This window comes from Gossypium hirsutum, chromosome A12 (assembly GCF_007990345.1).
Source record: "Gossypium hirsutum isolate 1008001.06 chromosome A12, Gossypium_hirsutum_v2.1, whole genome shotgun sequence".
In the NCBI taxonomy this organism is placed as follows: domain Eukaryota; kingdom Viridiplantae; phylum Streptophyta; class Magnoliopsida; order Malvales; family Malvaceae; genus Gossypium; species Gossypium hirsutum.
In genome coordinates this window covers 80,161,664-80,233,752 of record NC_053435.1, presented here as the reverse complement: position 1 = coordinate 80,233,752, position 72,089 = coordinate 80,161,664, and the positions used below count along the sequence as shown (strand labels likewise).

The 72,089-nt window shown below is 33.0% G+C and overlaps 5 protein-coding genes and 2 long non-coding RNA genes across 17 annotated transcripts; 6 read left to right on the top strand and 1 right to left on the bottom strand.

Annotated features, from left to right (window-relative positions):
- Positions 1-13,987: 13,987 nt before the first annotated feature.
- LOC107919544 (kiwellin-1) lies at positions 13,988-14,562 on the top strand. The gene is made up of 2 exons (XM_016848991.1): positions 13,988-14,325; positions 14,385-14,562. Exons 1-2 carry the CDS (start codon positions 13,988-13,990, stop codon positions 14,560-14,562), a joined length of 516 nt encoding a protein of 171 aa, XP_016704480.1.
- A 17,546-nt stretch (positions 14,563-32,108) lies between these two features.
- Positions 32,109-33,026, bottom strand: LOC121210891 (uncharacterized). The gene is made up of 2 exons (XR_005906169.1): positions 32,634-33,026; positions 32,109-32,358 (listed from the first exon to the last, which is right to left on the bottom strand). It is a non-coding gene; the product is annotated as an uncharacterized lncRNA (long non-coding RNA).
- A 5,803-nt stretch (positions 33,027-38,829) lies between these two features.
- On the top strand, positions 38,830-44,156 carry LOC107919555 (uncharacterized). The gene is made up of 6 exons (XM_041084177.1): positions 38,830-38,862; positions 38,962-39,037; positions 39,690-39,747; positions 40,442-40,520; positions 41,354-43,761; positions 43,859-44,156. The coding sequence occupies exons 1-6, from the start codon at positions 38,830-38,832 to the stop codon at positions 44,154-44,156; spliced, it is 2,952 nt and encodes a 983-aa protein (XP_040940111.1).
- Positions 38,854-48,459, top strand: LOC107923867 (uncharacterized). Of its 9 annotated transcripts, none has more exons than XM_041082778.1 (10): positions 38,854-39,037; positions 40,442-40,520; positions 40,951-41,050; positions 41,354-43,761; positions 43,859-44,152; positions 44,278-44,382; positions 45,621-45,645; positions 45,775-45,876; positions 46,427-46,587; positions 48,215-48,459. In XM_041082778.1, exons 4-8 carry the CDS (start codon positions 41,354-41,356, stop codon positions 45,862-45,864), a joined length of 2,922 nt encoding a protein of 973 aa, XP_040938712.1. In that variant the 5' UTR covers positions 38,854-39,037; positions 40,442-40,520; positions 40,951-41,050; the 3' UTR covers positions 45,865-45,876; positions 46,427-46,587; positions 48,215-48,459. The 9 variants fall into 9 exon arrangements, with proteins under 9 accessions (XP_040938712.1, XP_040938717.1, XP_040938720.1 ...); XM_041082782.1 differs by having other exon boundaries at positions 38,883-39,037; positions 45,621-45,687; XM_041082779.1 differs by having other exon boundaries at positions 38,883-39,047.
- Positions 48,460-48,697: 238 nt separating this feature from the next.
- LOC121203266 (uncharacterized) lies at positions 48,698-50,480 on the top strand. Of its 3 annotated transcripts, none has more exons than XM_041082787.1 (4): positions 48,698-49,037; positions 49,137-49,244; positions 49,342-49,828; positions 50,121-50,480. In XM_041082787.1, the coding sequence occupies exons 3-4, from the start codon at positions 49,357-49,359 to the stop codon at positions 50,177-50,179; spliced, it is 531 nt and encodes a 176-aa protein (XP_040938721.1). In that variant the 5' UTR covers positions 48,698-49,037; positions 49,137-49,244; positions 49,342-49,356; the 3' UTR covers positions 50,180-50,480. The 3 variants fall into 3 exon arrangements, with proteins under 3 accessions (XP_040938721.1, XP_040938723.1, XP_040938722.1); XM_041082789.1 differs by having other exon boundaries at positions 49,332-49,828; XM_041082788.1 differs by having other exon boundaries at positions 49,137-49,259.
- Positions 50,481-54,696: 4,216 nt separating this feature from the next.
- LOC107919567 (kiwellin-1) lies at positions 54,697-55,197 on the top strand. The gene has a single exon (XM_016849010.2). It carries the CDS (start codon positions 54,697-54,699, stop codon positions 55,195-55,197), a length of 501 nt encoding a protein of 166 aa, XP_016704499.2.
- Positions 55,198-58,805: 3,608 nt separating this feature from the next.
- Positions 58,806-62,391, top strand: LOC107923898 (uncharacterized). Its single transcript, XR_001691678.2, has 8 exons — positions 58,806-58,859; positions 59,004-59,046; positions 61,151-61,183; positions 61,678-61,749; positions 61,861-61,932; positions 62,044-62,115; positions 62,198-62,266; positions 62,358-62,391. It is a non-coding gene; the product is annotated as an uncharacterized lncRNA (long non-coding RNA).
- The last annotated feature ends 9,698 nt before the right edge of the window (positions 62,392-72,089 follow it).

Sequence of the window (72,089 nt, the reverse complement as noted above, 5' to 3'; positions counted from 1 at the left end):
ATGGCTCAAACACGGGATCGAGGAAGCTACTTGGGAAACCGAGAGCTCGATGAAAGAACGATACCCAAACCTATTTACCGGTAAGATTTTCAGGGACGAAAATTTCTTAAGTGGGGGAGAGTTGTGACAGCCTAAAATTGACCCTAGTCGGGAAGTGGTTTCGGGACCACAAAACCGAGTCATAAAAATAATTGATTTCCATATTCTATGCTTATTATGTGTGTACATGAGTATGTGGAAGTTTCATTCTCCAATTTTGCCAATTGCATGAGAAATTATTAAATAGGGATTGATATGAGACATGGTGAAAATATGATAGGCTAATTTAAAATGGTCTATTAATGGATGTTGTGAAAATGATGGGTTTGCATGTCAAATTACCCAAAATTTGAGCTAGTGGTTGGCCATGCTATGGGTGGAAACATGTTGGGAACATGTTGGCCTAGTGAGGTATGTAGGAAAAAAATAAAATAAGGGGCATGGGCATAAAATAATGAAAAGGAGTATGATGAATACAAAAAAAAAATGTGTGTAGTTGTTTCCCCCCCCATTGCCGTGAGCTAAAGAAAAGAAAGGAGAAAATTTTTGTTCATCCTTTCTCATCTTCATTTAGCCGAAACTAGAAAGAAAAAAACAAAGAAAAAAAATGCTCATCCTTTGGTTCATCCTTGGCCAAAAATTTTAAGGAGGAAGGAAGAAGAAAGGTTGAAGAGGTTCGGCCATGCATGTAGCTAGGCTAAGGTATGTTTGATGATGTTCCATGAGATGCATGCATGTTTTAGTTGTTAGCTTGAGTTCTACCTAGCCCATGGTCTAAATCTTGCTATGTGATGGAAATGACACTCGGCCATGGATGCATCATTCTTGGTTGATGTTTGATGTTGTGGTGATGAGGCATGAGGATGAGTTAAGATTCGGCCTAGGTGGAGTTTGTGTTAATGCCATTGCATGCTAAATATGAAGCTTGTTAATGATGCATGTGATGGTGGCTTGATGATTCTTGAACCTCCTTTTTAGCATTTTTGAGTGAGCACATATGTGCATTGGTTGCTAAATGGAGAAGAATCGGCTAGCAAGTTGTGTGCTAAGGCCGAATATAACTTTTGCATGTTAATGAGCAATGCATGTGTTAAATTGATGGAAAGGGAGAGGATGCTTTACTAGTGTGTATATGTGTGTATTAGCCAAGTTTTGAACTTGAAACAAAAGGGTGTTTAGTCAATACAAGTGACCATACTTGTAGAATGTATTAAGTGTTGAAATCGGCCCCAAAATAGACATGCATATTCGGCCAAGGGGGAAAAATTAGCTAAAATGTTGAGTTTGATTCATGATTCCGTACATATGTGACTTTAATGTCTAATGTATAAATATGGGCTAAGTGCCTTGTGTTCCTCTTTTCGATGCTCAAATGATTAAGTCAATTTATTTGTTTAATTAAGCTCAAGAGCAAAGGGGAACTAAATCCGATAAGGGAAGGAAAAAGTGGTCGAATAGCTATCGGAATCGTTCGACAACACCCGAGGTAAGTTCTTGAGTAAGAGAGCTTAAATTATGATGTGATTAGATCATGTTTTAAGCAAATTAAAATCATGCTCTTTGTGTGGCTATTGAGCCAAATTTGCAAGAATGATAAATGTCTTGTGTTTGAGTTTTGCTAACGAAAATGAAATACGAATGGGCCATGATTTATTGTTAAATGTGCATGGTTATTTGAATGATGTCCGGGCTAAGTCCCGAAGGCTTGTGCTAAGTGACAATATTCGGACTAAGATCCGAAGGCATTTGTGCGAGATACTAATTCCGGGCTAAGCCCGAAGGCATTTGTGCGAGATACTAATTCCGGGCTAAGCCCGAAGGCATTTGTACGAGATACTAATTCCGGGCTAAGCCCGAAGGCATTTGTGCGAGTTACTAAATCCGGGTTAAGTCCCGAAGGCATTTGTGCGAATTACTATAACCGGGCTATGTCCCGAAGGCATTTGAACGAGGAGCTATATCCGGTTAAATTCCGAAGGTACGTGATTTGGGAATGAATGAACTTGCTGTAAAATTCCAGTTAATACTCTCGAAACATCCCAACATTGAGGTATGTTTCGTATGTGCTTGAATTTAGTTGAGCCCTTACAAATAAGTATTCGCTCAGTTGATAAACGAGCTACCGGCCTTTGGCTGAGTTGATCTTTTGTGTATGTACATAAGGGTTGATAATGTGAAGCAAGTACGATATCGTAAATTTGTGCATATGAAATTATCCGTTTAGCTATATGAATGCTATACTTTTGTTGTGCTGGAATTCCTTGCTCAAAACTTACTAAGCATAAATTGCTTACTCCGTTTCATTGCTCCTCTGTTTTATAGATTTGGTTCTCCAGCTATCGGACTCGGGATCTTGAAGTCAAAGTCGCCCACACTATCAAAGCCCCCCCTTTTGGTACAATTTTGGTTGAACTTCGAAATGGCATGTATAGGACTACCCGTTTGTTGTGGGTCGTGGACCCTTTGGACTTGTATAAATTTTGGATAGCCATGCGAAAATGGCTTATATGTGTTTGAGTATAATGTTATAATCATTTGGTGTGGATATGCTTGACAAGGATTGGCCACGGGGATGGTTAATCACTTTCATAAATTGTGCTATTTATGCAAAAAGGGCTAGTTGAATCATGGAAACCATGAAATAGGTAAAGTCTACCTTAAAGGCAGATGCTGACAGCAGCAGTGATGTAGATTTGGAAAATCACTAAAAATAGTAGGAATGGAATTAAATAGTGAATAAATTATGTAACAAACCTTGATGAATCTACTTTCATAGGAAAGTAACGAAACAATCATACGGACAGTATGTTAAGAGATATTCAGGTTCTCGTGAGACAGGGCCAGAACGGTTTCTGGATTCCCTGTTCCGACTTTGGAAATTCATTATAAATTAACCAGAGATAATTAGGAGTCATACCATATATGTATAGATTCGTCTCTGAGTCTAGTTTCTATAGAAACAAACGGCATCAGTATTGGAGCCCTGTACAAGAAGATATCCAAGTCGTAATGCGCAAAGGTCAGGGTAGTCGATCCCTGTAACATGGGAGACTTTGACTAATAAACTATACTAATTGGCCCGACCAAAAATTCTAGAAAAAAATATGTAGATGGGCATATGAGTCTAGTTTCAGGGAAAAATCACGAAACTGATTTTCGAGTTGTGAAACTCAAGATATGATTTTTAAAGCGAATAGTACATAGATTGGCAGTGTCTGGGAAATATTTTTTATAAGGGGTTTAAAGTCTGTTAACACCTCGTGTTCGACTCCGGTGTCGGTCTCGGGTTCGGGGTGTTACATTGTGCTTTCATTCCTTCTCTATTTCGGGACCTTTATTGCTCAAATCAATTAAACGCGCTAGTATGGTAAGTTTCCTCGTCTTTTCCATCGTGGATTGATAACAATTGTTAGTAATGTGGTTCTTCTTCTGTTAATGGCGTAGGAAGAGACGGTGGGCAGTAAATCGCATATCTCGAGTTTTAGCATCGTTTAACAGAGGGTATCGTAAGTGGTAAGACGAGTTTTTGTTCGTTCTTGGTTGTCGAATTCACTTGTAAATACGTAAATTGATGTGGGGTATCTTGATTTTAGGCTAATTGAAACCAAGTGTGTACCCAAGATGCAGAAAATAAGATTCGACGAAAAGCCAAAAAAGCATTCTGTCAATACCACACGGGCGACCAGGCCGTGTGATGAATCATAGGTGTGTGATCGACGAGCCAGGCTGTGTGCACATGACAAGGCCGTGTGATGGCCAGATAGGTCGTGTGCAATACACAAGCTAGACTGACTTGGGCCGTGTGAGCCAGACGGGTGTGTGGGCCCACACGGGCAAGCCACATGGGCATGTGAGCCCATTTTTCTAAAATATTCTGTAAGGTTGCACAGGCCGCCCAAGTCGACTGTGGACCTACTGTAAGGTCGGTAAGCTTTACTTAGACTCCTAATTATGTGATCTGATTGTATGGTATCTAGCTGAGCATGTCATCTGTATTAAACTAAATGTATGCTCTGTTATTCGCATATTTGCGTGTCATTTATGGTATGTTGCATTGCATCGGGGTGGGTTGATGAGATTTGGAGGAAGTATCTGAAAGGCTCTTAAGCCTGTTGTGTAGCAGCTCAACTGCAAACTTCTGATTATGTGCTGCATTTCGGTAAAGCATGGTGTGTAGGGATGGGTGGGTTGATTTAATCCCCACATGGTGTGTAGGGCTGGACGGAGATGGTGTGTAAAGGCTGGTGGGTAGGATTCTGATTTACTGTAATTGTATTCTATATCTGATATGGGCCAAGGCCCTAATATAATTGTGAAACTGTATTTTATTGGGCAAAGGCCCAAACCGAATCTGTATGGGCTCAGGCCCAGCTTATGTTTTACTGTAATCTGATGTGTTTTGTATGCATGTTTTCTGTGGGGATTACACACTGAGTTTGCAAAAACTCACCCTTTTCTGTTTAATCTGTATAGGTAATCCCCAAACTTGACGGATCTGCGCAGTGAAGGACTTGACGGTGACCACACGTAAATTTTAGGCTATTCTCGTAAATTTTCAAATTTTATTACTTATTTGGGGTTTGATGTAAATTTTGGGACTTTGGACTATTCTGGATTTTTACTTTGGATTCTTAACTACTTTACAGTTTTAGAACGGCTAAACAGTAAAAACTTGATTTCGCTAAAACAAAGGTTTCTTTCAACATGAATAGTTTCCCAAAAATAGACATTTCCAAAAGCTTCCGCTAAAAAGATATGATTTCAGATATAACGAAGAATATGAGTTTTAAATTGAATTAAGATAAAGCTAATTAACTGGAACGATTTTAACTCGACAAACTCATTTACGACTTCGATTCCATGTGATATCGCCAGGTTCGTCCATAACGTTTAGGCCGGGTTTGGGGTGTTACAGATCCCACCTCTCGAAATCCCTTTTAACATAAGGGGTGTTTTCCGCAGTGAGAGGTGCAAGTTGTTCTTCCCTTAGTGCAATGTCTATGTTCATACAACCAAACACTATAATTGTCTTTTCCATTCATTGAATTTAGTCCCATTAAGCATGGGTATAGAATTTATTAGCAGATATTGTGGCTGTAGAAGATGAATTAACTGAATATAGAACAAAAAATAAATATAAATAAGCTCACATCAATATTCATAAGTAAACAATAAATTTAGGATAATGACTAATCCCATCTCAAGATACAAAACACAACAATAATATCAAGTCTTTGGATAGTAATATTAACAGTCAGTGGTACTCTTGTTGTAGCAATCAAACATTGACAATAAATTATGTCAAACAATGAATTAATCTTTGGACTAACATATTGCTCACATAAAGTACCTTATAATTGTCACACATTTATCACCATAGATGTCGTTGAAATTCTGCCAAATATTAACTTACTTTTGGGTCAATTAATAAACGCATGGATCACAAAAACATATAATCATCTTGATAATTTAAATAAACTAATCTACGCAAAATAGGTCACTTTGGCAGCATTTTGTTTCAATTAATTAAAATCCAAAGCAAAAATTTGAATTTATTTGTTTCAAAATATTTCTCTTAATTTCATCTTTCAATCAAATTAAAAGATAATAGTATATATATATATTTATCCCAAAACAATATCCCAAAACAACATACAATGGTGTTAGCAAATATAATAATAGTTGAATAAATCATAAATCATAAACAACCTCACATAAGACTTCAAATTTAAAACAAAATAATTTGAATAAAGGTAAACATCATCTCAAGATATCGGACACTCCATTAATATTTTATCTTAGGACAAAATATTAACTTGTAAGTGATATATTGGTGTAATAATAAAAAATTGACAATAAGAATATGTTGAACCATAAATCTTCATTTGGACCAGTTTATTGCTCACATGTAAAACCGAATAATTGTCATATTTTTATTACCATAATTGCACATGTAATATTATTAACCTTCATTTGGGCCGATCAATATTAACATAACTTAAGTTACATGCACACAACCTTTTATATTTTAAAACAAAAAAAAAATTATACAAAAAAAATCACTTTGATGACTTATTGCTTCAATTAAGTTATTTTAAAAAATATATAAATATACCAATATTCAAATTTAAAATTTACCCAATAGTCAAATGTAAAAACTATTTTTTTATTGCTTTATAGACTCCGAAATAACCCAAAATAAGATTGTCTTAATAATACAATAAAAAACCGAAAACTTTAATCTTTGACTTTTTTTTTGTTCCAAAATCATATATATCAAAACCAAACATAAATAATATAATGGATCAAAGTCAAATAATTAAAAAGAACATGTATTTATAATTTTGGCATGGACAAAAACACTAAAGCAATTTACGCATATACATGAATCCATAGTCAAATAGAAAAACTTAAATTGACCATGTAAATCCAAAGTTGTATTTATGATTAAACAGATATTCACATAAATACTTGAAAAATATTTTCAAGCCAATAAATCTCAAAAACAAAATCATAATAGCTGGCATATTCCATAATTCAAACAATAAACCATATAATCATAATTTAACTATTTGGAACAATAAGATGCCAAAACCTAAGATTATAGAAACAAACTTAAAACCAAATTATCTAACATGCATATCGTTGACATGAATTCCCATCAAAGCACCCATAAAATTGAATATATAACCATTGCAAAAAAAATGAAAAAAATGAAAAAAATCAACGATATCCATCAAAACTTAATTTCACCAATTAAACTATAAAAGATATCTTATTGAATAATGATTATAAACACAAATTCACACAACTATAATCATACATTAAACATCAAAATCATTGATATGCATATAATATATATATACACAATTATAATAATAGAAAAATAATATTGGCTTACCTTACATATTTCATGTAAACTCAAATTTATAATAATGACTAAAGACATTATTATAAAACTTTTTTTATACGCACAAATACTTAAAAAAAAACCATAACCATCAAAGAATTTCAAATTGTATAAAACCCTTCATATGCGTAACTACTTATGAAAATTCATAGCCAGCATATAACAATATAACAAAACCCAAATCTATTATTCCTAATACTCGAAACATAGATTTCAAAGATATTACCATAGATAATCAAATTTAAAAAATTGATTCTAATAGTTGAACACATATTATTGCAATTGAGGAATAATAGTCAAACCAATTTTCATGAAATCAAGAATGCACAGATTCTTAATTTTGGAAATTCTAGACTAATAAGTTCATTTAATTCCTCATTATCGATTAACAATGAAAGAATATTGAAGCATAATTGAATCTAGAGAATCAACAAATAATAACTAAAGCTGTATGAATACTCAAAATATACATGTTTGCGATTTCTTTAAAAATATATAATAATTGAAAAAAAAACAGCTTGCATTCAATGCACTTCAAAACCAAATATGATTCTCGTTTGTTTTATTACAAAGAATATATAACACAAGCAAAGCCTTTATATATATACACGCATATCGCATTAAAAAAAACACTAAAGTAATACTGCTGAAAATTTAATAATATATTCATATTTTAAATTTAATTGTCAGGCTTCAATTCCATTAAAACTTACTTTGATTTCTTCGAGATTCAAAACTTTTTTTAACAGATTTTTCCTTTAAAACCAACACTTATATAGTTTAGGTTTTCTGACCGAAAGTGAAAAACCATGATAATTTCATATTAATCCAAAAATTCAACATTGAATGAAAATTAAATTAAAAATAACCCTAAAAAATTGAATCATAATTAATCAGAACCTAAAAAAATTTATCTAGAATTTCAAAGATTCAACATTATATATAATTGAAATATCATATCTATAAAATTTGAATATCGAATCAATCCAAAATAATAGAAAATCAATTCATTCTCAATGATTCAACATGATGAGGCTCTAATACCACTTATTAGATTTGTAAAATAAATCTGAAATAAAACTTAATAAACCAGAATCTATTATGTCAAATCATCAAGAATAAATTAAGAACAAAAGTAGATGCGGAAGCATACCTGAATCCATGAATTCCTTGAAGTTTTACTGGATCTTGGGGATTTGATCTTCTAAATTAGCACACAAGAAATTCATAGCATATCTGCTCTCTCTTTCCTAATGATGAGATATCTACACATATTTGTCCCATACTTTATTTAATAATTAAAGCCCAATAAAACTTTAACTAAATTAAATTATTTTTAATTTGGGCTAATCTATCATGATAGTAAATAATAACATGTAATTATGATTATTATATATGTAATGTCCATATTTTCCACCAATCATCACCCACATTTTTATATATGTCTGCAGTTGAATAAAGATGTAACGCCTCAATTTTCGGGAATTTTGTGAATGTTGGCATATGTTTAATTATGTTAGTGGGCCTCTAGAAGGCCCAAGCTTAAGATAGAACCCGGCAATTTTAGTTAATTTTTGTTCCATAAGAAAAAGGGGGTGAAATTATGAAATAGGACCTATGTGAAAATGTTTGAAAATGCTATAGGCTAAATTGAAGTGGCCAAATAAATAGGAGTGCAAAATAGGAGGATTTGCATGACAAACCTCCCATTTTACATGAAGTGGCCAGCCATCATGTTGTTGTAGACAAAATGTGCACTTGATATCCATAATTTATGGTACAAATTGATACAAATTGATAGTGGGTTAGGTAAATGTTCCATGATAATGGGTTAGATAAATGTTTCATGATAATGGGTTAGGTAAATGTTCCATGATAATGGGTTAGGTAAATGTTCCATGATGGGAATTTCATGTCTTTTGTATTAAAGAATTAAATGGATGAAATATGAAATTTTATTAAAAGAAAAAGGGGTGAAAAGAACAAAATTTTGTCCATCTTTGTTCATCATAGTTGAAAGTTAGAGAAGAGAAAGAAGAGGAGAAAGCTCTTGAATGTTCGGTCACTTGGGGAAGAAAATTGAAGGTAAGTTCATGGTAGTTTGCTTCTATCTTGATGTTCATGAGTTCTTCTTGATTCTACCTTAACTCTTGAAGCATATTTTGGTTTTTGGTTGTGTTGTGAGCATTTGGTCATGAATTAAAATGAAGGAAATGGTTGTTGTTCCATGTTCTTTTGATGAAAAATGGAAGATAGGTGAAGTTGAGCCAAACAAATGAGCATGCATGTGCCTTAGATGCTAAGGGGAAAAATCGGCTAACATGTTGTGCTTTAAAATGATGAAATGGAGACTATACTTAAGTAAACTCATAGATATGTGATGATTGATTGGTGATATACATGTTTAAATAACATGCATGCAAGTTATGTGTGAAAGAGTGATTTGGTAATAAATCTGCTTGGGACAGCAGCAGTAATGTGACTTTGGAAAATCACCATAAATTGTGAGAGATGAGTTAGAAGGTGAATAAATTATGTAATTAAAGCTTAATGAGTCTAGTTTCAAATGAAATAAACTAGAACATATTTTTAATTCTGTACAATGAGAAATTTGATTCGTAATGAAGAGTGGTCAGATTAGTCAAACAGTGAAACATGAGAAACTTTAAGAAAAATATGGTATTGATTGGCCAAACCAAAAATTCTGAAAATTTTATGGTTAGAATATATATGAGTCTATTTTCAGGGAAAATTAACGGCACTTGATTTGGAGTTTCGTAGCTCCAGTTATAAATGATTTAGTGACTGTTGCTCAGGAAGACAGCTTGCAGTGAAATTATGATTATGTGGTAAACATTGACAAAAATTTGTTAATGAGTTGCTTATTGATTTCTTATAAGCTTACTATGATCTGTAGGTGTGGTTGACCGAATATTGTAAGGGGTTAATACGTAGTTTGTATTTGAATAGTTAGATTAACGTGTTAGTAATCCAATTGTAGGCGGTTCGTGTGTGGATCTCGTCAGCATATCGTCGCAAACAGGTGTGTAACTAACACCCTCTTTCTTAGTCTGGATAGCAAAAGACGAAAAGCCGAAATGTCGAAAACCGGTATTTTATAGATTTGCGAGTGTGCGAATGCTCGTGAGGTAAATCGATTAATATTTTTGGTAAGCTGAAAAATTTGGACTGCAAAGTGCATGATTTCTGTGTCCTCGATATTTTTGGGCTTAATGGGCCAAAATTGGAATGATGGGCCAACGGGCCCAATTCGGTAAGAACTCTCGGTACGTGATTCTGTTAGTACGTGAAAAGTAGGAATATGCATGAAAAACCCTAAAATAGATAAATTACTGAAATACCTTTAAAAAGTGGAAAATTTACAGTTTTACCCCTAGTAGGTAAATTACCGAAATACCCCTAGGGTTAAATTGACCTAAATGCATGTTTGACTGTTGTTATTTACTGCATGCCATGTTGTTATTATCTGATGCATGGGATTGGGATATTGATGGAGGAAGTACTAAAAGTGGCTTGTCCACGTACTGGAGGCTTTGCCTCAATTTACTGTTAACTGAGCAGCAAGGCTGCAACTGTGGAGTGTTGGGCTGGGTGGGTTGAGCTATTCCCCACATGGAGTGTAGGGCTGATACGGGTGGAGTGTAGTGGTTGGTGGGTTGAGTAGTCTCCCCAAATGAGCTTGCATATGTTATTGATGTTGCATGTATTTTGAAATGGGCCTATGAGCCATACTGTTATCTGAATAAGGGGCTAAGGCCCAGTTTATTGTAATCTGAAAAGGGCTCTGGTCCAGTACCACTGTTACCTGAATGGGCTTAGGCCCAATAGGCTTGAGCTGACTTGGGCTTTGAATGGGTTTTCCTTACACACTGAGTTTCCTCAAACTCACCCCTTTTATTTTCATCCACACAGGAAATCCCCAACCATAGTGGGCTTGGAGCTGTGAGGGAATTCGGAGTGGCCACCCGTTCTGAAAGTTTGATTTTCTTCTGGTGAACTGGACATCCTATTATTTATGTTGAGGTTTGGGTTTTTAAATGTAATAAGGCCGCTTAATTATTTTTGATGGTTTTAATATGTATTACTAAGATATGTATTACTTATTTTAACTGTTGAAATTGGATAGCTTTAGGGCGCGTTTTCAAAAAAAAAACAACAATTGATTTCAAAATAACACGACAACAAGCAAAGCTTCCGCAATGAAAGTATTTTCCAAAATTAATCACTTTTCCTAAAAATGACTTAATCAAATCAGTTTCCTAGAAATATACATGACATTAAGGTGTGGCAATGGCGGTGTGCATGTCTAGGATTGGATCCGAAGGGAGCTTGGTACTTAAGTAGTCCGGTAGACTCACCTCCTCTTTTCCGATTTCCTACCTGGTGCACAGCTTCCATTCACTTTAACCTATAATGAAATTATCTTTTAAAACACTAAGTAGGTTTTTCTAGATCAACAATATAAAATGTTTTGAACGCTTCGATGTGGCATGTCGGATCCGGCCATAAAGTCTGGGCCGGGTTTGGGGTGCTACAAAAGATTTCTTATATGCTTTGGGTTAATGTTAAAATTAATAATGTAAAAGTGATACATGGTGTGTTTTCTAAAATGTAAAAGCAATAAAATTATGTCTTAAGTGTGTTGGTGCTACCAATTGCAGCTCACTATGCAATTGGACTGAATGCCACTTACTAATTTTGTTGTGATTTCTTGGACTATTTTGTATGCATCTTTTAAAGGATCTTTAGCAACAATTTTCAAGATCATAATTGATGAAAATATTAAGTCAAGCAAGGATATCCTAAAGCAGTCGTAGTATGTTTCTTTTGCCTTCTTTAGGGGTGTCCAAATCTATATAATATGCCCAAATCTTTATAATGTGTAAAAATTGATGGTTAAATTTGTTATTATATCCTTTTTTTAACTGTTACTCTACTTTCCCTAGGGGAGCATTCGATCGAATCAAGTAAAAAAATTTCGAGTAAATCGAGTTGATGAGTCTCATTTTATCATCCTAACTCGATTTGAATTTTTTTCAAATTGAGTTAAGTGAAATAAAATTCGAGTCGATTCAAATCTAGTGAATTTTTTTGAGTTAAATTAAGCAAAATTAAACATGTCAAATTAAAATCTTGTTACTGTATAAATAATTACATGTTACATCACATTAATCTGAAACCATATATATTTGAAAACTCTTTCAGAGCAAAATAAAAGAAAAAAATACTTTAATATGATAAAATTGAATTATTAATTTACTTATTTAGGTTCCAAAATTATTATTTTAGAAAATTTTAAAATTTTTCACCTTTTCATATATTCTTTAGAATTTTATTTTTTATTTTAAAAAATATAAAATTTAGAATTTTTATAAATATTTTGAATTTTGTTTATTTTATTTGTAATTTTTGTTGAGAGAGACCAATTTGTTGATTTTTAAATTTAATAGGGATTAAAATGGTATTTACACAAATTTGTTATTTGAGTTATTCAAGTTATTTGAGCTATTCGAATTATAAAATTTAACTTGACTCAAACTTGAAACTCGAATTACTTATTCGAGTTAACTTGAGAAAACCCAATAATTTTATTCGATTAATTCAAAATTCGAAATATTTTTATTTTTTTGAGTCGAACTGAATTTTGCTTATCCCTATCCCTTTCACCAAAGATTTAACAACACTTAATGGAAATGAAAAAAAAAGGAAAAAAAAAGAGGCAATAGTTTGGTGCCCAAATTAAAAAAAAAATTGATAGTTGAGTGACAAAAAAAAAGCAATACTTAAGTGACATGTGGTGTAGTTTACCCATTAAATTATAATATATATTTATATATTTCAACTAAATCCTTAAAAAAAATTCAAAATGATGTTTATTTATTTAATTAACAATCAAATTTAATATTTTAGATTAACCATGAAAAGAATTTTTTTTTTAGTTATGCAAATGTTTATGTCGTATTATTTTATTTAAAATAATGTTTGGAAAATGAGTTTTGGAAAGTTTGTGAGATAACAGAAAATGTTTTATGTAAAGTTATTTAAACATCATAAAATTTTGTAATTTTCAGAAAATCATACTATTTTGAAACAAATCCTCATATCTCTGTGTTTATTATTTTTTCTAACCATATATAGCATAGTTTAAGTATAACTTTGAATAATTGAGTATAATTTAAGTATCACTTGTAATAAAAAAAATATTTCCTTATATATTTGCCACCAATATATTCAAGCAGACATAAAAACTAAATTAGTAAATAAATTTAGTCCGAAAACACTAATGGTATCAATGACTAAACTACAATATTAAGTAAAAAATAAAATAAAATAGGGATAAATCTAAAAAATATGGATGAACTTTAGTTAAATGTGCAATGTTATACATGAACTATGATTTTATGCATGACATTTTGATTTATTCAAATTTCACAAATTATTAAAAAAATTATCAGTATAAAATCAATTAGGCTTACACATTGTATACACAAATAATTATATTTATCTAATATGAATATAAAGAGATGTATTTATCTATTTAAATGTGTATAGTTGAATCAGAATCAAAACTTTATGGATACATTCGAACAACAATTAAAATTTCATATATATAATTGCACCAAATCGAAATTTATGTGTCAAATTATACATTAAATTAAAATTCATGTATAGCGTAACATTTAACTTTAAAAAGATTAATAAATCTCCAACTTTATCCAAGTATAAGAACTGGTTGACATTTTGATGTAAGATGCTTCCGGCTCTACAACCATTAACTAGAAGCTTACATGCTTTATTTCCCAACATATATTGCTTCGTCCAATGATGTTTTATTGATGTTTTAACATTGTTATGATTCCAGCCACGTAAATGTGGCAAATTTTAACCTTTTGTGCCACATTGTTCACCTTCTTGCGATACTTTTTATAAAATTGTGAGGGCTGATTTCTATATAAACCCCCACATCTTCATGTTCTTTGGCACCAATCAACAAAGAGTTAACAAAAGAAATTCAATATGAATCTTATCAAGGGATTCTCCACTGTTTTTCTTTTCATTTGCTTTGTTTTAATTATTACGGATTGTTTCGTTGTTGAAGCAGATACGTGCAAACCCAGTGGCAAGCTTAAAGGGAAAAAGCCTCCGCCGGGGAAATGCAACCAAGAAAATGACTCTGATTGTTGTATAGAAGGAAAGTTTTACACAACGTATAAATGTTCTCCGCCTGTGTCGAGCCATACAAAAGCAAAGTTGACAATTAACAGCTTTGAGCCTGGCGGGGATGGTGGTGGACGGTCGGAATGTGACAACCATTACCACTCAGATGATGACCCTGTGGTGGCACTTTCAACCGGGTGATTTAACCACAAAAGAGGTGTTTGAAGTATATCAACATCCATGGCAATGGAAAAAGCGTTAAGGCTAAAGTTGTGGACGAATGTGATTTTACGATGGGATGTGATTCAGTGTATGATTACCAGCCTCCTTGTCCTAACAACATTGTTGATGCCTCGAAAGCAGTTTGGAAAGCTCTTGGAGTTCCTAAAGATGATTGGGGAGAAATGGATATTGACTGGTCGGACACTGATTGACATCTTAAGTCACATTTTTAATATCTGTTTGCAGTTGAACAAAGATTTCTTATATGCTTTGAGTTAATGTTAAAATTACTAATAATATAAAAGTAATATGTCTGTGTGTTCTCTAAAATGTAAAAGCAATAAACTTATGTTTTATGCCAACAACTTCTTGACCTAATGATAAGAGCATTATGTTGTAGGAATGGGAGTTTGTGTTCGGTCCTAAGCAATTCTATTCCTCTCTCCCAATTATATATAAAAAGAAGTCTTAAGGGTTAATTGCACCAAATGTTTCCAAATTATTCTTGAGATTCTAAGTTATCTTTAAAATTTAAAATGTTCTGATTGAGTCCATTCTGATTTATTTCTTCATTTGTAATTCTGTGTTCATTTTGATTCTTAAGAATGGCTCACGCAATCACTCACAAGCATGGCATTGAACACGATCGAATAATCATTTTTACATATCTTTAACCGAGCAATGAATGTACCGAGCAATAGTGGCATACTTTGACCCGATTACTTTGACTATTTTTATGCATCTTTTAAAGGATTTTGAGCAGAAAATTTCGAGATCATGATTCATGAAGATATTCAATCATGGAAGGGTATTCCGAAGAAGTCTTAACACTTGCCTTGTTTAAAATTTTTTGCAATCAATAGAAGTTTAGTGGATAAAGTTTCTTTTTATTTTGTTTAATTGCTCAAAATTTTAATGATTTAATTCTATATTTAAAAATATATAAAAGTTAATATATTGAAGATTTGTTCACAATTATAATTTGAATCAATTTAAATACTAAGGACACTTTTGATAAATTAATTTAAAAGGAGACAATAAAAGATTATCACTTAACCAATAAAAATAATATTTATTTTATAGTTTTTTTAACAATATCATTATAGGTTATGGTTTTATCTGTTCTTTTTTATACAATATCTAAAACTACTTATAACCCCTCTCCAACTCTTAAATAGGAGAATAATGCGCTTCACCATATTTAAATCTACGTCCTCCTGTATTCACAATACTGCCGATACCAATCGAGTTAAGACTCAATCAACTTTATTTTATAGTTAAATTATAAGTTGGATTCATAAAAAAAAACACGTGGCCAAAAATTTTCCACCTGTTAGAATCAATGTTGTTCACTTAACATAGAATGTAAATTTCTTCGCAATGTTTAATAGTTATTGCATCTTTGGCTCTTTTCACTTGGTTGTTTGCTGTAAGAAGAATTTCATACTGAAAGTGTTAATAAACCAATGCTGTAAAAATTAAACATTAATCAAATTGACTAGATTATCAATTTTTAATTCAATAATAATAAAATAAATAAAAATTAGTAAATCAATTCAATCGATTGAACCGTTTAATTCTTCACTTCTATTTTTTTAATTTTTACCAGTTTAAATAATTTATTTTATATTTAAGTACATATCACCAATCGAACCGATAAAATATAAAATCAATAATTTTTTATTTGTCCCATTTTGAGATTCCTACTTATGCATATTATTGGATAATACAAAAATATTCAATATATCTTATAAATTCCAATAACAATTACAAAATTTTGGTATATGATGTTGTAGTTATATATGTCTTTCGATTATAGCGGTTTACCAGAAGATTTTAAGCAAATTAAAAAATATCATTTTTGTCATTTGAGTCTTAGTTCGACTGACATCAACATTGTTATTGTACAAGCCCAATTTATCCCGGGGTCCATAAGCTAAACTCAAACCCAAACCAGACCCAAACTAAACAAATCAGCCTAATATTAAACCTATTATAGACCCAATAAAAGCCAACCAAACCCGAAGCCCAACAATGTAGCCCAAATAAGAAAAAACAAAAAAATAACTAAACCCTAGGTGTGCTGCACCTAGGGTCTTCTGATCAAGCCGCCACTAGCCACCGCACTCTGCCATTCTGACACTGCCACTGCAGCACCGTCGCACTGCCCGTTTACCTGCAACAAAAAGCAGAATAATCATTTTTAAAGCAAGTTGTAAATGGCTATAAAGCCATATGAACCCAATGTAATTTTTTTTCTATTCAGACATTAGGGAATACAACAAAAAAAAAAACAGATTCGAACATACAAAATAATCAGAAAAATAACAAAGCAGATCGAAAAACAAAGTTAGAAACATGTAAAGGTCCTTTTTATTTTTATTTTTTCCCTCTTTGAACTGTTTATACATACAAATATTTCTTTATTTCCCTTTCTTTTTTATTGTTTATATATAAACGTATATTAAAAAGTGCATAAAAAGAAAAACTTGCCCTTTTTTTATTCCACTGAAAAAGGTGACTTTTGGCCTTCCGGCCGTCGTGGACGACGGAGCCGTCGTCGGCGACCGGTGGTCGACACGGCGGGCGATGGCCAGATTCGTGGCCTAAAATTAAGGGGGTTGAGAGGATTTAAGGGTGTTTTGTTTTTTTTTTCAAGGGAATAGCAGAATGTGTTAAAAAAAAATCTTTGCTTTTATAAAACAAGCAAACGACATCATTTAAGGTCTGTTTCAGTGGCCTCAAAACGGAGCCGTTTAGGGCCATCCGCGCGCAATCCGACCAGCTCCAGGGGGAATCCGCGTGTTTTTGATTAATAGATTATTTACCCCTCTAGCCCTTCCGCATTCTTTTTTTTCTTAATCTAGTCCTTTCGTTTACTTCTCTTTATTTTATAAATTTAACTACAGAATTTGTTAGCTTTTCAAATCGGTCCCTGGCTCACTGATCCCTTAGGAAGGGACGCGTGTCCAGGGATTGGGTTTTTTGCCCATTTGTTCCTCTGCCTTTTTGCACCTGTTTATTTTAGTCCTTATTTGCCTATTTTGTCATGGTTTTCACTTTTAATTTCATTTTTAATCTGATTTAATCCCTAATCAGCTTGATTTCAAAATTTTTATTTATTTTTTGCAAATTTGTTATTTATTTTAAATCTCTTCACATACTATTTATTTTAAACTATTTAGTTATTACTTATTTTAAGTTCTCTTTTATATATTATATTATTCATTTTAAATTGTTTTTATATAGTATTTATTTTGAACTGTTATATTATATACTATTTTAAATTGTTTCATATATTATTATTTTAAGTTGCTATATATTATTCATCTTTAAACTATTTTTTTATATTTTTTATTTCAAATTGCTTTATATATTATTTATTTTGTTTTTCTTTGATTATTAATATCGGTATCAAAATGATGTATGATGTGTGACTATTACCATTAGGTGTACTATAATTCGTTTATTCGTATGTTCATATTATTCATATTATACATTTATTGTTCTTTTGTTAAGCATATCAAGCACCGTAATTTATTTTTACATTGTACTACCAAATTGTGTTACATCTTACCCAACACATTAAAATTTGTTTTTTTTAAATAATCGATACTCCGTGTTTTGAAATTCAGAAAGTCGTTCCCTAACTTATGGGATTTTGATTTTCTCGATAAATCTGGATAAACGGACCTTTTAAAATAAATGTGATCTTTTAAAATAATCTCGGGAATCACGAAAAGATCGTATTATAACTTACGGAATATGGTTTCTCTCTAAAATTGAGATAATTGAATGTCTTTTAAAATAAATTTTTCGGCATTTATTCTTGTTTCGGGAATTTAAGACATTGCGTCCTAACTTACGGGATGTAATTCTTTTTTCTCGATTAACATGAAGTATGCCCTTTCTCGAAAAATTTTCAATACTTTAACAAGGGATCATATTTTAAATCTCTTCAAGATTTTCAATTCTCAACACTAAAGACACCAAGTAATCAACTAGGTACCAATTTTGGGCATATCGAGGGTGCTAATCCTTCCTCGTGCGTAACCGACTCCCGAACCTATTTTCTAGACTTCATAGACCAAAATCATCATTTTAGTAAATTTAAACTTTTATTAAAATGATTGAATTATAAGGTGATCTGATCACACCTAAATAAAAGGATTGGTGGCAACTCCCATGTTCATTTTCGTTTTCAAAGTCAAAGTCGATCCCTTTTTCAAAAAATAGTTTCGACAGCTTGGCGACTCCACTAGGGGACCCAAAATAAGTGAGTCAAGCCATGAGTTGATTACTTTTTGTCTATTTGTTAAAAATTGAAAACTTAGTTTAAATTTACGATCATTTCGTTGCATTTCATCTGTCTTTGTTGCGATCTTCATTATTTTGGTTTATAATTTCTTTACTAGATATATTTATGCATTGCATCGCATAATCGGTAGATTTTACCCTTTTAAGTGGGAGTGAGAAGCTATTCCTTCGTGAGGTCTTCACCTCCGTATAGGATAGCGGATCGCTTTCAGGATACATCCGTACCTATGTCTTCGTGAGATTTTCATCTTCGTATAGCCATAGGGAAATGTATTCCCCTGAGCTGAACTCGGTCCATATGAGCCTATAATGGGTGAGGATCGAGGAATCTTCTAGTTTAGGTACCCTTACTTTAGAATCGAACCACACATAGTGAGCCCTAAGAGCCTACCCTAGGTAGAACCGCACCAAACCCTAGTGATTACCCGAGTAGGTGTTTTACTTATTATTCTTCGCTTGCTTTAAATTGTGTATGAAATACTGACTTGTTTTGTTTAACTGTTATTGTAATTGCATGGAATTTTCATCATAAAAAAGGTGTTGATTCACATTCGGTTGCTAAATAGATAACTTGTCATGGAAAAAGGGTTTCTTGGTAAAGTGGAGGATAATGCGGCCGTTCGAATATGGGCTGAGACAACGCAGCAAGAGAAATGTGATAATCTTACAGAGGGGTACATTTCAGAGTTGTGGGATTTTACTCGTATCAACGTAACCCAATATAATCTTCAAGAGCTGAAAGAAATATGGGATCAATGGGATGACGAGATCAAGCAACTGTTCTACTATAATTATGGTGATTTACCCTATCTACTCGATATCAAAGTGGACAAGCATTTATTCCGAGCTCTCGCCCAATATTAGAACCCTGCTTATAGTTGTATTACTTTTAGAAAGGCAGATTTGGTACCTACTGTGGAAGAGTACACAGCCTTGCTCCGTTACCCAAAGATTTAAATTGATAAGGGCTATTCCAAAGTTGCCAATGTCCCAATGTTCTTAAAAAAGTTGATGAACATCACGAGAATGAGCGAACAGTGGGTTGCAACCCGAATCAAGAAGAAAGGTGATAGGAAGTGCATTCATTAGAGAAATTTGAGAGATTTGATCCTAGCACATCCTGATGTGAAGAAAAGGGTTGATGTCTTCGTGTTAAGTATTTACGGATTGATTATCTTCCCTAAGGCTTTAGGGCATATAGATGAGGCGGTCTCCGATTTATTTGATCTTCTTGATAAAAGGGTCACATCTATTCTCGCAATCTTGGCTGAAACTTTCAGATCCTTGAACGCATGCCGAAGAGCGGGCAAAAGGAGATTTATCGGATGCGCACAACTCTTACTAGCATGGTTCCACAGCCATTTTTGGAAAGTGGCAAAGGTCTCATATCGAATCTTTTCCAAAGACTATTCTCCGCTGAAAGAGTTAGTGGTTACGCCAAGACGAGATGATATAACAGAAGAGAAATGGATGATGATTCTCCAAAATTTGCAAGACAAAGACGTTGAATAGAGAGCCCCTTAGATGGTCCCTGACGAGATTCTATATCGGTGTGATGATTTTGATTGGGTTCCTCTGCTTGGAATATGGGGGGCTGTCGAGTATGCCCCTCTGCTCTTGTTAAGGCAATACAGATCAAGACAGTTTATGCCAGTAACACAAGGGTTAGTTCAATACGAGTTTGTATACAAAGGAGATAATTACAAAAAGAAAGTTTGTGAAATATTGAACGCTTGGAACTGAACTCGCAGAATAAAAAAGTTTGCAGCCAACCCGATGACTACCTTGAGTATGACCAGTGGTGGGGTCAGAGAATCAATGACAACATCCCTACGTTAGACCAAGAAAACACCCAATCAATGGAAGAATACTTGCAGGTGATCCCATCTGAGCTAGAGATTATCAAACAAGATTTTGAGAGAAAGAGTTTGGAGTTAGAAAAAAAGATAGAGCAATTGGAGGAGGAGAAAATACAGCTGGAGCTGGATGTTGACATCCAGAAACTAAAAGTAAAGAAACTGAGAAAAGGAAAGAGTAAGGCTGAACAGGATTTGGACAGTTTGAAAACAGACTACAAAAAGCTGCGGAGGTCAATGAAAACCGTTCGTCTGAAAAAATGTCAGAAAAATGGCGGTAAGAAATTAAAGAGGAAAAGAGTAGAGCCAGTCAATGGGAAAGGAAATTCCGATATGCTCAAGCGCGAGAAGACGTTCTGCAAGAGAGTTTGGTAGAAAGTCAAAATGAGAAGGTGGGGTTAAAATACATCAGTATCGTTGTCGTAACTCTATAATCGAGTTGAAGGCTAGTCGGAGCAAAATTGAAGAGCTAAAAGGAAAGATAAAAGAACTCGAAACTGCGCTACAAAACTGTGAACTCGAATTGAACTCTTGGAAGCAAATAATGAGTAGTGGCAAGAGCAGCTTCATTGATCTCAGTACCAAGTCAGGAATAGGGATTATGTTATGGGTGCAGCTTTGGCTCAAGTACGAGAGGTGGCCGATCATTTACAAACCTTAGTGATCCAAGCTAATATACTGAGTTCAAAATATGAGTCAAAGTCAGATTGAGGCCAAAAGTTAGCTTGGCTTCTTAGGAAGGTCAAGGCCTTAAGTATTAATGCGAGGCCTTATATGTAATCTGTTTTATGTAAAGAAATTTGTTTTCTAGAAAAGTTACTCTAATGAAATTGAATCAGAATCAATGCCTTTTTTTAATGCATTTTATGCATTAGCATTACATTGCATCATGTGCATTAAATCTCACAAAGAGATCCTAAAATCATGGTAGTTACCCTAGAGTATCGTTACCGTACACGAGGAAAAACTAAAGTAATAGACCAAAGGTTGGAAAGATTAGAGCAAATGCAAAAGGAAATGCAAGATCAGCTACAAATACAGATGTAAGAAAAAATGTCTAAAATTCAACAAGACATGAGGGATCAAATGTTAGAATCCCAAAAGAATATGATGAGCCAATTAACCCAGTTGCTGATTAGAGGGCTAGAAAAAGGAAAAGGCCCTATGGTCAATTTCGAGGACTATAACGAAGACCGTACTTATCCTTCAAGCTTCACCCCAACAAACACCCAAGCACAACCAAACGCATATCTACAAAGGGTGTCCGTTAACATTAGGTCCCAATATCAGATAGGTACCTCGGTACCAACAAGCTTCCCGATAGGTTCAGGCTCCAACCGAGGAGACCATCCAGTGAATCTCGTTGTCCCTGATCTTGATGATATAGCAGAAATAGAAAAAGGCGATAGTGGAGCTCCTAAAGCAACTAGAAGACCGGTGCAGATGGCTAGAAAAGAAATTTAAGGCATTGGAAAGCACTAGTTACCGTTATGGAATTGATGCTAAAAACTTAAGCTTGGTTCCAGATCTAGTGCTCCCGCCCAAGTTTAAAACCCCAGAATTTGAGAAATATAATAGGACCAACTGCCCCGAAGCTCACATTACGATGTTCTGTAGGAGGATGACAGGATATGTTAATAATGATCAATTATTAATTAATTGTTTCCAAGATAGCCTGACCGGAGTTGCGGCCAAATGGTTTAATCAGTTAAGCCATGCCCAAATTAATTCATGGAAGGACCTGGCACAGGCCTTCATGAAATAATATGGTCACGTAACAGATATGACACCCGATAGAATCACACTATAAAATATGAAGAAAAAGCCAAGCGAGAGCTTTAGGAAATATGCTCAAAGGTGGAGGGAAGTCGCCATGCAAGTCCAACCACCTCTGCTAGAAAAAGAAATGACAATGCTCTTTATTAATACCTTGAAGGCTCCATTCATTAATCACATACTGTAAAGTACAACTAAGAGTTTCTCAGACATAATACAACTAAGAGTTTCTCGGACATAATAATGTCTGGTGAGATGATAGAAAATGCAATAAGATGTAGAAAATAGAAGCCGGGGAAAACGCCAAGAGAACTACCCCGAGAAAGAAGGAAAATGAGATAAATAATACGAGTATGATGACAAGGGCTATTCAAAGCCGATTACTGTAAGTCAGCCAAGGACAGTGGCTACTAGCCGTCAAGGCCCCCCAAAGCAAGAATCCAACACAAGGCAAAATATGGAGAAACTCCAATTTATGCCCATCCCAATGATGTATAGGGAGTTGTACTGAAATTTGTTTAATGCACATGTAGTATCCCATTTCTACCTAAAACTTATGCAACTTCTATTCCCTAAATGATACGACTCGAATGTCCAATGTGAATAACATGCAAGAATCACGGGACACTCGATCGAGAACTGCACCGCTTTCAAAAAGTTAATCGAAAGACTCATCAAAATGGGTATTGTTAGATTCGATGATCCATCTAGTGCAGAGAATCCGTTACCCAACCATTCTGACAAAGGGTAAACGATATAATCAAGAATGTGGGGAAGTGAATCAAGATAAGTATAGCAAAAGTGAAAACCCCACTGAGAGGGGTTTAGAAGAAAATGGTAGAAAATGGATTAATCACACAAGATTTAAGGGGGAAATCCCGAAAAGCAAGGAACTACTGGAAGTTCCATAATGAAGAGGGTCACGAGATTCAAATATGCAGCGAATTCAGGGCCCTAGTACAAGGTCTGATGGACAATAAGGAGCTAGAATTCTTTGAATATACCAAAGGCCTAGAAGGAGAAGATGTATGTGCCTTAGAAGAGAGGTCAACAGAGAAGATATATAAAGTCAACCACCCAGTAGTTATCATTTCACGACCAAGAAGCAATGAAACTGAAGTACAAATTGCACCAAGAGTCATAATCCAGAAACCTGTAGCCTTTCCTTACAAGGACAGCAAGAGGGGTTCCCTAGAATTATAACTGCAACGTGACGATCCCAGGAGAAGAGAACCCAATTAGTGCTTCAGAAGAAGGTCGAGATGTGGGTTTCTACATACGTAGTGGGAGGCGCTACGTCCCATCAAATGCAAAAGCTGAACCAACAAAAGGAAAAGCCTTGAAGGCTGAACAATAGAAAGAAAAGGTAGCCAGACTTAAATCGCTTGTTAACGAGCCGGCAAGTAAAGAGGAGGCTAAAGAGTTTTTGAAATTCTTAAAGCATAGTGAGAATAGTGTTGTAGAGCAACTGCATAAACAACCAGCTCGCATATCAGTACTAGCTTTACTCTTAAGCTCAGAGGTACATCGTAGCGCGTTGATGAAAGTATTAAATGAAACTTATGTCGCTAATGATATCTCTGTCAACAAGCTAGACTATTTGGTCAGTAACATAAGCGTCGATAATTTCTCTTTTTTAATGATGATGAAATACCGCTTGGAGGTATAGGATCAACTAAGGCCTTGCACATCACTACCTGCTGTAATGGATATACACTATCGGGGGTGTTAATTGATAATAGATCCGCACTGAATGTCTTGCCCTTATCCACACTAAACAGATTACGTGGATAACTCTCATATGAAGACTTGTCAGAACATAGTGAGAGCATTCGATGGTACCGAAAAAAAGTAATGGGAAGAATTGAGATACCTCTTTTGATTGGTGATGGACATCAAGCTTCTTATAATTTCTTATTGGGGAGGCCTTGGATTCACTCGGCTCAGGCAGTGACGTCATCACTGCATCAAAAGCTAAAGTTGATAACCGAGGGTTGACTGGTAACGATAAACATGGAAGACGACATTATTACATCCGTAACCAGTAACGCGCCATACATAGGGGTAGATGATGAAGCGATAGAATGTTCTTTTCGATCGCTGGAATTTGTAAATACAATATTCATCATCGAAGGGAACAAGATCCTTATGCCCAGGATATTCAAAACTACAAAGATGGGCCTACGGATGATAGTCGAAAAAGGAGCCATGCCGGGAAAAAGACTCGGGAAATATCTCCAAGTGAGAGTCGAGGTACCAATTCCATGGATAAGCGAGATCGCTTTGGCTTGGGATATAAGCCAGATGTGAAGCAAAGGAAGAATGAGTTAGAGAAGAAGTAAGAGAGGAGAAAAGCATGAGTAAGCGGAAAAGAAGTCAAATGAGAATCGATGACTTTTCCCCATATATCTAGAACATTTGTATCAGGAGGAATTATTCACTCTGAACGGAAGATGCCAAGAGAAGAAACTGCTGAAGAAATGATGGGAAATCTAAACATCAATGCCATATCTGAAGAGGGAATCTGGAAGGAAATTTATCAAGCATTCGCCCTTATGCACCTGGAAGTGTTCTGAACAATTGAACTGTGGAAGAGGTTCCTATAGTTTTTAGAGCTAATTCAGAGTAATTTTCAAAACACACTTGTTGCTTTAAGCCTAGGGGCAAGAAGAATCCTTTTGTGAAATAGGCCTATGTCCAACATCTTTATTTCAATGAAATGCATTTTTCTGTCTTATTCCGAACAAATATTCTTCTATTCTTTCATTTCATTCATAATCATACCATACAAATAATTTTTCTTAGATTCTTTTATTCTTTTGATTTTTCTTTATCCCTATAATAGGTCTCCAGATATCAATAAAATGAGCGACGCTGCTACTAACTCAGAATCTCTATTTGAGCGAGATATGTGTTTAGAGGAACATTTGGAATTTGAAGATGACAGAGACTGTAACCTATCTCCTGATTTGTTAAAGATGGTAGTACAAGAGGAAAAATAGATTCTACCTCACAAAGAGTCAGTAGAGATTGCGGTATTAGAAGAAGGAAAAGAAATGAAAATTGGAGCTTACCTTGTCGTAGAGACAAAGCGAGACCTCATTAAGTTGCTCCAAGAATTCAAAGATGTTTTTGCATGGTCGTATCAAGATATGCCTAGACTAAATACTGATATCGTGGTACACCAGCTACCCATAAAGAAAGAGTGCAAGCCAGTTCAACAGAGGCTCCGAAGGATGATGCCCAATGTTTTACTAAAAATAAAAGAAGAAGTCAAGAAGCAATTCAATCCTGGTTTCTTACAAGTGGTCAAATACTCAAAATGGGTACCCAAATCGTTCTCATCCCTAAAAAATATGGGAAAGTATGAATGTGCGTAGATTACAGGGATTTGAACTAAGTCAGCCCGAAAGACAATTTCTAATGGCCCATATCAACACCTTAGTGGATAACACGATAGGTTATTCATTTCTCTCCTTCATGGATGGCTTCTCAGGATACAACCAAATAAAGATGCATCCTTAAGACATGGATAAGACCACATTTGTAACTATGTGGGAAATATTTTGCTATAAAGTGATGCCATTTGGACTAAAAAACGCGGGAGCAACATATCAAAGAGCCATGGTAACCCTATTCCATGATATGATGCACAAGGAAATTGAAGTTTATGTCGACGATATGGTCACCAAATCCCTAACAGAAAAAGAGCATGTGCAAGTCTTGAGGAAATTATTCTTGAGGTTGAGAAAATTCCAGCTAAAGCTCAATCTAGCAAAATGTACCTTCGGGGCCAGGTCAGGGAAACTGCTAGGATTCGTAGTCAACGAAAAGGGGATTGAGATTGACCAGGATAAAGTTAAGGTTATACAGGAGTTGCCTCCGTCGTGCACTCAAAAAGAAGTTCGAGAATTCTTAGGAAGACTAAATTACATTGCCCGGTTCATTTCGCAACTAACCGAGAAATGCGACCCAATATTCTGTCTTCTTGAGAAACACAATCCAGGTGTATAGGATAATGACTGCCAGAAGACTTTCGACAAAGTCAAACAATACCTGTCCAATGACCTAGTGCTGACGCCACCTAGTCCAGATAAGCCGCTGATACTATATTTAGCAGTATTTGAGAATTCTATGGGATGTGTGCTTGGCCAACACAATGAGTCAGGAAGGAAAGAAAGGATGATATACTACCTTAGTAAGAAGTTTACTGAGTGTGAAACGAGATACTCGCCAATTAAGAAATTGTGTTGCACCTTAATCTGGGCAACCTAAAGATTGAGACAGTACATGTTGCACCACACAACTTGGCTCATCTCGAAACTAGACCCCCTAAAGTAGATGATGGAGTCAACTGCTTTGAATGGAAGGATGTCCCGATAGCAAATTCTGCTTTCCAAATTTGATATAGTCTATGTGAACCAGAAAGCTGTAAAATGGAGTGTAATAGCATATTTTCTAGCCAGTAGAGCTTTAGAGGATTATGAGCCTCTGAACTTTTATTTCTCGAATGAAAATCTAATGTACGTGGCAACCACTGAAGAAGACTCTCAAGAAGGTCATCCTTGGAAGTTAAACTTCGACGGAGCATCAAACACTGTGGGTAACGGAATCGGGGCAGTCCTGGTATCCCCAAATGGAGATTATTATCCCTTTACTAGTAAATTGGATTTTGATTGCACAAATAATATGGTAGAATGCGAAGCATGCATCATGGGTTTCTGTGCAGCAATAGAACACAAAATCAAAGTGCTAGAGGTATATAGGGATTTTGTGCTAGTGATCTATCAACTCAAAGGTGAATGGGAAACGAAAGCTCCCAAGTTGATTGATTATCGAAGGTTGGTCCTTAAATTAGTTAAAGAGTTTGATTATATCACCTTCTGCTACCTCTCGCGAGAAGGAAATCAGATGGCTGATGCCTTGGCCACTTTGGCTTCCATGGTCAAGGTGAACAAACAAGAGGATGTGAAAGTATCCAGATAAGTATTTATGAGGCTCTGGCTCATTGTTACAACATCGAAGAAGAAGAAGAAAAAGATGATCATCCTTTGTACCATGATATATTGCGATACGTGAAGAATTGTGAATACCCTGACCAAGCTACTGAGAATGATAAAAGGACGTTGAGAAGACTAGCCAGTGACTATGTCTTGGATGGAGAGATCCTATATAAAAGAAGAAAGGATCAAGTGCTACTAAGATGTGTAGACGCTGTCAAGGCCAAGAAAATCTTGGAAGAAGTCCACAAGGGTGTCGCGAAGAGATGCTATATCTTGGGGCACCAACAGAGTACTCTAGATCCCTTAATCACATAATTGAGCTCAAAATAGTCTTCAAGAAGTTTTGTGCAGAGAAGCTCATGTTGCAATATCTGGGGCATCGACTTTCGTCTTACCCATTTTTTATTTTTAGCAAAATTTGTTATTTTCATTAACCCCATTCATTTCAAGCTTTGCTTCTGATAAATTTTAGTCTTGTCCATTGTTACAATCTTTTTCAAGCATTTCTTATTGAAATAACGACTAATGGACTAATAATACTTTCGTAAAAGGAGTTTTTCATATTGCTCTAAAAAGCTTCTAAATAGTACAGGGACCTGAAATAGGACCACTAGTTAGAACTAACCAAACCTAAGAATTGGAAACATTTGAGAGAGAATAGTCTAAATTGTGACTATTTCTTCGGACCAGCTGAACAAGAATGCTTGGTAACATATCGTGACAGAACCTCGATGAGCAATAAGCGATGAAAACCTAAGCATTAAAAAGGGGATCATTCTCGTAAAATGACATGCTGCATTCATGCAAATATCATTCATGCACATCTAGTTAAGAGCATTTGATTCATTCTGATCATGACATCCTAATCATTTGGCATACACATAGGCCCATGAAATCGATTCTACAGGTCATGTTCCCTAGAGGATGGTGTAATAGGATCGGTGAATCCACAAGTCCTGTACCCCTGAAGTTGCAGTGGGACGGATTAAAGTCATTGTGGCAAGTCTTATCTCCCTGAAGTTACAGTCGAGCAAATTGAAGTTACAGATCTTATCTTTCTGAAGCTGCAGTGGAGTAGATCTAAGATAGCAAATCTTATCTCTCTAAAGTTGCAGTAGAGCAGATTAAAGCTATAAACCTTATCTATCTGAACTTGCAGTAGAGCAGGTTGAAATTATGAGTCTTATCTCCCTAAAATTGTAGTGGAGCAGACTAAAGATAGCGAATCTTATTTCCCTGAAGTTGCAGCGGAACAAATTAAAGCTAAAAATAAACAAATTTTATCTCCCTGAAGTTACAGTGGAGCAGATTGATGACAGGCTACAAATCTTATCTCTTTGAAGTTGCAGTGGAGCAGATTAAAGCCACAAATCTTATCTCCCTGAAGTTGTAATGGAGTAGACCAAAGATAGTAAATCTTATCTCCTTGAAGTTGCAGTGGAGCAGACTGAAGATAATAAACCTTATCTCCTTAAAGTTATAGTGGAGCAGATTGAAGCTACAAGATAGCAAATCTTATCTCCCTAAAGTTACAGTGGAGCAGATTGAAGCTACTAATCTTATCTCCCTGAAATTGCAGTGGAGCAAATTAAAGTGAACTAATCCAATACCTCTGAAGTTGCAGTAGGTCGGATTACATCCACTATAACAGGTATTATCTCCATGAAGTTGCAACAGAGCAGACTAAAACCACAAATCTTATATCTTTGAAGTTACAGCGGAGTAGATTGAAGCGCAAGTCCTATCTCTCTAAAGTCGCGGTAGAGTGTGTAGCAACCTTAACCTGTATCCGACGCTGAAATAGGGTTATGAGGAATTACCAGACAATACATCTCATTCATATACATTTATACAATCACAAATAAAATTCATTCACAATGTCCTTTACGAGGCCCTACAAGACCTTAAAACATGCTTAAGAGTGGTTCAGGACTAAACTGGTCGCATATAAAAATTTCCAAACACTTAGAAAAAAATTCATGAAATCATAGGTCACATGCCTATGTGAACAAGCCGTGTGCCTCACACGGCCACCCGATATGCCTATAACGTAGGCCGTGTGAAAATAGGACATACATACTGACTTGTATCACACGGCCGAAGACATGCCTGTGTGCCTTGGCCGTGGGCGAAACTGACTTGGGTCACACGGTTAATCACATGCCCGTATGTCTAGCCCGTGCTCGAGACTGACTTAAATTCATAGAGCAACCCCAGGGGACACATGACCGTGTAAGATAGCCGTGTGTCGCACACGGCTGAGAAACGCGCCCGTGTCTCTACCCGTGTGGACAAAAATAAGCCATTTGGAAAGCCAATTTGCCACCCTACCATCATGCATACAAATCAACTTATTTGGTACCATTTCTAGTCATATATAAGCAACCAAAACCCATCAAAACATACACATAACATATCATATAACTCAACCATTTTTAACTAATCAATTTCATATTCAAATTATACCAAATCATTATGCCAAAATCATCACATTTCATATCACAAAGCTTATCATATCATCATCTCAAACCAAACCAATTCATAAAACATTATATACATCACATATAACACTTACCAAACACATAATTCCAACCAAATTAAATGGTTATACATACCACATTTACAAGCCAAATCTCATGGCTATTATCAAGACTCAAAACATACTAAAATATCACTAGCCTATACAAGCCATATACCATATATACAAGCTTCAAAAGTACCAACAAGATGATCCATAGTGTGATGACGTTTCCTAACGATCCCCGAATCCAAGCTAGCTTCGATGATCTAAAAAACATAGACAAATAACACACAGTAAGCTTCATAGCTTAGTAAGTTCGTACCAAAAAAAATACTCAACAGCTCATATTATCTAAATCATCAACTAATAGACACTTAGTAGTTCTCATATCATCATTCAATTCTAACTCATAAGCATTTATCATGTATATACCATTTCATCAAGCTTCATACACATAGTATCAACCACCACATAGGTATCGTACGTACCTGTCCTTTCCCGTATTTATTTATTTCATTATCACCTATTTGTTTAACGCATTGATTCATTCGGAAATCTTTCAATACTCCAAGAACTTGCACACTTAGTGTATCAGTGATTAGCTGAAGCTATAACAATTTCACACTCTTAGTGCCTCATATAGTAGAAGCTATTCCAATTCGCACACTAAGTGCTATTTATAGCCGAAGCTATTTTGAAACGCACATTAAGTGCCAAATATACTCAATTTGTCGTCGTACACATTCGTAGTCACACATATATATATCTTATGCATTATCAAAGTATTAAAAACATAATTATAACAAAGTTTATCACGTGCGAACTTACCTCGTACTCGGAATTGACGGATCGAATCAATTACTCAATAACCTTCGATTTTCCCCGATCTAAATTCGATTCATTTCTTTCTTAATCTATTCGAATTCAAAATTAACTCATTTAATCACACATTTATTCATTTCAATCCACAAACACATAATTAGGCATTTTACACTTTAGCCCCTGAAATTTCACATTTTGACGTTTTTAGTCCTTAAGACACAAAACACCTAATGTACAAAATTTCATCAAAACCATGCCTTAGCTGAATCTTCCTAAGGTCCCTAGCAACTCAAAATTTTCATTTATTTACACATTTAACCCCACATTTTCACATTTTCATAAATTAATCCATAATATGCATTTTTACTCAAAATCACTTTACAAAACATATATATCAAGCACCAAGCTTTCATTATTCATCACCAAACATTCAAAAACTCAAGCATTCATCAATGGAAAATCATCAACAAATTTAGAAATTAGGGTACGGGCTAGCTAGTACTCAAAGCAACGATCACAAAAACATAAAAATCATCAAAAACCGAACAAAATTCATACCTTAATTGAGCAAAATGAGTTCCGAACCCTAGTTTAGTCTTTTTCTTTCTTTTTCTTTTGTATTCCGGTTAAGAAGAAATAAAATGAGCTAAATTTTAGCTTTTGTTTTAATTATAATAACATAATTATCAATTACCAATTTTACCCTTTATTATAACATTAATAATCCACTAACTCATGTCTAACTTTGTCCATGCATTAATCCAAGGGTCCATTTACAACATAAGGACCTCACATTTAATAAGCCATAACAAATAGGCACATTTAACATATATCATGCCACTTTTCATTTTATGCGATTAAGTCTTTCTTTTTTCAAATTGGACACCCAAACGATAAAATTAATTCACGGAATTTTCACACATATCAATTCACATTCTATAAGCATGGAAAATAATATTAGAATATTTTTCTTACTCGGGTTTATGGTCCCGCAATTACTATTTTGATTTAGCTAAAACTCGGTTGTTACAGAATAGATCGTAGCAACAAAATGCAGCGGACTGGAATGAGGCTACTTAAAGAAGAAGAGCACCAAAGAAATCAAGACTCGACAAGACCAGGCAAAATTGGTCTTTCTTAAAAGTCTTTGCTCCATTCCCGTTACACAATAATGAGCAAAGAGGGACAACTGTACAAGCCCAATTTAGCCTGGGGCCCATAAGCTAAACCCAAACCAGACCCAAACTAAGCAAATCAGCCTAATATTAAACCTATTACAGACCCAATAAAAGCCAACCAAACCCGAAGCCCAACAATGTAGCCAAATTAGAAAAAACAAAAAAAATAACTAAACCCTAGGTGCGCCGCACCTAAGGGTCTTCTGATCAAGCTGCCACTAGCCACTGCATCTGTCATTCTGACACCGTATAAGACCCAATTTGTGCCCGGGCATACACAAAAACTAAAAAACAAATCAAAATATATAAAAATAATAATAACCCAATGTCCATTTCTTACATAGCCCAGCAACCAAAATAATGGGCTCAAATTATTGAACTTAACCCAACTAGCCTAAATAACCCAAAATACCCCAGGCCCAAAACACCTATGGAATTTTCGGCAGAAACTCTAGAAGCTTCAGCCACCGCAGCCTCTAGCCGATTCTTCCACTCGTGCAATGCTCCACGAATAACTCCTCCACGCCATGCAAACCTGCAACAAACGAAAACCACAACAGCAAATGAAAGCAAATAATAACAGATTACAGCAATGATTTTTTTTGTATTTTTATTTATTTTATTTACTTATTTTTTGGCTATAAAACCGAATGAAAACAATGTAAAAGGGGATCTCTTCTCAAAAAGATACACACATATTGAATAAAAATCGAAAAGGTGATTCTCAGTTTAATAGTTTTTTTTTCCTTTTCTGCGTTTTTCTTCTTGAGGTTTACAGGAAATTTTAAAATAAAAGAAAAAGGGATTTACCTTAGTAGTCGAGACCCGTCTTCTTCGTCGCAATCGAAGTAGGGACGGTGTTTCGAAATTGAAGCAGAGTTCTCGAGGTTTGATCCTCCATGGCTCCCCTGCACCACTGCTCAAATTGAAGCAAGAACATGCGAATAAGGGGCTATGAAGATTGGCCGAATGGAGAGGGAAAAATTAGAATGCTTCTGTCTTTTCTCCTTTGTTAGTAATTTAGGTTTTTTTTTCTTTTCTTTATAAACAAGATGAAACGGTACCATGTGAAGCCAATTCCAATCGATCCCTTGTTGATGGGATATTTGCGCACATAGCCCTCCCCTCCTGCACTGATCTCTAATTAGGTCTCAATTAGGTTTTATTTATTTTTACATTTTTCCTGAGATTTGTGCGTTATTGAAATTTAATCTGCGCCTAAACACAACGTTTTGATATTTGGTGTATTTTCTATTTTGGTCCTCAATCATTTGTGCGCATCCTATTTCAATCCTTAGCTTATCTTTAATGATTTGTCTATTTAAAAATTATCCTTCCAATTTTGTTTTTTTCAATTAGGTTTATTCTATGTGATTGTATTCTTTTGGATTTATTTGTTTAGTTATTTATATAATTATTATTATTTTTTAAAAAACCTATTGTTTTAACATATTATTTTGAATTTTTTTAAAATTCCATTTTAGTTTTAGTTTGTTGTTAATTTTCATTTATATATTGTTAAATTGTTTTACTATATAAGTTATTATTTTAAATTTTCTTTATGTAAATTTATATTTAAAAGATGTATATAATATTAATTCTCATACATTGATATTTATATATACATATATACATTTTATATCAAATTACTTACTTGAATTTTTTTTATTTTTATTTTTGAACACGTTCATATAATTTTGCTTTAAAATTTTACCTATATATATATACTATTTGTTTCTTTTAAATCCATTTTTGGGTATTATATATATATATTTGTTGGTTTCAAATATTTTCGTATGTTATTATCCTCTTATATATGCATTGTTTGTACTAGGGTTTTTATTCCATGAATATTGTTAATTTTATATTATTTTATACATACGATTTCTTTTAAACCTATTCCTAAATTTTATTATATATTTTTTTAGTTTGTTATTCACATACTTGGTGTATATTTGATCATGTTATTTTAAATATATAGTTTTTTTTTAAAAAGAGATCTATTTATATAGTTATGTTGTTAAAATATATTAAATATATAGCTTATGATAAAGTTAATTTAATCTTATAATTTATATTTTAATCCCATAATATTTTATATAATTTCTACTTGTATTTCCTTTTAAATTTATTATATACATAATTTATTCTTAAAAAAAACATATATTATTATTTCTTTGTTAGTTAAGATTCTTTCAAGTACATATAGTTTTATTGTATATTGGTTTGTTCATTTTTCATGTATATTGTTTATCCTTTGTTATGGTATTATATCTTCATTATATATTGTTTTATTGATTTTTATTATTGTATGTATATTAACACCTTAAAGTATATAGGTTTTGTTTTTAAAATATTCTTACATGTTATTAGCTCCAAATTACTACTTTTACAATATTTATTTTCATATTCATTCACATATTCTTAGTTTTATTTTATATATGTGCATCCTTTCAAACTCAATCATGCGTTGATTCATTTTGTAAGTTTTAATATATTCAATAGTTTTCAAATTATTTCCAAATTATTTTGTGTACTATGTGTCGCTTTAGTTTTCATGTTATTTCATGTATTATTGTTTTATATTGATTATTAGCCTTTTGTGCTATTATTTAAATTATGTTAATTTGTTCTTTCGTTTACTTGTATAATATTTCATATGGTAATCCATGTTTATAACTTTGATTTTTTTTTTCCTATATTGTTGCATCGTGATTCAAATTTCAATATTTTGGTTGATATTAGTAGTTTCGTTGTTATTTCATGAAAAATAAAAGCGTTTTAAGCAAATTCTCAATTTTCTTTAGTATTCAACAATTCTGAAATAAGGCAATATCCAATATTTGGGAATTCTAGAAATCGTGCTCAATCGTGCTGGGTATGATTTTTTCGGTGAACTAAATATTTGGATAACCTTTTATAATGTTAGTGTACGAGTTTTTTGAAAGTCAAAAATCGATTGTATTCTTGAAGGTATAAAGGATCGTATCCAATCGTGCTGGGTATGATGCTGCATATCTTTGAAATGAGAGAATTTTGACAGTTAACTTGAACTATTCACACCTTTTAAAGAATCATTCTTTGAAAGATCTTTTCCTTAAAGTCTTTGATATAAGGATAGCATCGAATCAATTTGGTACCAATTTTTGGGTGTAATGAGGGTGCTCACCCTTCCTCATACGTAACCGGCTCCCGAACCCCTTTTTAAATTTTTGTGGACCAGAATTGTTTTAAAATGTTTTATTAGGTGATCCAATCACACCTAAACAAAAGGTTGGTGGCGACTCCACATTCGGTTTTAAAAAGTCGATTCCCATTTTTTTTTTCAAACGAAAAAATGGTTTCGACAGCCGCCACTGCAGCACCGTCAACATCGCTTGTTTACCTGCAAAAAAGGCAGAATAATTATTTTTAAAGCAAGTTGTAAATGGCTATAAAGTCATATGAACCCAATGTATTTTTTTTTCTATTTAGACATTAGGGAATACTACCAAAAAAAAAAAGATTTTAGCATACAAAATAATCAGAAAAATAACAAAGCAGATTGAAAAACAAAGTTAGAAACGTACAAAGGTCCTTTTTATTTTTATTTTTTTTCCTCTTTGAACTGTTTATACATACAAATATTTCTTTATTTCCCTTTCTTTTTTACTGTTTATATACAAACGTATATTAAAAAGTGCATAAAAAGAAAAACTTACCATTTTGTTTATTCCACTGAACAAAGGTGACTTTTGGCCTTCCGGCCACCTTGGACGGTGGCGCTGTCACCGGCGACCAGTGGCCGACGAGGCGGGCAGTGGCCAGATTCGTGGCCTGGAATCGGAGGGGTTGAAAAGATTTAAGGGTGTTTTGTTTTTTTTAAGGGAATAGTAGAATGTGTTTTAAAAAAAAATCTTAGCTTTTATAAAACAAGCAAACGACATCGCTTCGGGCCTGTTTCAGTGGCCTCAAAACGGCACCATTTATGGCCATCCGCGCGCGATTTGACCCGCTCCAAGGGGAATCTGCGTGTTTTTGATCAATGGGTTATTTACCCCTCTGGCCCTTCCGCATTCTTGTTTTTTTAATCTAGTCCTTTCGTTTACTTCTCTTTATTTTATAAATTTTACCATAGAATTTGTTTAGCTTTTCAAATCTGTCCTTGGCTCACTGATCCCTTAGGAAGGGAAGCGTGTCCAGGGATTGGGTTTTTTGCCCATTTGGTCCTCTGCCTTTTCGCACCTTTTTATTTTAGTCCTTATTTGCCTATTTTGTCATGGTTTTCACTTTTAATTTCATTTTTATTCTGATTTAATCCCTAATCGGCTTGATTTCAAATTATTTATTTACTTTTTTGCAACTTTGTTATTTATTTTAAATCTCTTCACATACTATTTATTTTAAACTGTTTAGTTATTACTTATTTTAAGTTCTCTTTTATATATTATATTATTCATTTTAAATTGTTTTTATATAGTATTTATTTTGAACTGTTTTATTATATACTATTTTAAATTGTTTCATATATTATTATTTTAAGTTGTTATATATATTATTCATCTTTAAACTGTTTTATATATATATTATTTATTTCAAATTGTTTTATATGTTATTTATTTCGTTTTTCTTTGATTATTAATATCGGTATCAAAATGATGTATGTTGTGTGACCACTACAACAAAATAGTCCTAAGACGACACTTTTGTGGCGACACTTTCCTAAGTGTCGGGATAGACTGGCCAATATACGGTTTAGCCAACTATTTGTATAAGGGTTGGGATATGCATGCCTAAGGCAACGCTTAAATAAGAGTTGGCTTTGTCTAGTCCTAAGGCGACACTTTTGGGGTGACATTTCGTAGGTGTTGGGATAGACTTGCCAACATACGCTTTCGCCAACTCTTTAAATAAGGGTTGGGATATGTATGCCTAAGGCAACGCTTGAATAAGAGTTGGCTTTTGTGTAGTCCTAAGACGACACTTTTGGGGCGACACTTTCCTAAGTGTTGGGATAGACTTGCCAACATATGCTTTGGCCAGCTCTTTGCATAAGGGTTGCGATATGTATGCCTAAGACAACGCTTAAATAAGAGTTGGCTTTTGTCTAGTCCTAAGACGACATTTTTGGGGCGACACTTTCCTAAGTGTTGGATAGACTTGCCAACATATGCTTTGGCCAACTCTTTGCATAAGGGTTGCGATATGTATGCCTAAGACAACGCTTAAATAAGAGTTGGCTTTGTCCAGTCCTAAGACGACATTTTCCTAAGTGTTGGGATAGACTTGTCGACATACTTTTTGGTCAACTTTTTGTACAAGGGTTGGGATATGCATGCTTAAGGCAACGCTTAAATAAGAGTCGGCTTTGTCGAACACTATGCCTACACATTTGGGTCAACACTTTCCTAAGTGTTGGAATAGACTTGCCAACATACACTTTGGCCAACTCTTTGTATAAGGGTTGGGATATGCATGCCTAAGGCAACTTTTAAATAAGAGTCGGTTTTGTCCAAGACTATGCCAACACTTTCCTAAGTGTTGGGATAGACTTGTCAACATATGCTTTGGCCAACTCTTTGTATAAGAGATGGTATATGCATGCCTAAGGCAACACTTAAATAAGAGTTAGCTTTGTCCAATAGTATGTCTAAGGCAACATTTAAATTGGCAAATTAATTTATGTAACAAATATATTCATAAATGATTGACACTAAAAAAATGTTTTGATTGAAATATTTAAATTAAAATATTAAAGATTATAGATATTAAGTTCGCGAATCTTATTATAATTTGTTAATAGGCTACAAAGAATTTGTTATTTTGTAAAATAATCGTGTTGAATAGATGTTAGCCATCTAATGTATAGTATTTATTTTGAGAAAATATATATTATTGTCATTATTCGATTTCTTTGGTTTTAGGGTTTAAGATTTGGGGTTTAGGGTTTAGGGTTTGCGGTTTAAAGTCATGGTTTATGGTTTAAGGTTTAGGGTTTAGGTTTTTGTAAAAAGGATCAAATTGTTAGATAAATTCTGAGCTTTTGATAAATGCTTTCTCTTTGAAGCAACAATGCCAAGCTTGACACATTGCATTTTCTCAAAACATTGGATATGAAAAACATGCCCAAAATACTTGGGGATATTCATTTTTATAATTATAGAGATAAATACATAAACCAAATATGCTCTATAAGGGTTATATTCTTTGTACATTTGTAATTTAGTACTTTACTTTTATTTTAAGAAATTGAAATTTGTCGATTGAGTATTTGCTTAATCGGTATAAGTATTGTTGCCAATGTAGGAGGACGTGGGTTCAAATGATCTGAAGCTCATTATCCTCGTATTTATAGGCTGGGGAGGGATTATAGATAGTTCTAACAAAAAAAGTCATAATATTTATGGAATCCTTGTATTTCTGTGTATTTACTTCAAGATTAAGAGTTAAATATTAAAGTCATAATGAAAATTTTAGTTCTTAATGTTTAATTTTTTTTATCAAATTGGCTTTTATTTATTTATTTTAATTAAATCTAATTCTTAATCTTTTAAAAAGAGTGAAATTTAATTATTATCCTCTTAAAAAAGTTAAATCAATATTATTTTAATGAAAAACTAATTAAAATGTGGAAAATTTAAACATGCAATATGCATGGTAATCCATGTTATTAATATTTTTATTTTTTAAGAACTATTTGTATAATTTTTTGAATTTTAATTTTTTATTGTATGAATAAAATTTTTAAATTATTTACTAATATGATATATATAATAAATGGTACCATGTCAGCATAAAGTACGTGTAGATTAGCAGGTTATCACCCTAATATTATTAACAATTTATTGTTTTAGTTAACATTTTCGGTTAAAATAAATTTAACTAAAAAAATAAAAGCTAAATTATTAAAAATTTCCAACATTAGAATACTAAATTATTATTATGATAATATTAAATAGTAAAGAGTTTAATTAAAGAAAGTAAAATATTTTTGAATAATAAATAATTAGTAAAAAAAACTGAAATAATGGTGACATGGCATGGGATTAGTGGCCAACTGGTAAACTTACATTGATTCTTACCCACAAAAAACCACTTATTCTCTCTCACTCCAAACTCTGTTGGCCAAAGAAAACCAATTGCATCTGCCCTATTCCAGCCACTGGTGCATCTGCCGTCGACCACCTGCTCCAGCCACTGGTGCATCTGCCGTCCACCACCTGCTCCAGCCACTGGTATGTCACGGTACCTTCACAATACCTTCTTTGTCTTCTGTTCACTAGTTGGGTTTTTTTTTGTATTGCTGTCTTTTTGTTTATCATGAGTAAAAATTCATCTAAAGATAATTAAATTTCATGAATTTGGGTTCATCTAAAGCTCTGTTTCAAATGAGAACAACCATAGCATTGAAAGGCATTGGGGGCTTTTCTTTTCTCTTTTTTTTTTTTGTATTTTTCTTGGTAAAAATCAAAGGAAAAACTGGAATTGATTTTCTTCTATCTTCGTGTCTGCCATTGTTCATAATTTTTACTGGTTATATAACAATAGCATGCTTAATACTAATGCATGATCATGATCATGCAATTTAGTTCTATTGTGGCATGTTTGTGTTGATGATTGATTGAAAATTATAAACAGTAATAATCTGATTGAAATTACCTTTGTTCTGTCTGATTTTAGCATGATATATAGTTTCCATACATTTGCATCCCCTTATATGCAAGCATAGCATATTTAAGTTAGCTGAATCATTCACACCATTGATTCTCCACCATTCTTTTCTTTAACTAATCTCTTTTATCTGGCCTGACCGCATTATTGAGCACTATCTATGTTTTGCTGAAAAATGGGTGATTTAATAGTTTTATTTGTGAAATTCTCATTTAGGGGCTGTAGTAGAACCAAAAACTTTAGCAGAACCCCTGTTGCTCAATGCTGTTCGAAGGCAAGATGTTGAAAGACCACCAGTTTGGCTTATGAGTCAAGCAGTAGTTTAAGAAAAGATCTTCATTGCTTTTCTGAATAAAAAAAGAAAAAAAACAATAATATTATACATATGCATGCATAGTTTAAGAAATCAGGTAATCCTTGGTTAATTGAGTTAAATTTGTTATACAAGCACTAGTTTCAAAAGAAGATTTTGAACAGTGGCAAATAAAAAATGTCCTTTCCTTTGATAGGGTTAGCTTACCATTGGTCACTAGGGTGTCATGTTTTGAAATGCCCACATGATCATTTCTCAATGGATATATGTATTATTCATTATTTATTTCTTTTAAATCCTTTAATAACCCAGAAATTTGATAGCTCAAGTTCGAGTGTAGCATTGGATGCATAGCTGTATATGATGTAAAGTTGATTTTATGATAAGAATGACTTGAACTCCTTTGTTTTTGCTTTTAGGTTTTTTGTATTATATTAGAAGTTAAATAGAAGATTTGAGGGTATGTTTTAGATTTCATCATGTTAGATTTAGATTCATGCAAAGCGTTTAACTTTAAGTTTCTCATGATTGAATATTATCCAAGATGAAATACTAGAAAACTATGTATATTTGAGTACGAATATTAATTGCTTTATGTACACAATTCAGCATCATGAGTGATGAATTTCTTCTCACTTTTTGCTTTTCCTTTCAGCATGCTCAAAACACTTGATAGATACCAGAAATGCAGTCATGGTGCAGTGGAAGTTAGCAAGCCAGCCAAGGAGCTTGAGGTGTTATTTTGGCTATAAATTTTGTTGTATTAGCTGGCTGGATTTCATTGTTTGCTATGTTCATAAACTGTTTGATAGATTGTGTCTTAAAAATTTTGCTTAAAAATTTAAAACATATGGTACACGAAGGCAGGTTTTTAAATCAATGTGGTTTCAAAAGCAATTTTTTTAATGTTCTGCATTTACTTTGGAGATTGGATACCTTAAACTGTAATACGTCTGCTTCATGTTTTTGCTATCCTACCCTTTTTTGAAGAAAAAGAAAAAAGAAAGATTCATTTTCTCAAGGGAAAAAAATGTCAATTTTTTTAAAAATAATTGATCTTTTAAAAAATGTCTATTTTCCCTTCTTAATTGGTATTGAGCTTGCCTCATATGAAGCTTTTTTGAGCTCTGTTGTTGATGGTATCATTTTTTGTGAACTTTTCAGGCTAAATTAAAGATCCCGAAGCATGAATAATGGCATATACCCTTTTACTATAATTGAGATATATGTTATATTGGCTTTATCAGTTTGATATAACCAGAAGGTTAGTTAACCTTTTCTTTTCCTTTTATTTTTCGTTTTTTAAATTTAGGTTTAAATTTTTCTATCTTTGTAGTTTGGACTATTTTATTTAGGAATTTAGATATTATTTATCATAAATTTTAATATTATTTAATTGTCATAATGATAAATTTGATTTATTTTAATATTTAAATTTGTTATTTTATTTCTGGATTAGGTAGTTTTGGTTGCTGTTAGTTCACCAGAAAGCTCATCTCTTTTCACACATGAACCTTAGGATTAGGCATTAATAGATACTCTATTTTAATATTAATTACTTTAACAGATGGTTGATAAAAGTTGGATGGATGCTCCAAGATTTAGCACTAATCACCTAGCTGGAATAGAAAGATTTCTATCATTTGCAACTGGAAAATCACTTTTTAACGGAAAAATATATTGTCCGTGCCATTGTTGCAATAATAGGATATTGCATGAACCATATATTGTGGGTGAGCATCTTCGTCTTCATGGTATAATAAAAGAATACAAGCATTGGATTTTTCATGGAGAATCCATTGAAAGAACATCGGTGCAAACCGACCAAACGGTGAGAACTTTTCCGTCAATTTGTACGTTGTCACAAGACAATGAAGCTGATTTAAGAGATCTCATAACGGATGCTCTAGGTATCAACATCCCAACTCTTAATGAGAGTTTTGATGGAGTTTCAAGCGAGTTTCAGAATAATGGTCAGGAGTATGATGTTAATGAGGCCGAAAGGACTAAGGAGAAAGCAGCTACTTTTCAAGATAATTGTGATATTTCGCTCTATCCTGGTTGTGTCAAGTTCTCATGTGTCTCATTCCTACTTCGGCTTTACCTCTTCAAAGCACTTTTTGGATGGTCAGCAAAATCTTTGACATGCTTATTAGAGTTTTTAAATGAGGCATTTCCAGATGGAAACACAATCCCGATTACATACTATGAAGCGAAGAAAAAGATTTCTGCACTAAATCTTGGGTATGTGAAGATTGATGCATGCCCGAATGATTGTATGTTATATTGGGGCGATGCTAGTAAAAAGATCAGTTGTGATGTCTGTAAAAGCTCAAAGTGGCAATCTTCTAGTGAGTTGGATGCAGATGAACAAGTTGATGGTAGTTGTCGCCATCCTAAGCCTGCCAAGGTATTACGGTACTTTCCTTTGATTCCTAGACTTAAAAGATTATTTCAATCCTCCAAGACATCACAATCCATGAGATGGCATAAAGAAGGACGAACCAAAGATGGTATCTTGAGACATCCAGTCGATGGTTCTGCCTGGGATGCATTTGATAAGAGGTTTCCTGATTTTGCATCTGATCCTCGCAATGTTAGGCTAGGTTTGGCTAGCGATGGATTCAATCCATTCCGAACAATGAGTACAAGTCATAGTACATGGCCCGTACTTCTTATTCCTTATAATTTGGAACCTTGGGCATGCATGAAACAATTATCAATGATACTCTCAATGGTTATCCCTGGTGAAAAAGGACCTGGCAACGACATTGATGTCTACATGCAGCCTTTAATTAAAGAGTTGAAGCAATTGTGGACAGGAGTTGATGCTTTTGATTCATCAGCTTCTGAATCTTTCACTTTACGGGCTTGTCTTCTTTGGACAATCAATGATTTCCTAGCTTACGCTAATCTTTCAAGGTGGAGTACAAAAGGTCGGGTTGCTTGCCCAGTATGTGCTGAAAAAACTAAATCTCTATGGCTACGATATGGTAGGAAGTTCTGTTATATGGGTCATCGTCGATGGTTATCAGCTGAACACCCATTTCAAAAACAGAGTCGTGAATTTGATGGCACTATAGAGTATGGTGTAGCTCCTATACCACGGTCCGGGGAAGATATCTTAAGAGAAGTTGAAGGTGTCAATTTCATTTATGGAAAAGCCCGAAAGAGGGATAAAGAAGAACTAGATGAAGGGTCGGTAGAACTTGATGTAGACGAGGGGTGTGATTTGTTTAACAACTTTGAAGAATTGGTGGCAGAGGGAGATGAAGCAAATCTCATAAATCAAGACGAGACTTTATGGAAGAAGAGGAGCATATTTTTCGACTTGCCTTATTGGCGTTACAATCTACTTCGACATAACTTGGATGTCATGCACATCGAGAAGAATGTATGTGACAATGTCATTGGCACCCTTCTTAATCTCTCACGAGGTGGTAAAGATAATATCAAGGCACGCAAGGACCTACAAGATATGGGCATCCAAAGTTATCTTCATCCAAAAATGAGAGACGGGAAAGAGTACCTACCGCAAGCATGTTACACTCTTGCATCAAGGGAAAGAGATATTTTTCTTTCCATTGTGAAGAACTTGAAGGTACCCGATGGTTATGCATCAAACATATCTCGATGCGTAAATTTGAAAGAGCACAAGTTGAGCAACCTTAAAAGTCATGATTGTCACATTCTCATACAAGATTTGCTTCCTATATGCTTAAGAGGAGTTGTAGAAAAGAATGTGCTAAGTGTTATTACAAATCTATCAGATTTCTTCAAGAGATTATGTGCAAAAAGTCTTGATCCACAAGAAGTTGATCAACTTCAAATACAAGTCATGTTAACACTTTGTGAAATGGAGAAAATATTTCCTCCAAGTTTCTTCACAATCATGATTCATTTGATTATTCATTTGCCGATGGAGGCTAAGCTTGGTGGACCTGTTCAATACAGGTGGATGTACCCGATCGAAAGGTATATGAAATATATCAATAATATTTCACAATATTTTATTTTTATTATTTTAATTTAGAATATAATAAGTATGTAAAAATAAATGTATGTGATGTAGGTATCTTATGGGATTGAAAGCTTCGGTGCGAAATAGAGCTTATCCCGAAGGTTCCATTGCTGAAGGGTACATAGTTTCAGAATGTCTTACATTTTGCTCCCGTTATTTTTCTGATGTGGAGACTATATTTTCCCGTCCTCTGAGGAATGATGGGAATATTCAAAAATGGTACATTTTCTCTTCTGGAGGACGTCCAATTGGCACCATTAATACGAAGATATTGGATATGCGATATCTTACACAAGCAAACCGCTATGTTTTATTGCATAGCGATAAGTTATCACCATACCGTCAGTGAGTTTCTTGATGAAAATCTTTTCATTCGATTCTTTTTCTTAACCAATAGACAAATAAAGTAATATTTCTTAATTTGTATACATTTTGACAACATTTTACGCAAAATACTAAATATATTATAGGGAATTTTTAGAGTCTGAGCGAGCTGTTTATGGTGGCATTCAAATTAGTAAATGCACAGAGGACAAATGGTTGGTTGAAAAGTTCCCAAGATGGCTTGCGAATAGGTAAATTGTCACTATTAAAATAATTTATCATATTATTTATGTAATGAGGGAACATTGTAGTAATTTGTTCATAGAATAAGAGCTAATTGATTTCCTACTATATGGTTAGATTCCAAAGATGAAAGTTGAACAAGTTGATGCTGATGTAATTGCTCTTGCTCGAGGACCGCATAAGGTGGTTTCCACATATGATGGGCTTATAATTAATGGTTTTAAGGTCCATACTAAAATACTTGAGCAACATCTCAAAATAGTGGTGTGATGGTTTTTGCTGACGGGAGAAACTATTATGGCAATTGCATTGAAATTATCGAGCTAAACTATTATGAAAGGTTTTGGGTTATCATGCTTAGATGTGATTGGGTGAATATTAAATCTCCTAGGAGTATGAAGAAGGATGCAAATGGTTTTATTATGGTGAAATTTTCTGAGCTTATCCATACAGGGAATCGTGATTCGGATGATCCATACATACTGGCTTCTCAAGCGAAACAAGTATTTTATGTCGAGGATGGCAAGAGTAAAGGATGGCTCCATGTTATCGGAATAAAGCCAAGAAATTTGTTCAATCTAAGCGTTGAAACCCCTATAGAAGATGATGAATATCCACAGTGTGATCATCATATTGTAGCTTAATAATTTTAGTTTTAATTTCAACAAGAATAATGTTTTGAAGTGCAAATATTTAGTGTAATTGACATTTTTAATGCAGTATAACAGAATGAATTGCCCAAAAGAAATAGAGCACTTAGATGAATATGACATTCATATTATATTAATATCTAAGTTAATTCATTTTTATATTTGAAGACATTTTGGGTTATAGAAATTATGAAATTATATACTGTTGGAAGCTAAGAATATAGTCTTATTCAAGTTATTGGCTTCATTCCAATTATTCCAAATATTGGTACCACTTATCCCAGTGCGTTTGAGTGAATGATGTTTTAATTTTTTCACAGGCTTGTACCTTTATTTCAATTATTGATACCACTTATCCCAGTGCGCATCACTGTACTGTGATTTACTTATGGTAATGATTTAATTTTCTAGGCAAGGTAAATGATGCAAGTAAGGTTCAAACATTTCTTTTTAGTGCCACCTTGCCAGACTGGGTAAAGGGTGTATGTTTCTTAACTGTTCATGTGTTGTAGTATTTTATTTCCGAAATAAAAATGTTATCTTGGATTTCTTCCTCTTCATTTTTTATCATGAATTTTATTCTTTTTCATTGCCAGATTGCAGCAAGATTTCTTAGAACAAGTAAGAAGACTGTTGATCTTGATGATAAAGAGAAGATGAAGTGTTATGTAGAATATATCATTTTTCATGCTTTCCTTAAAGCAAAATGAATTCTGTTGTTTTACCAATCTCAATTATACATGCTTGCAGGTCACCTTAAATGGGTTTCGGTCAGGCAAGTTCATGACATTAGTGGCTACCAATGTGGCGGCAACGGGATTAGATATCAATGATGTGTAGTTAATTATCCAGGTATATTTGGAATCACATGTTTTACAAAAGCTCGTAATATATTATTTTTTTAAGTTTGATGTGTTATTTGTTAATTTTAATTTATTTATAAAAATCAATTTTTTAGGTTATTATTTTGAAAATTGAATATAATATAAATTTATGCAAATATTCAAATATTTGCTTCCCCTTTGTCGTTTTGCTGGATATTTGCTTATGCTGTTTGTTTTTTTTTTGGGGCTTGATTTGGTCTTTTTGTTTATTTTGCTTGCTTTTTGGTTTATTGGGTTTGTTTTGGCCCTGCTTTTAATAAAATCTAGTGATTATTTTGAAAAATACATAAAAGCCAATGGAATGGACATATTTACAGTCGGTCAAACCCTAAATGCTAAAATAAAAAGTAAGTAAATAAAAAGCAAACTTTGCTCCAATTTTACAGTCGGTTTCAAGTTTCCCGCAACAAGGTTGAAAATTCATATTTTTCTCGGTTTTTCCTCCTCCTCAAAACCCATGACTTTTTCGGTGCTCTACTAGGTGCTTCATCGTTAACCATTACTACTTTGTTTTCTAGGAAAATGATTGGGAGAACGCGAACATTAAAAGGTGTACGATTCTCTTCGAGGGGTTCTTCAACAGGTTCAAACACCTTGGGAAGTGCTGCTACAGATAGTCAAAGCACAGGAGATGAAACTCCAACTCAATCAGCAGAAGAAGTACCTACAACTCTGGCTGGTACCTCCATTTCCTTCCCACTTATTAGTTTTTAGCGAAAATTGCAATAGAAAATTGTATACTCTCCAATCAAAGAAGCTGAAAAATCTATGAAAATACTCAAGAAAGATTTAATGAAACTTAGGCTTTCTCCTCTTGTCCATGCTATTTAGGAAAACAAACTTCAACTTCTAAATGAAATAGGACTCCCAAACTTTTCTACTAGCTGGAAAGATAATTACTGCCTTGATGAAGCTCTAGACCAATAAACCCGGAAACCCATTTTTGATTTGTAACCTTATTGCCCACTTTATCACCAAAGTCATGTCTCCATCTTTCCATCACTTTCATCTCAGTTGTGAATTTCAGACCGTAAGCCCTTTTGATCTTCTTCTCGAATTTAATATTTTTTTCTCTCGTGATTGTAAACTTGTCGTGAGAGCTGATACTGGAAGGAGGAATTTTAGATTATATAGCTTCCTGCCCGCTTAGTTGTGTTTTTTTTTCTAGACAATGCTCATAAGATGTTTGACAAAATGCTTCTAAGGAATATTGCAGCCTATTTTGGGGATTTTTTCACTGTAGAATAATGTTGGTTAAAGGGTATCGATGGGGGCTATATCTCAACATATTGGACCCTGGATTTTAGGTAACTGGTTTTAAGTAGGCTACTCCTAAGTCAAAATCAAATGCAAATATTTGGTTGGAATCTAAAATTCATCATGTAATTGGAAATATGCAGTTTATGCCAAATTATTATCGAGTAATTTTATTCATAATTGTTATACGTGGATTTAGTCTAATAGATGGAATTTGTTCAAGTTATTTTGGTTTTTCGTTCGTTTATGCATTGTAATGGTTTAATTCTACTTTGCAGGTGTTTAAGCATGTTTTGCATTTCTTTGCAATGAAAAAATATATTGCAAATATTGTAATGGAAAGATTTATTAGTTTTTAACTCCGGCTGGACTATTTCTTTGCTTTGTTAAATATGATGGGTTTTTATTTCATCTCAGTTGGAATAGGGTTGGTTTTGATTGTCTGGTGTTGACTGTTTAACAATTGATTGACTTGAGAGAAATAAAAGAGATTTTATCTCAAATAGTTGATAACTTGAGAAGTTTGTTTTAAAAAAATAAAAGATTTTATCTCAAATAGTTGATAAATTGAGAGAAATCAAAACAGAGTATGTTTTAAACATTTCTCAAATATAAAAAAAATTGCATTAAACATAGAGTTTGGGTGAGTTTTCTCTGTCCTCTTTAAAGTGGTAACCGATTGAGCTTGTAGAAGTTTAATTACAGATTTTCCAATTTTTTATATAGCATCCTCAAAGGTTACCTTTTATTGCCTTTTTAGTTTTTTATCAAACGGCCAGCATAGAGTTCGCATTATAAAAGTTAACTCTTTTATTAAATCAAACAATAAATCTTAAAATTAAAATTTAACTCGAATTTTTTATTAATTAGAGTTCACTTTTATTTAGCTATGAAAATTTTTGTTATTTGAACAAACAGAAAGAATTTTTGTTATTGTTTAAAAAAAATCAGTTTTCTGATTAAAAATTTAAGCAAGATTTCAAAATTAAGTTGCCTTAAAAAGAATCTTGTTATTTCAACTATTGAAATATAATTGTTACTTTTGACAGAGGCTACTAAAGGTACTAAGAGAAAGCGAGGGCCTACAAACATGAAAGATATATGGAATCTTCAACCTGGAACTCGTATAGTAGTAGATGCCAACCAATACGGCCAGCCTATTGGGAAGGAAGCGTCCAAATTGGCTGAATTTCTCGGTACAATTGCAAGGACTGGTTCTATCTGTCCTTTGAATACAAAACATTGGAAACATCTTTCTAAATATATGTTGGAAAACATATTGAGAATCGTTCATGTATGTAGTACATAATCGTTTTCTAATTTAATGTATTGCAATAATTATTCATTGTTTGAAATTGTATGTAATGAGTACTTGTTACATTATTTTGTTATATGTGTAGGAAAAGTTTGATCTCCAAGGTAAGGTGGAGGACTCTACCAAATCCTCTCACATGTTGGAAAACTCCGGAAGGAGTTTAAATCGACTTTGAAAACTAGATACTACAAAGAGATGGTCCAAGAAGGTCGACCGATTGAAGAAATATACGAAAACAATCCTCCTGGTGTGCATGATGATCAAGGGAAGTGGCTAGTGGAGCGATGGGGAACACCTCAAGCTGCAGTATGCACTTTTATTAGACTAAATGTCTCATTTTTTCTGCTTCCACTTACGGTATGATCAAAGTAGGGGGTGCATAAATGCGTGATTTTTGAATGAGGCATAATAAACTTAGCTTTCCTATTACTCTCATATTTTTTTCTCATTAATTAAAACAATAGGCACAATCAGAAAAGGCGAAAGAATCCCGAGCAAAGGTGCGTTACGCACACACTGCTGGTAATATAGGATATGCGACCCTCAATGCACAATTTGTAAGTATTACGTACATATTAATCAATACGTAACTTATATTAATTATTCTGCACTCATTGGTGAATATTGTTAACAACTATTGTTTTGTTCTATAATAGGCTGAGAAGGAAGACCGTGAACCCTCGCGTTTGGAGCAGTTTAGATTTCAACATTTGCGGAAAGATGGAAGTGACAAACTGAATAGTGAGGCAGCAAAACAAGTTTATGTAAGAAACAAATAGGTATTATTTATTTATTTATATTTATTTTGACATCTATTTTACTTTTTTTTAAATAGATTTTTCTAATTGAAGATAACTGTAGGATGAAGCATGCAAGATGGTTAAAGACTCTATGCCAACACCTGAGAGTTCTTTCGCGCCTCAAGATAATATTGTATTAGAAAACGAGATCTATACACAAGTGTTCGGCCTTGACAAGAATGGAAAAATGTTGGGATATGGACGTGGGATGACCAAATCCAGGTTGTTTGGCTATGGGTCAGTCACCCGAGGAAGCCAATCTACATCGGCTATCAGTACATTGATTGAAGAGATGAGTGCTAAACATGTCGAGCAAATACAGACAATTCAAGCCGAACAAGCAGTTCGAGAGAAAACTCTACTCGAGGAAGCAGAATCTCGATTTCGTACGGAGGCTGCGGAGCGAGAAACTCATTTGATAGCTGAAGCAGAAGAAAGATTTATGAAATTAACTGAAATTCGAGAGGCAAAGTTCATGGAAATGATGGATGCTCATGAGAAAAAGTATAAGGCTCTCATAAATGAGTGTATGGAAAAGGGAATGTCAAGTAAGTACAAGATTTTTCATAGTAAGCATAGTAAGGTGACTATTTTATAACTAGATTGTCAATCGGTTTGTTAATGGTTTAATAGACATTGATTGTTTTAACTGAATGCTACGTTTTTATTTGATGTCTTTATTGCTAGGTCAACTAATAATTAGTGGATATACTGATGAAAATTCTTTATTTAACTTCAATTTATGGTTCTTTGGTTAATATTAAAATATTCTTCCCATGTGTTCATGTTGTTTCTCATCTAACTTGTATAAATAGAAAATGTACATTGCTATTTTTGCAGTTGAATTTCAGAGTAGCGGACTTGATGATAAAGCCTTCAGTTCAGATGATGATGAATAAGGCTTACTGTATATTATGTATTATATATTTATGTTATAGTGGCTGATGAATGCAGTTGTCCCATAATTTTTTGGTGTCATGGGAAACTGCTTCTATTAGGATTTTGTATAATTTTTTGATATCATGGGAATCAAGTTGACGACAACATGTTGACTGCTTCTATTAGGATTTTGTATAATTTTTTGTTGTCATGTGAAATAGGTTGACAACATGTTCGCAACTTGTTGACTACTTCTATTAGGATTTTGTATATAAATTACTAACTGCATTATTCAATGATAATTTTGTATTTATATGATCATTTTATGTTAATTAATTGTACAATTAATATTGTCTCAAACTTTTCCAAACCCAATACATACGAATTTGCTCATATTAGGGTCTTAAAAATAGGGGAAAATGTCGTAAAAAAACATTGGACATGAGACAAATATCTATCCCGACCTTTTTAAGTTTGCCTTAGACGGGTTTATCCTAACTTTTTTAAGGTTGCCTTAGACGGGTTTATCCCAACTGTTTTTAAGTTGCCTTGGAAAAGGTCTATCTCAACTTATTTAAGGTTGTTGTAAATGGGTCTATCCCAACATTTTTAACGTTGTCTTAGATAGGTCAATCCCAACCTTTTCTAAAAGTTGCTTTAGACAAGATCTATTCCAACCTTTTGGAGGTTACCTTAGACGAATCTATCCCAACCTTTTTAAGGTTGCTTTAGACAAGTCTATCGTAACCTTTTTTTAAGGTTGCCTTAAACAAGTCTATCTCAACCCTTTTTTAAGGTTGCCTTAAACAAGATCTATCCCAACCTTTTTTAAATGTTGCCTTAGGCAAGGTCTATCCCAACATTTTTAAAAGGTTGCCTTAGATAAGGTCTATCCCAACCTTTTTTAAAGGTTGCCCTAGACAAGGTCTACACCAACCTATTTAAGGTTGCTTTAGACGATTCTATCCCAATCTTTTTTAAAGGTTGCCTTAGACAAGGTTTATCGCAACTTTTTTTAAATGTTTCCTTAGATATGGTCTATCCCAACTTTTTTTAAAGGTTATCTTAGACTGGTCTATCCCAACCTTTTTAAGGTTGCCTTAAACAGGTCTATCACAACCTTTTTCAAAGGTTGGCCTTGACTAGGTCTATCGCAACCTTTTTTAAAGGTCGGCATTGACTAAGCCTTTCGCAACCCTTTAATAAAGGTCGGCTTATGTTGACTTATGGCAACGCTTTTTCAAAAGCGTCGCCGAGCCTATGCCAACCTTTTTTGCGTCGTCTTAGGTTAAAAAAGTGTCGCGGTAGGGTTGTTTTGTTGTAGTGGACTATTACCATTATGTGTACTATAATTCGTTTATTTGTATGTTCATATTATTCATATTACGCATTTATTGTTATTCTGTTAAGCATATCAAGCACCGAAATTTATTTTTACATTTTACTACCAAATTGTGCTACATCTTAACCGACACATTAAATTTTATTTTTAAAATAATCGATACTCAGCATTTTGAAATTCGAAAAGTCGTTCCCTAACTTACGGGGTTTCGATTTTTGCGATAAATCTGGATAAACAGACTTTTTTTAAAAAAATGTGATCTTTTAAAATAATCTCGGGAATCACGAAAGGATCGTGTTCTAACTTACAGAATATGGTTTCTCTCTAAAACCGAGATAATCGAATGTCTTTTAAAATAAATTTTTTGACGTTTATTATCGTTTCGGAAATTTAAGACATTGCGTCCTAACTTAAGGGACATAATCTTCTTTCTCGATTAACATGAAGTATGCCATTTCTCGAAAAATTTTCAATATTTTATCAAATGTTCATTTTTTAAATCTCTTCAAGATTTTCAATTCTCGACACTAAAGACACCAAGTAATCAACTAGGTACCAATTTTAGGCGTATCGAGGGTGGTAATCCTTCCTCATGCGTAACTGACTCCCGAACCCGATTTTTGGACTTCGTAGACCAAAATCATTGTTTTAGTAAATTTAAACTTCTATTAAAATGATTGAATTACGAGGTGATCCGATCACAGCTAAATAAAAGGATTTGGTGGCGACTCCCATGTTCGTTTTTGTTTTCGTTTTCAAAGTCAAAGTCGACCTCTTTTTCAAAAAATGGTTTCGACAGTTATCAATATATGAGAATGTGGATATGAGTATGCTGAAGCACATTATCCTCCTATTTATGGGTTGGGGAGGAGATATGGGTAATTCTAAATATCGTGTTAAAAAAAATAGATATGATCAGAACCTATAATAAAATTATTCAAAAAAAATAATCTTTCTTGAAAGTCAAAAGTGCCACAAATTTGTCCTAATTTCATGTTCCCAAGCTATTGATATCTTGAATCACTTAAAGGTATAATCTCTATCTATTGCTTTTTTCCCCGTTGTAGTTTTTCACATCCCAAACATTAAGCCCAAATTGGATTTAAAAGGAAAAAATAATGAAGAAACAAAGTTGGTTCAAGTGTTTTTTTAATTCTCCTTTGTGTTATTTATATTTTTGCAAGTGGTGAAGCTCAATCGTGCAAAACCTAGGGGGAAGATTAGAGGGAAAAATCCTTTGCCAGGTCAATGTAATCTCGAAAATGACTCGAATTGTTGTAAGGATGGAAAGTTTTACATGACGTACAAGTGTTCACCACCTATGCTGAGTAGTACAAAAGCAATGTTGACACTTAACAATTTCGAGGATGGTAGGGATGGCAGTGGACCGTCGGAATATAACAACCAATACCACTCAAAAATTAAACATGTTTCATGCTATACTTGAGTTGGCATTAAATGCCTAAGCCAATCATAAGGTCGATAGAAAGAATGATTAATCCAATATTAATAACTTGAGTACCTAATTAGAATGTTCCAAAAGTTTGAAATCTATTTAAATAACGCAAACTTAACCATTAATTTCCATGGGGAACAAAAATTCTTTAACACTTTGCTTTGTAGAATGGAAAGAAAATTGGAAGGATGAAAATTTGAAGGGGTAGAAAACTAGAAGGAATGAAAAACATAATTTTTCTTTCCATATAAGTGTGCTTGGTAGGAGAGATGAAAAAGTGGTAAGAAAATTACATTTCCTTTTCTTTCATTACCCAATTTAGTTGAAATGATTGATTTTTATAGGTTAGGATGAAAAATGATCATCTCTCTTAATTTCTTCCCAACCAAGCACACTAAATTTATTTTCTTTCCACTTTTCCACCTAATCAAACACGCCTATAAGCATAAATGGACAAATGCCTTGGCAATGAATATGCTAAAAATCAAACCTCATATGATAACATTGTTTTATTAGTATTGTTTTCAAGTATTTAATTTAGGCAAATATGTAGTTTAGACAGATTCTAATCCTATCTTAAAATAGAAACAAGATAGCAGCCTTGTTACTTATATATGTCGAGGTATATTGTTGAACATTGTTGTATATAGAACCATAAATATAATTTTTAGGTCAACATTTAATGTCGTTTCCTATAAGTTTGAGATTATTTTTATTTTCTAGATTTAAAAATCTAGTCGAATAGTTGAGATTAATAATATTTTCTCTTAAAATTTGTCATTAATACGCATATGTAATCATACCATAGATTAGGACAAATTTGTGGCAGTTTTGACTTCCAACAACGATATATTTTTTTTATAAATCTATTATAAGTTTTGATCGTATCTATTTTTTTAATACAATTTCTAGAACTACTTAAAGCCCTACCTCAATTCATAAATAGAAGGATAATGCGCTTCAGCGCATTCAAACCCACGTCCTACATTGATAACAATACTCATGCTAATCGAGTTAAGACTCAATCATGACTAAAACTTTTAAATCATAATAAATGTGGGTTGCTGGTAAAAATATTATGGAAACCCCTGTCGTCGGATTGCATTTTACCCCTTTTACTAAAAAAAAGAGAGTAAATTAGTCTCTATACGTTAAATAAAATAGTAAATTGTTCCTTTTATTAAAAAATTCATCTAATTCTACAGTTAAAAATTGGCATGGTTGATGGAATAACTAGATAGCTACACGTGGCATGCCACGTGAACCTCATGTTGGTATACAGGGATCAATTTTTAACAGTAAAAATGAATGAAAATTTTAAAAGAAAGACCAGCTTGCTCTTTCTTCTAACGTATAGGGGCTAATTTGCTCTTTTTTTAGTAGAGTGGGTAAAATAAGATCTAACCCTTAATACAAATTCATTCATGATACTTTTACAACGAGATGATTTATTTCTCAACAATATTGCTTAGTCAAATGATAATTTATTGATATTTTAACTTATATTATGATTCCAACAATTGTAAAATGTGGCAATTTTTAAACTTTTGTGAGACATTGGGCCCTTTCTTGCGATACTTTTAGTAACATTGTGGCTATATAAATCCACCACTTTCATGTTCTCTGCACCAAGAAAGAGTAATTTACAACGAGTTAATTAACAAAAGAATATGAATATGAAGGGTTTTTCTACTATTTTTCTTTTTAGTTTATTCGTTTTAGTTATTATAGATTGTTTGATGGTTGAAGCAGATACTTGCAAACCCAGCGGTAAGCTTAGAGGGAAAAAGCCTCCTCCAGGTAAATGTAACAAAGGCCATGATTCAGATTGTTGCAAAGAAGGCAAGTTTTACGACACGTACAAGTGTTCACCGCCGGTTTCAAATCATACTAAGGCGACCTTTACTCTCAATGGATTCGATTCTGGTGAGGACGGTGGCAGTCCATGCGAATGCGATGACAAGTTTCATGAACATTCGGAATTGATTGTGGCCCTTTCGACGGGATGGTTCAACAAGAAAAAATGGTGTATGAAGTATATTAACATCCATGGTAATGGAAAAACTGTTAAAGCTAAAGTAGTCGACAAATGTGATTCCACGATGGGATGTGACGATGAACACAATTTCCAGCCTCCATGTACCAACAACATAGTCGATGCCTCGGATGCAGTTTGGGATGCCTTGGGAGTGTGTGGAGACAAACGTGGCGAAATGGAGATATACTGGTCTGATGCTTGATTAAACTTTTTTGCCTCTTCGTATTTGCTTTTGTTTCAAGCAAGGATTGTGGTTCTTTACTCTTTAGCTATATGATATTTGGCCTTAATTTATCTAGGACTTGAAAGTAAAGTTTTAATTTTAACTATTTGGTCCTTAATTGTATCTAGGACCTTGTCCCCTTGCTTAAATGGTCTAATTCTATTTTTGCCCTACTTAAAATATAATACTTCAATTTAGTTCGTTTATCCACTTGATTAAATGAAATTTTTCATCTTTTGCCCCTCCTAAAAAATTAATTATTCAATTTAAATCATTTTAACACCAAATTTTTAGTTTTGACCCCCAAATTTTGTTAATTTTATCATAACCCACAAATACAAAATTCCTAATTCCACCCCTACAAAATAGGAATTAAAGAATAGAAGTAAATTTGATAAACTAAATAATTTATATGCAAGATAATTATTTGATACACTAATATAGTTTTTAAATTGTATAAGAGTGATAAAGGAACCAACACATGTCCATAATTGACGTTTAAGCTTGGTACAATTCAATTTATAGTAGTTCAACCCCAATTACCTACCTATACTATCTTAGTATACCTCAACTAAGAATTCCTAAATCAATATAAGAATTGGTACTTTTTAAGGAGAATGTATAATCTTTGCAACCCTATATTTTTCTTAAATTTTAGATTGAATTTCTCCCTGTCTTTTATGGCTAAACTAACCCTTCTTAAATTTTAAATAAATTGATAATTGTGCATAATAAAACTCGAATATGAGCCCCAAATTTTATTTGTTGAGGAAAGGTATAGTTTTGATTTGAACAATGTAACCTTTCACATCTTTAACATTTTATCTTGTTTTCAGAGGATGAGTCACATTAGAGACTCACATATGATAATTGTGTATAATAAAACTCGAATTTGGGTCTCAAATTTTAATTGCTTAGGAAAGCTATAGTTTTTATTTGAACAATGTAACTTTCTATGCCTCTAATATTTTATCTTGTTTTCAAAGGATGAGTCACATTAGAGACTCATATGAAAATTGTGTATAATAAAACTCGAATTTGGGTCTCAAATTTTAATTGTTAAGGAGAGCTATAGTTTTTATTTGAACAATGTAAACCTCCATGTCTATAACATTTTATCTTGTTCTCAAATGGTGAGTCACATTGGATATTCACCAAGTAATTAGAGTGTCAGATATGGATATAACAAAATAAAACATGGGTGTAGGTTATTAATCTTTCAAAAGAAATTTAAAAGATTTGTTATTATTTTAGATTAATATTAGAAAAATTATTTCACACATTTTTTGAAATTTAAAAACTACACAAGCGAGAGTTAAACGGTAGAGACATACCCTAAAAGGGTCACTTAATTTAGATTTAATTTTAACGTAAGTCAAAAATCTTTAATTTCATCAAATTAAAATCATTAGACTTCTATTATTAACAAATTAGATGCTTATATTAACTCCATTGAGTAATTTTAATGAAAAAATTGACTCAAAATGGCCTCTCTAACTTTTTCATAAAAAATAATTATTCAATGAAATTAGCATAATTAGCCTACTTTGTTAATAATAAATGGTCAATGATATTGTTAGAATAAATGTCGATAATGGTGGTAAAACAATTGCAAAATAATAAGAATGAAAAAATAAGAATACATAGATTTTACGTAGAAACCCTTTTGAGAAAAAATCATGGGTAAAGAAGGAGAAATTCACTAATATTGAAAAACGAATAATACAAAAAGAGTTTCGACTACATCTATTTAAGAGTTGAAAATCCTTGTTCTAATCAAAATCAAATAGAAGAAGAATAGTTCTATACAAATTCAACTTATGTTGTATGGCATGTAATTATTTAAAAAATCTGAAGCTCTCACCCCCATAAATCCTCTTATTTTGTCACTATACTTATTTCTACAACAAGTGACGGGATTTGGGTCACATAATCTCTATCAAATATAACTCAATGAAAATAAATAATTGCGATATGTCAAAACCCTTTTTTTGAAATCGACTTTATTTAAAAAAAACCGAAAAAGGGGAGTCGTCACCAATCCTTTTTATGAGGTGTGATCAAATCACCTCGTAATTTGATTGTTTTAACAAAAGGTTTAACTTACTAAAGCGATAATTTTCGGTCCACAAAATCCAGGAAATGGGTTCGGGAGTCGGTTATGCAAGAGGAAGGATTAACACCCTCGTGACACCCAAAATTGGTACCTAGTTGATTAATTGATGTCTTAATGTCGAAAGTTGAAAATTCAAAAATTTAAATATGATCCCTCTTTGCATGTTTTTTATTTAAATCTTTTAGTGAAATAAAAACTTATGTAAGAAGCCTTCTTATTTCGAGATAACGAAAAAGGTCATGTCCCGTAATTAGGTCACGACATCTCAAATTCTCAAAAATAAAATTACTCCCTATTCAAATATTGTTTAAAGCTCATGTGTTTTTTTAATTTTGAAAGGATGTTTGGTTATTTAGGTTCAAAGAGAAAATCAAATCCCGTAAGGTTGATTTCTCGAATCTCTAAATAAGAATGTTGCCTTAGTTTTGAAACTCCACTACAGGAAAACAGGTCTTTAGCGGCGTTTTTAGCGGTGTTTTCTCAAAAAATGCCAAAAAAATTGTAAAACATAGAGCAATAGTGGCGTTTTACCAAAAACGCCGCTAAAAACAGAGCATTAGCGGCGCTTTTGGTAAAACGCCGCTAAAAATAAGAGCATTAGCGGCGCTTTTGGTAAAACACCGCTAAAAAGTTTAGGGTTTACGATTTAGGTTATATGATTAAGGGTTTAAAGTTTATGAGTTACTATTTTAAGGTTTATGTATTATGGTTTAAGGGTTGGGGTTTATGATTTAAGGGTTAGGGGTTAGGGGTTAATACTTAAGGGTTTTTATTTTGTGGTTTAAGGTTTAGGGGATATAGTTTAGGCCGGTACTTTAGTAGGGGATATAGTTTAATGGTTTAAGGTTCAGAGTATTGATTAATTAGTGTTATTATTTTGTGGTTTAAGGATCAAGAGATATAGTTTAAGGTTATGATTAATCTATACATTTTGTGGTTAAGGCTTAGGGGTTATTATTTTGTGGTTTATGGTTAGGGGATATAGTTTAGGGTTTAAGGGATATACTTTAGGGATTAAGGTTATAGGGATATAGTTTAATGGTTTAAGGTATAGAGTTTTGATTAATTAGTGTTAATAATATTAAGTATTTTGATTAATTAATAATATTATAAAAATATAAAGGCTAAATGATATTAAAGTTTACCAGCGTTTTATTGAAAAACGCCACAATTATCCATGGAAGCAAAATGCTGTCGTTTTATACTTTGTTGTTATTTTTATTAGTGGCGTTTTATGAAAACGCCACAAAATCTAAATTTTTTAACTAAAACGGCGTCGTTTCTGTGTGGCCCGAAATTGCTTTACTCTCTGCCAAAGTCAATTTCCCCGATTTCCCCCAACTTCTTCTCCCCCAAATTTCCCCCAACTTCTTCTCCTCCAAAATTTTTACCCTAGTTTCCCAATATCCGGCTCATCTTGTCAGTTTTAGAAGGAAACAAATCAACTGTCTCTATAGATGAGTGGGGGCATCTTCTTGGATTTAGCTTTTTCCATGGATTCCCAATAACACCCAAATTTTACAAGGTATGTTTTAACGTCTTCCTGCTTTCTGGGTCTTTCTGCTTTTCTTGTTTCAATCTTCCTTTCTCTCATTGTTTTATTTTGCTAACATAGGCAAAACCTTATCAAGCTTGTATATTTCTGATATTTTATTATTGTTTTGAACAGGACCACAACCCACTGTTAAGGAAAAGATTAATGCGGCCTGATGGTGCTTGAATGTTTCTAACTTGCTAAATGCTTGTTTAATTAACTATGTCAATGGTGCTTCTAGTTTTGAGATGCTTTCTTTTGTTTTTGCCCCCTTGATCTACTCATCGTCTAGGTAGTCATGTTTTGGTTGTGTAATATTAATTAATTGTTTTATATAAATTTTGATGTCAGTTGTTAAATCTCCATTAATGAAAGTCTTAGCACAGTTGGTAAGAGAGGAGGTTTGAGTTTTAAGTATCTAGATTCAAAATTCAGTATATAGGGTATCTGAATCCCACTATGAGTTGCAAGTTTTAGTTCAATTACTCAGTTGTAATTTAGATTATTCCAGTTTTTAGTTTGTTTGTGCTGCACTGTAAAAATTTGATTCTAAACTTTGTGATTATTAAGACATATTTGTATTGGTATTGTTGTGATTTTAAAAAATTGGTTAAATCTAGTACGGTATACTTGTGTGTCAGTGAGGCTTAGATTTAAACATGATTCTTCAAATGTTGGTTTCATGGTATTGTTTCTTGATGTGCCCATTCTTTATGCTATGGCATTTAAAGAGATACTATTCTTCTTCCCTCAATAATTTGCTGTTTATTCACTAACTGCATGCAAACCTAGTTTAAGAAGCAGCTATTTGGATGAAGTGACACCATGTGTTTTATGATATAAATAGCATCATGCATCATGGGATACAACTTGTAAGACATTAGTATCATCTGAATTTCACATATTAACATAAGCATAACTGGGCAGATGTGGAAAAAAGTTCTGATTCAACTTTCTATTAGTATAAGATCTAAAGGGATACTTGAAGAAGCTACAAAGCAACTCTAACATCAAATTAAATTTACGGGAAATCATATGTATATATATTTTACTTTTTTGTATACTCGTGTAAAAATAGATTTAATTATTTTATTTATTTCAATAAAATTAAGTAAATGTGTTTATTGGGAATAGAATTTCATTTTTCTTTTTTACTATGTAATGATTAGGAATGTGGGATATATATATGAATAGATTCAAAGTTTGTACACAGTTTAATAACAAAAAGTTACTTTTAACATTAACATAACATACTTTAAAAAATTACCCAAGTTACCTCAAAATCAACCCTGAATTGAAATAAAAATACCAAATTCAAAATATTTAAACATATAAATATATATGATTATCAATGTTTGATGAAAATATATTTAAAATAATTAAATCTATTTTCATTTTTCTTGTTAGTACTGGGTGGATTAGTTCATTCATGTAGTAGATATTTGATACAATGGTTAACATAATTGAATCAATGCACTTAACAAGATATTGATTAAAATTTTAAACCCCATTTTAATGGTAAAATATCATGGTGTCATGGGGTTGCAAATGCTGGTCCTCATCCATTGTTCAAAGTTCATAAAGTTAGAAACGTCTAATGAAAATTTCTTGGCCAATCAGTTCCATTGGCTAGATGGTTTGACCCATATTATCAGATCTGTTTGTTTTTAGCCTATTGTCTGTAATGTCTGTCAATGAGTTTCTTCTTATAAACTTCTTTTGATTCTTAGGCTCAGATGTGAACGACTAAAACATTTGCTTCCCCCATTTTCTTTTTCCTATTATATATTTTTTTAACACTTAACTTAGGTTGGAAACTTCTCTTATCACATTACTTGTTAAGGCTAGAGGCCAAAGTTTACTTCTTGCTAATATCAACAACCTTTTACAACAAGATTTTGATGTGCTGCAACAATCTGTTGACCAATATTTTCATGATTAGCTTTTGCAAACACTGCAGCTTGTAAACTTTTGCTTATGTCTAAATATGGATGTCATTTCTATCCCTTTTTCTATATCTAGGAAAACTGACATGAAGTTTATTTTGACTGGATTATAAATATATGTAATGTAAAAACATTTGCAACAACTGCTGCATATTTTTGGGCTGAGAAGTTTATTTTGACTGAATTATATCGCAAAACTGACATGAAGTTTTATTAAGGATTACTCACATTATGCCTTATATCAATTTTCAATTTAGATGGTTGTAGTTTGAAGATGATCTATTTTGGTACAAATCAGTTGGATTTTGTTGACATTTAATTTTTAAACTTTTTCAGGGTCATTCTTCTGTATCTGTTTCTGAGACGCAAGTACGTTTTATTATTAATTAATTTTACATTTATGTTCTGTGTATTGAATCTAATTTGATAAATCAATGCATTCCAGGGAGCAATTGAAAAAATGATCAGCCATTCAGATTGATAATTTTTGTATCAGTTTGTTAGCATCCTTATCAAGTATCAAATGCCTATCTGTTACTTCTTGTACACTGCAGGTTGGTTATATAATTCCTTCTTGTTTGGGTTATTCTGTCAAGATTTACTTAGTATTTGAATTAATTTTGTACAAAAATATTTTTTTGACTGCTTTTAACCAACACCTAATTTTTTCTTCCCTATTTTTGTACTATGGCGATTGTTAATAAATTTAATTATTACTATAATAATTATATGAAGTAATATATATGAAGTAAAATTATATTGTATACTAAATATGGTACATATACTTTAATTCCTTGTGTTTTGACTTTTAGGATATAGTTCCATGTGTCTATATTAGTGAATTAATGTTGTATATGTTTCAGTTACTGCTTCCTGCTCCTCCTGCAACTATTGGTTCAACTGAAGCTGCCATTTAATCTTCGAATTAATATTTGGTACTGATATAGATAAAGTTTTCATATTTGCTTAAACTGAAATATATTTGGTGCTACTCTTATAATCTTACATGTGTCTGTATTAGTGAATTAATGTTGTATGTATTTCAGTTACTGATTCCTGCTCCTCCTGCAACTATTGGTTCAACTGAAGCTGCCATTTAATCTTCGAATTAATATTTGGTACCGATATAGATAAAGTTTTTATATTTGCTTAAACTGAAATATATTTGGTGCTACTCTTATAATCTTACATGTGTCTGTATTAGTGAATTAATGTTGTATGTATTTCAGTTACTGATTCCTGCTCCTCCTGCAACTATTGGTTCAACTGAAGCTGCCATTTAATCTTCGAATTAATATTTGGTACTGATATAGATAAAGTTTTTATATTTGCTTAAACTGAAATATATTTGGTGCTACTCTTATAATCTTACATCTGTTCTAGGTACTATCGAGCACCTGAATTAATATTTGGTGCAACTAAATACACCACAGCCATTGACATTTGTTCTAGGTACGTATAGGTTTCGTTGCTAAATTTTTTTCCTTATTTCTATGCATTTTCACTTTAAATCACTTAACAAATATTACTTTTTTGACTCCAGCCTCTGTTTGCTGGTGAGAGTGGAGTAGACCAGGTACGTTTTATTAAGGTACGTTTTATTTCAAAATTCTAATCAATAATAGTTTTATCATGATGATTTTGGAAAAATTAATATTTTGGGGTTGCGATTTTGTAAAGATTTAATTGCTGGTTCTGTTTGGAGCAGAACTATTTTGTTACCAAATTAATTTTAAATATTTGGTTCAACTTATTTATTATTTGATTCAGCTTAAGTATGAATAAGTATGAATTAATTTTATTACCGTGTAGCTTGCTTGTCCATTAAAATTACAACAATGGCTGACCTTCTCTCCAACCTTATTTTAAATATTTTAAAGATTCAAAGTATATAGGCTGGAAACCTGACGGGTTGCCTTATATCGAGCTGCAAGATATAATGGATCCTCCCTAGGTGTAACAACGCCACGTATGATGAATCTTAAAAAATTCAAAAAGACTTGAAAAAAGTTCTATCGAGCTCATTTACTATTGAATATTTATTTCCAATTTACTTTTTACTTATAAAAATTAAACTACGATTCTTTTTTATATTATTATATTCAAATTACTATTTTTTTATATTAATAATGTTTGATTTTAATATTTAAATATTTTAAAGATTCACAGTATATAGGCTGGAAACCTGACGGGTTGCCTTATATCGAGCTGCAAGATATAATGGATCCTCCCTAGGTGTAACAACGCCACGTATGATGAATCTTAAAAAAATCAAAAAGACTTGAAAAAAGTTCTATCGAGCTCATTTACTATTGAATATTTATTTCCAATTTACTTATAAAAATTAAACTACGATTCTTTTTTATATTATTATATTCAAATTACTATTTTTTATATTAATAATGTTTGATTTTAATATTTAAATATTTTAAAGATTCAAAGTATATAGGCTGGAAACCTGACGGGTTGCCTTATATCGAGCTGCAAGATATAATGGATCCTCCCTAGGTGTAACAACGCCACGTATGATGAATCTTAAAAAATTCAAAAAGACTTGAAAAAAGTTCTATCGAGCTCATTTACTATTGAATATTTATTTCCAATTTACTTTTTACTTATAAAAATTAAACTACGATTCTTTTTATATTATTATATTCAAATTACTATTTTTTTATATTAATAATGTTTGATTTTAATATTTAAATATTTTAAAGATTCACAGTATATAGGCTGGAAACCTGACGGGTTGCCTTATATCGAGCTGCAAGATATAATGGATCCTCCCTAGGTGTAACAACGCCACGTATGATGAATCTTAAAAAAATCAAAAAGACTTGAAAAAAGTTCTATCGAGCTCATTTACTATTGAATATTTATTTCCAATTTACTTATAAAAATTAAACTACGATTCTTTTTTATATTATTATATTCAAATTACTATTTTTTATATTAATAATGTTTGATTTTAATATTTACGATTCTTTTTTATATTATTATATTCAAATTACTATTTTTTTATATTAATAATGTTTGATTTTTTATTACGATTCTTTTTTTATATTAATATGTACTTAAGAAAAGATGACTTGTAAAACATAAATTAAATTAAGTGTGGACTATTTTAACTGCACATGTGATTTGTCAAATAAAAACGAACGACATGTATATCACTTAATTAAAATAATTTTTATAAATATTATTTAATTAAATATTATTTAATCCCGCTACTTTCCTGTAGATACTTGATACTTGATATGTATTATCCATGTGATTTTCCACATCGTGAAATAAAAAACTTACATAATACATAAATATATTTGATATCATAATTTATATAACTTACAAAACGTACATAACTTATATAACTTAGATAAATATATAACTTACATAACTTACATAATACTTAAATATATTTTATATCATAATTTACATAACTTACATAACTTATATAACTTAGATAAATATATAATTTACATAAATATATATCATATCATAACTTACATAACTTACATAAATATATTTGATATCATAATTTATATAACTTACAAAACGTACATAACTTATATAACTTAGATAAATATATAACTTACATAACTTACATAATACTTAAATATATTTTATATCATAATTTACATAACTTACATAACTTATATAACTTAGATAAATATATAATTTACATAAATATATATCATATCATAACTTACATAACTTACATAATACTTAAATATATATCATATCATACATAACTAGTTTACGAAATTTACTTAACTTACATAATACATAAATCTATAGTTGAAAATCTCGCAACTTGCCTGAATTAGTTTATACCCATTAGAGACCTGATATTTAGTATAATGGGAAGAAGTTCTCAATTGAGAACATTTAAGTAACTGTAATATGTTGTGAACTTTAGATTTCAAGAACTACAAAATGGATAGGAGTTGGATGAAATTGTCAAGGGTAAGCAATGGCTATCAAAATGGAGTACAAACTTTTCTAAATTTTGCATTTCAAAATGCAAGCCAAGAGAATATAATTCTTTGCCCGTGTAAGAAGTGTGGCAACATCTACTGGCATACTCGTGAAGTTGTCTACGAACATCTAATTGTTGATGGCTTTATTCGGGGGTATAAAAAATGGATTTTCCATGGAGAGTGTACATCTAGTGGAACTTCTTCAACGATTAATCCGACTTATCCTGATACTGATTACCATCAGTATGTTAGACAAGATGACATGGAAGGTATGTTGCGGGATGCATTTAATATGCACAGTCATGGTGAGCAATCGTTTCCACCTGACTTTATTGCATCCGATGATTGTAATATTGGTGGAAATGTTTTTGGCGAAATGGGAACAAGTGCACTTAATGAGGAGCCAAATGAAGAAGTGGCTAAGTTCTACAATTTACTTAATGAAATGAATGAAGAACTTTACGAGGGATCAAAATATTCGAAATTGTCCTTCTGCATTCGTCTATTTCACTTAAAATGTTTGGGAGGGTGGACCGGAAACTCTTTTACAATGCTGCTAGAGTTTCTAAGAGAGATGTTTCCATTTGCAAAAATTCTCCAGTCTTGTCAAGATATGAAGAGACTAATAAAAGATTTGGGCCTTGGGTACGATAAAATTCATAGTTGCCCAAATGATTGCATGTTGTACTGGGGTGATCAGAAAAACCAACAATCTTGTCATGTTTGCGGTAAGTCTCGTTGGATGAATAGTAATACAGAAGATGTGAATACGGATGAAGGTGGGGCACAGTTAAGAAAGAAGCCAGTCAAGGTCTTGCGATATTTTCCCCTGATACCAAGACTTCAAAGGCTTTTCATGTCCTTAAAGACAGCCGAATCTATGACGTGGCATAATGATCAACGGACCGATGATGGATTATTAAGACATCCTGCGGATTCTTTAGCTTGGAAATCATTTGACAGTAAATTTCCAAGCTTTGCAAGCGATCCTCGGAATGTGAGGCTTGGGCTAGCAGCTAATGGCTTTAATCCATTTAAAATCATGAGTACTTCGTACAGTACTTGGCCTGTAGTGCTTGTTCCTTACAATTTGCCTCCATGGATTTGCATGAAGCAATCTTCATTTATTTTATCAATGATTATCCCTGGAGAGAAAGGTCCCGGAAATGATATTGACATCTATTTGCAGCCACTTATTGAAGAGTTAAAACAATTATGGTCGGGTGTTGAGACATATGATGTATTGAGAAAGGAGAACTTTAATTTACGTACACCTTTATTGTGGACAATTAATGATTTCTCGGCTTATGCTAATTTATCGGGTTGGAGTACCAAAGGACGTTATGCCTGTCCTTGTTGTGCTGCGTAAACTTGTTCGAAGTGGTTGTATAATGGGAAGAAGTTCTCTTACATGGGCCATCGTCGGTGGTTAGATGAAAATCATAAATTTAGATTTTAGAGGACTCTATTTGACGGTACTGAAGAGTACAGAGGAGCTCCTGAGCAGACCATTGGATCTGAAATCTTGTTTATGTTAAAAGATATCAACTTTAGTTACGGGAAGATGAATCAACCACCTATCACGCAAACAAGGAGAAGATCGAGGGATGAATCTGATGATGAATTTGACGAAGAGGATGATCCTAATGAGGCAGAGTTGTGGAAGAAAAGGAGTATTTTTTTTGAGTTGCCTTATTGGGAGCACAACATTTTACGCCACAATCTTGATGTCATGCATATTGAGAAGAATGTCTGCGAGAACATAATTGGGGCAATTTTAAATGTCGATGGAAAATCTAAAGACAATCTTTAGAGCCGACTTGATTTAGTTGACATGAGAATCCGGCGTGATCTTCATCCTCAAGTACTTCCGAATGGGAAATATCGGTTGCCGCCTTCTATTTTTTCAATGTCAAAGAAAGAGAAAGAAGTTTTCTGCATGGTGTTGAAGGATATAAAGGTCCCAGATGCATATGCGTCAAATATATCTCGATGTGTGAGTTTCAAAGGTAGAAGATTATATTCATTAAAATCACATGATTACCACATCTTGATGCAAGATTTACTCCTAATTGCTTTACGGTGCTGTATGTCAAAAAATGTAACGTCCTGTATAATTGAACTATCCAATATAATGAAAGCTATCTGTGGTAAAGTTTTGAATGTCGAAGAACTTGAGAAAGTACACGATCGAGCGGCTTTGACTTTGTGCAATTTAGAGAAGATCTTTCCACCTTCCTTCTTCACTATTATGGTGCACTTGGTAATCCATCTCCCTCACGAAGCAATCCTTGGTGGACCGATTTTTTATCGATGGATGTATCCTATAGAAAGGTGCTAATTTTTTTCTCAAGTATTCATTCATTCACCTCTATACATTTAGTTACAGCTTTTGATAAATATTGTATATCGTGTTTAGGTTCCTAAGCAAATTGAAGCCATATTGTCGCAATAAGCGTTATCAAGAAGGATCAATTGCTGAAGGCTACTTGGCAGAAGAGTGCATGACCTTCTGTTCTAGATATTTAGAAGATGCTAAAACACGATTGAATAGACCAAGTAGAAATGCTGGGCTCAATGATCATGACTTGGCCGAAACTTATTTATTTCAAAGTTATGGAGAACCAATCGGCAAAGTTGAAATTGCAGAATTAGATGATATATCGTGGATACAGGCACATCGATATGTACTTTTTCACCACGATTCAATTGAACCGTTACGCAAGTAAGTTCTAAAATTTCCTCACATATTTGTCGTTTTGATTTGTTTATCTTCTAACCAAATACACTTGTTTTTAACATAGTGAGTACAAACAAATTTTGAGATCTCGTGCACGCTCTCGAAGATTGCAACATCGAGAGATTAATAAGTTATTCACAGAATCTTTTCATGAATGGTTAAGTCAAATGGTATGTAACTAAAGTTAATAAGTTACATATAATCCCAAAATTTAGTTAATTATTCAATTTACTTTCGATTCAATAGGTTTGGAGTGGAAAGGACGTCAATGACGAAGTTAAATGGCTTTCCCAAGGTTCAAACAGAATAATAAACAGATATAGTGCTTTCCTCATCAATAGATACAGATTTCATACAAAGTATCATGAGAGAATGAGAACTCAAAATTGTGGAGTTGTTGTTAATTCTTCAATTACGAGTTATCCTAGTGCTAGGGACAGTAATCCGGTTGAGGGTAATGTGGAGTATTACGGACTTATTACCGACATTATTGAGTTGGATTACTATGGCAGATGGAAAGTTGTCTTATTTCGGTGTGATTGGGCTGATGTTAATACTGCTCGAGGAATTAAAGAAGATCAATTTAGTTTTACAATGTTGAATTTCTCTCGCTTGATTCACACTGGACAACAATTGATGGACGAGCCTTATGTATTTTCCTCTCAAGTGAAACAAGTTTTTTATTCGAAAGATCCAACTGATGAGGGTTGGTATGTTGTACTCCGGAACACCCCTAGAGACTTGTTTGAAATGGGTAATGGAAGTAGAGATGACATCGTCGAAAGATCAGAAACATTACCTTTTCCAGAACAAAACTTAGATGAAAATATCCCTAGTACTAATACACAACATCAATGGGTTCGACATGATGTGGATGAAGATATTTACGAATAATGATGTAGTAAGATTTTACAATTTTTAAATTATATGTAATATTATAATTTTAATCTTTGTCATGTTATATAATTTAACTATTTTATATGTACTACTATTGTTGTAATTTGTTACTAAAACTTTAATTATTTTATGTGTTTTGCAGGAAAAATGCGTAGAAGAAGAGTACGAGATTTAAGTATTGTCCAGAATACTCCAAATTCGAAAGAAAGAAATAGTGAACAGCAGACAGTTGTTGGATCTTCGAATGTGCCGGAGACACTTGATGAGCCTGAAGAATTTCAAAGTAATATTATGTTCATTTTACATGTGTTGACTTTTATTATTGAATTATTTGTCAATTTTAATATAATAATAGTATATCATTTTTCAGCTGAAAGTGGTGGGACGCGCAGAGTTCGAGGACGTACGCTACTTAGAGATTTATACGACTTAGATCCTGTCGAGCGTGTTAAAGTAAGTAGAAATACTCATGGTCAGCCTGTTGGATCTGAAGCTCGACTTTTAGTAGGCTATTTGGGCATTTTAGCACGAAATGCAAATATGTTGCCCATCAACTACGAATCATGGCATCACATGCCTAATCGCAACAAAAACCAGGCTCTCGCTAATATTAAGGTAACAAAATGTGAATGCAATTTATAATACTTTGGTTTAAGTTTCATTCATATTTACATTCTAAACTTATGTTTTTTTTAGGAGAGATTTGCTTTAGAAGTCTCCGATGATTATATCAAGAAGGCATTAGGTAAAAGATGGAGAGACAATAAAAGCACTTTAAAGAAACAATATTTTAAGAAAGACATAAGCCTCGAGGAAAAACTGAGAAATGTTCCGCCAGGAATGCTGAGGTATCAATGGGAAGATGCGGTTAGATTTTGGAATTCAAAGAAAGGAGAGGTATTGCGTATTTCCAAACTCTTATATAGTGTTTACTATATACGTAATAATAATTTTATTATGTAGGACCGTGAGCGAGTTGGAACAAGCAGCAGGCAAAAACAAAAATTCACACACACAGCAGGGTCGAGAAGTTTTGCTTCTGTAGCTGAGGCCGAGGTATTATGAATTTATTAATTCTTTCAAATATTAATAACTTTCTATTATTAAATAATATTCTTACTACTATATTGTAGGAAGTCAAATCCGGACAAAAAGTTGGACGCCTTTAGCTTTTTAAGATTACGCATAGGAAGAAAGATGGATCTCCTATGACATCCGAAGCTGGAGAAATTATGGTATATTCATTTAATAATATTTGATTTATTCTAAATATTTATAATCTTTAATTATAATTGTTTAATTCAATTCATCATTAGTAGTTTTTAAAAATGTTAAGTTATGTTGCATTTTTTTATTATATATTTCGTTTCTAATTCTTTAATTGATTTAGGAGAAACTAAAGGAGAAGAAGGCGGAATATGAAGCGATTGTTTCGAGTGATAGTTCTGTTAATATTGAGAACATTGATAACAGAATTATCACTGAAGTTTTGGGTCCTGAAAGGTACGATCGGGTTCGATTTCAAGGATCTGGTGTTACCCCGACCCAATAATTTGGATCCGGCTCCCAGCAATACATGCCTTCCGGAAGTCAAGCTCAAGCTGAAGTTCAGAGGTTAAGAGACCAGATAGCTCAGATGCAAGCGAACACGGTTGAGCAAATTGCCAAGGTTCAACGAAAATATGAAGAACTCCAGCAACAACTTAGAGCGAAGGCAGCGGCTGCAGCGAGAGAGGAAGAGGCACGAGCGATGGTAGCAGAACAGAGCAAAAAGTACGATGACCTCCAGCTACAGCTTCAGCAGATGATGCATATGTTTCAATAATCGCAAAAGCCGCCGTCTTAGACATTAGTTTTCTTATTGTAAGAATGTTTTTAAGTTTTGTCACGTTTAACATTATTGTAAAAATATTTTAAATTATACTTTATTTATTAATTATATCATATATCTTTAGTTAAATTTGAAGTATCATTTAGAATTAATGTTTTGGTTGTATTTTTTTATGTTAAATTTACTGTTTTTGGCTGCATTTTATATTATATTTGTTGTATTTGGTTGGATTTTAATGCAGGAAGGGCTGGATATTGGTGAAAAAAAATATTACAAATCTACCAAAATTAGCGGCGTTTGTAAAAAAAGCGCCGCTAAAAGCCTTGACCTTTAGCGGCGCTTTTCCCCTAAACGCCGCTAAAAGCCTTGACCTTTAGCGGCGCTTTTCCCACAAACGCCGCTAAAAGCCTTGACCTTTAGCGGTGTTTTTCCCAATATACGCCACAAATTTTTGTGGCGTTACCTATAGCACGTTCTTTGCGGCGTTTTAGAAAGCGCCGCTAAAAGTTTTAGTGGCGCCTAAAAGCGCCGCTAAAAGTCTATTTTCCTGTAGTGCTCTCATTTTTACGCATCGAGTAAAAAAATTAATATGAAGTTTAAAGTGATGTGTTTAGTTTATTCGGGTATGATATACAAATGGACAAATGTTTGAATCTTGATGTATGATATAGCAAAATGAAATAATTTAAAATGACTATATAGATAGAATGAATAATAATAAATAAATGAAGAAATATTATAAAAGTAATAACATAATTATAACAATATCATTGACATTAATAATCATACCATGGTGATAATAAATAAATGATATAAACATGGCAATAATAAAAATATTAATTCATAAAAAAAAATTTGGAAATAAAAATATAAAAAATAAAACGGGAAATATAAGTAATATCGAATTTAAATATATAAAAATAATAAATAAATAGGCAAAACAAATAATATTAAATTTAAGTATTAAAAAGTAAATGAATAAATAAAGTAAGTAATATTAGATTTAAGCATACGAAAAATATATTAGAAAAATAAAAAATAATGATGCCAATATACACAAAATGTGAGTTATATAAACAATAATTTTATATATATGAGAAAGAATAGAGAAAAAACAAATAAATTAGTAAGTAGATAAATATAAAAGAAAACAATTTAATAAAGATTAAAAAAGATAAAGGATTAAATTAAAATTTAAATGAAATTAAGGGTATGAAATAAAAAATAATAATAAAACAAAATAAAGGATTAAAATGAAACGCGCGTAAAATAAAATGGACTAAATATAAAATATTCCTGGACAAAGGACTAAGGTGCAATACGCTAAGAAAGAATAGGGGGTGAAGGGAAAAATATTCCAAACTTCCTTATGCACACCGTTTGAAGGGACCAAAATAAAAAAAACTAAAAAAAAGGGGGTAAATTTAAAAAGACAAAAAAAAAAAGAAATATGATTGTATTAAATAAATGTAAAAAGCGGAAGGACCAAAATAATAATTAGACCTTCATCGCGAAAACATGCAAATCCTGAGGTAGGGTGGTTCGGGTCGGATCAGGTCGACCAAAACGGCGTCGTTTTGGTGTATGAACATTGGCCCAAAACAACGTCGTTTAGACCGCCTATTTAAACCAAAAAAATTCCAAAAAAATTCTTTTCTACCTTCATTAAAAAAAACTGAAAGCCGGCCTTGGAGCCTGCGAGTCTCCGCCGCAATGGCCACCGGTGGCCGGAAAACCTAAAAAGCCCTATTTTGCGTCTTTTTTTTGTGTAGAACTCCGATTTGGAGTTAAAACTACCAAAATCAAAGCCAAAGTTCAAAAGAAATGAGAAGA

Coding starts and splice junctions, on each gene's coding strand:
- LOC107919544 (XM_016848991.1), top strand. CDS start 13,988: ATGAATCTTATCAAGGGATTCTCCACTGTTTTTCTTTTCATTTGCTTT. Junction 14,326..14,384: donor GTGGTGGCACTTTCAACCGG/GTGATTTAACCA, acceptor CAATGGAAAAAG/CGTTAAGGCTAAAGTTGTGG.
- LOC107919567 (XM_016849010.2), top strand. CDS start 54,697: ATGGTTGAAGCAGATACTTGCAAACCCAGCGGTAAGCTTAGAGGGAAA.
- LOC107919555 (XM_041084177.1), top strand. CDS start 38,830: ATGGTGACATGGCATGGGATTAGTGGCCAACTG. Junction 39,038..39,689: donor ACCACCTGCTCCAGCCACTG/GTATGTCACGGT, acceptor ATTCTCATTTAG/GGGCTGTAGTAGAACCAAAA. Junction 43,762..43,858: donor TGGATGTACCCGATCGAAAG/GTATATGAAATA, acceptor TATGTGATGTAG/GTATCTTATGGGATTGAAAG.
- LOC121203266 (XM_041082787.1), top strand. CDS start 49,357: ATGGTTAAAGACTCTATGCCAACACCTGAGAGTTCTTTCGCGCCTCAA. Junction 49,829..50,120: donor TATGGAAAAGGGAATGTCAA/GTAAGTACAAGA, acceptor CTATTTTTGCAG/TTGAATTTCAGAGTAGCGGA.
- LOC107923867 (XM_041082778.1), top strand. CDS start 41,354: ATGGTTGATAAAAGTTGGATGGATGCTCCAAGATTTAGCACTAATCAC. Junction 44,383..45,620: donor CCAAGATGGCTTGCGAATAG/GTAAATTGTCAC, acceptor TTTCATTGCCAG/ATTGCAGCAAGATTTCTTAG. Junction 45,646..45,774: donor AGCAAGATTTCTTAGAACAA/GTAAGAAGACTG, acceptor ACATGCTTGCAG/GTCACCTTAAATGGGTTTCG.